At 44.4% G+C, this 72,089-nt stretch overlaps 2 protein-coding genes across 3 annotated transcripts in view; one reads left to right on the plus strand and one right to left on the minus strand.

Annotated features, from left to right (window-relative positions):
• Positions 1-10,607: 10,607 nt before the first annotated feature.
• LOC140197524 (sialic acid-binding Ig-like lectin 12) lies at positions 10,608-39,788 on the plus strand. 2 transcript variants are annotated; one of them, XM_072257559.1, is made up of 5 exons: positions 10,608-10,700; positions 20,276-20,656; positions 24,693-25,085; positions 33,960-34,059; positions 35,899-39,788. In XM_072257559.1, the coding sequence occupies exons 1-5, from the start codon at positions 10,640-10,642 to the stop codon at positions 36,017-36,019; spliced, it is 1,056 nt and encodes a 351-aa protein (XP_072113660.1). In that variant the 5' UTR covers positions 10,608-10,639; the 3' UTR covers positions 36,020-39,788. The 2 variants fall into 2 exon arrangements, with proteins under 2 accessions (XP_072113660.1, XP_072113661.1); XM_072257560.1 differs by lacking the exons at positions 33,960-34,059; positions 35,899-39,788 and adding an exon at positions 26,583-28,120.
• Positions 39,789-49,624: 9,836 nt separating this feature from the next.
• The window catches only part of LOC140197523 (uncharacterized), a 26,724-nt gene continuing 4,259 nt past the window's right edge, over positions 49,625-72,089 (minus strand). Inside the window, exons 4-6 of the mRNA XM_072257557.1 lie at positions 69,964-70,359; positions 68,986-69,085; positions 49,625-49,662 (exon numbers count right to left, since the gene is read on the minus strand). Of these exons, the coding sequence (XP_072113658.1) occupies positions 49,659-49,662; positions 68,986-69,085; positions 69,964-70,359 (500 nt within the window). The 3' untranslated portion in view covers positions 49,625-49,658. The remainder of the gene's footprint in view (positions 49,663-68,985; positions 69,086-69,963; positions 70,360-72,089) is intronic.

Genomic DNA, 72,089 nt, shown 5'->3' on the forward strand with positions numbered 1-72,089 from the left:
AGAGAAACAGAGTGACGTTTCGTGTCAAAAGAGAAACAGTCACATTTCGTACGGAACAGAGTGACGTTTCGTGTGGAAAGAGAAACAGAGTGACGTTTCATGTGGAAAGAGAAACAGAGTGACATTTTGTGTGGAAAGAGAAACAGAGTGACGTTTCGTGTGGAAAGAGAAACAGAGTGACATTTCGTATGGAACAGAGTGACGTATCGTGTGGAAAGAAAAACAGAGTGACATTTCTTATGGAAAGCGAAACAGAGTGACATTTTGTGTGGAATGAGAAACAGAGTGATATTTCATATGGAACAGAGTGACGTTTCGTGTGGAAAGAGAAACAGAGTGACGTTTCTTATGGAAAGAGAAACAGAGTGATGTTTCGTGTGGAAAGAGAAACAGAGTGACATTTCGTGTGGAAAGAGAAACACAGTGAGGTTTCGTGTGGAAAGAGAAACAGAGTGACGTTTCGTGTCAAAAGAGAAACAGTCACATTTCGTACGGAACAGAGTGACGTTTCGTGTGGAAAGAGAAACAGAGTGACGTTTCGTGTGGAAAGAGAAACAGAGTGACATTTTGTGTGGAAAGAGAAACAGAGTGACGTTTCGTGTGGAAAGAGAAACAGAGTGACATTTCGTATGGAACAGAGTGACGTTTCGTGTGGAAAGAAAAACAGAGTGATATTTCGTATGGAACACAGTGACGTTTCTGTGGAAAGAGAACAGAGTGACATTTCGTGTGGAAAGAGAAACAGAGTGACATTTCATGTGGAAAGGGAAACAGAGTGATGTTTCGTGTGGAAAGGGAAAGAGAGTGACATTTCGTATGGAACAGAGTGACGTTTTGTGTGGAAAGAGAACAGAGTGACATTTCTTGTGGAAAGACAAACAGAGTGACATGTCTTATGGAAAGAGAAACAGAGTGACATTTCGTATGGAAAAAGAAACAGAGTGATGTTTCATGTGGAAAGAGAAACAGAGTGACGTTTCGTGTCAAAAGAGAAACAGTCACATTTCGTACGGAACAGAGTGACGTTTCGTGTGGAAAGAGAAATAGAGTGACGTTTCATCTGGAAAGAGAACAGAGTGACGTTTCGTGTGGAAAGAGAAACAGTGTGACGTTTCATGTGGAAAGAGAAACAGAGTGACGTTTCTTATGGAAAGAGAAACAGAGTGACGTTTCATGTGGAAAGAGAAAGATAGTGATGTTTCGCGTGGAAAGAGAAACAGAGTGACGTTTCTTATGGAAAGAGAAACAGAGTGACGTTTCGTGTGGAAGGAGAAAGAAAGTGATGTTTCGCGTGGAAAGAGAAACAGAGTGACGTTTCGTGTGGAAAGAGAAATAGAGTGACATTTCTTATGGAAAGAGAAACAGAGTGACATTTCGTGTGGAAAGAGAAACAGAGTGACATTTCTTATGGAAAGAGAAACAGAGTGACGTGTCCTGTGGAAAGAGAAACAGAGTGAAGTTTCGTGTGGAAAGAGAATAGAGTGACGTTTCATGTGGAAAGAGAAACAGAGTGAAATTTCGTATGGATCAGAGTGACGTTTCATGTGGAAAGAGAAACAGAGTGAAGTTTCGTGTGGAAAGAGAACAGAGTGACGTTTCGTGTGGAAAGAGAAACAGAGTGACATTTTGTGTGGAAAGAGAAACAGAGTGACGTTTCGTGTGGAAAGAGAAACAGAGTGACATTTCGTATGGAACAGAGTGACGTTTCGTGTGGAAAGAAAAACAGAGTGACATTTCTTATGGAAAGGAAAACAGAGTGACTTTTCTTGTGGAAAGAGAAATAGAGTGACGTTTCGTCTGGAAAGAGAACAGAGTGGTGTTTCATGTGGAACGAGAAACAGGGTGACGTTTCGTGTGGAAAGAGAAACAGAGTGACGTTTCTTATGGAAAGAGAAACAGAGTGATGTTTCGTATGGAAAGAGAAACAGAGTGACATTTCGTGTGGAAAGAGAAACACAGTGAGGTTTCGTGTGGAAAGAGAAACAGAGTGACGTTTCGTGTCAAAAGAGAAACAGTCACATTTCGTACGGAACAGAGTGACGTTTCATGTGGAAAGAGAAACAGAGTGACGTTTCGTGTGGAAAGAGAAACAGAGTGATATTTCGTATGGAACAGAGTGACGTTTCGTGTGGAAAGAGAAACAGAGTGACATTTCTTATGGAAAGAGAAACAGAGTGACGCTTCGTGTGCAAAGAGAAATAGAGTGACGTTTCATCTGGAAAGAGAACAGAGTGACGTTTCGTGTGGAAAGAGAAACAGTGTGACGTTTCATGTGGAAAGAGAAACAGAGTGACGTTTCTTATGCAAAGAGAAACAGAGTGACGTTTCATGTGGAAAGAGAAAGAAAGTGATGTTTCGCGTGGAAAGAGAAACAGAGTGACGTTTCGTGTGCTAAGAGAAACAGAGTGATGTTTCGTGTGGAAAGAGAAACAGAGTGACATTTTGTGTGGAAAGAGAAACAGAGTGATGTTTCGTGTGGAAAGAGAAATAGAGTGACATTTCTTATGGAATGAGAAACAGAGTGACATTTCGTGTGGAAAGAGAAACAGAGTGACATTTCTTATGGAAAGAGAAACAGAGTGACGTGTCGTCTGGAAAGAGAAACAAAGTGAAGTTTCGTGTGGAAAGAGAACAGAGTGACGTTTCGTGTGGAAAAAGAAACAGAGTGACATTTTGTGTGGAAAGAGAAACAGAGTGACGTTTCGTGTGGAAAGAGAAACAGAGTGACATTTCGTATGGAACAGAGTGACGTTTCGTGTGGAAAGAAAAACAGAGTGACATTTCTTATGGAAAGGGAAACAGAGTGACATTTTGTGTGGAATGTGAAACAGAGTGATATTTCATATGGAACAGAGTGACGTTTCGTGTGGAAAGAGAAATAGAGTGACGTTTCATCTGGAAAGAGAACAGAGTGACGTTTCATGTGGAAAGAGAAACAGGGTGACGTTTCGTGTGGAAAGAGAAACAGAGTGACGTTTCTTATGGAAAGAGAAACAGAGTGATGTTTCGTGCGGAAAGAGAAACAGAGTGACATTTCGTGTGGAAAGAGAAACACAGTGAGGTTTCGTGTGGAAAGAGAAACAGAGTGACGTTTCGTGTCAAAAGAGAAACAGTCACATTTCGTACGGAACAGAGTGACGTTTCGTGTGGAAAGAGAAACAGAGTGACGTTTCGTGTGGAAAGAGAAACAGAGTGACATTTTGTGTGGAAAGAGAAACAGAGTGACGTTTCGTGTGGAAAGAGAAACAGAGTGACATTTCGTATGGAACAGAGTGACGTTTCGTGTGGAAAGAAAAACAGAGTGACATTTCTTATGGAAAGGGAAACAGAGTGACATTTTGTGTGGAATGAGAAACAGAGTGATATTTCATATGGAACAGAGTGACGTTTCGTGTGGAAAGAGAAATAGAGTGACGTTTCGTCTGGAAAGAGAACAGAGTGACGTTTCGTGTGGAAAGAGAAGCAGAATGACGTTTCGTGTGGAAAGAGAACAGAGTGACGTTTCGTGTGGAAAGAGAAACAGAATGACGTTTCGTGTGGAAACAGAAACAGAGTGACGTTTCGTGTGGAAAGAGAACAGAGTGACGTTTCGTGTGGAAAGAGAAACAGAGTGACGTTTTGTGTGGAAAGAGAAACAGAGTGACATTTCATATGGAAGAGAGTGACGTTTCATGTGGAAAGAGTACAGAGTGATGTTTCGTGTGGAAAGAGAAGCAGAGTGACGTTTCGTGTGGAAAGAGAAACAGAGTGACAGTTCTTATGGAAAGAGAAACGGTGACATTTCGTCTGGAAAGAGAAACAGAGTGACGTTTCGTGTGGAAAGAGAACAGAGTGACGTTTCGTGTGGAAAGAGAAACAGAGTGACATTTCGTGTGGAAAGAGAACAGAGTGACGTTTCGTGTGGAAAGAGAAACAGAGTGACGTTTCGTGTGGAAAGAGAAACAGAGTGACGTTTCGTGTGGAAAGAGAAACAGAGTGACGTTTCGTGTGGAAAGAGAAGCAGAATGACGTTTCGTGTGGAAAGAGAACAGAGTGACATTTCTTATGGAAAGAGAAACAGAGTGACATTTCGTGTGGAAAGAGAAACAGAGTGACGTTTCATGTGGAAAGAGAAACAGAGTGACGTTTCTTATGGAAAGTGAAACAGAGTGACGTTTCGTGTGGAAAGAGAAACAGAGTGAAGTTTCGTGTGGAAAGAGAACAGAGTGACGTTTCATGTGGAAAGAGAAACAGCGTGACGTTTCATGTGGAAAGAGGAACAGAGTGACATTTCGTGTGGAAAGAGAAACAGAGTGACGTTTCGTGGGGAAAGAGAAAAGAGTGACCTCTTGTGTGGAAAGAGAAACAGAGTGATGTATCGTGTGGAAAGAGAAACAGAGTGACATTTCGTGTGGAAAGAGAAACAGAGTGACGTTTCGTGTGGAAAGAGAAACACAGTGACATTTCTTATGGAAAGAGAAACAGAGTGACGTTTTGTGTGGAAAGAGAACAGAGTGACGTTTCGTGTGGAAAGAGAAACAGAGTGACGTTTCTTATGGAAAGAGAAACAAAGTGACGTTTCGTGTGGAAAGAGAAACAGAGTGACGTTTCTTATGGAAAGAGAAAAAGAGTGACGTTTCATGTGGAAAGAGAAACAGAGTGACGTTTCTTATGGAAAGAGAAACAGAGTGATGTTTCATGTGGAAAAAGAAATAGAGTGACGTTTCGTGTGGAAAGAGAATCAGAGTTACATTTCGTATGGAACAGAGTGACATTTCGTGTGGAAAGAGAACAGAGTGACGTTTCGTGTGGAAAGAGAAACAGAATGACGTTTCGTGTGGAAAGAGAAACAGAGTGACGTTTCGTGTGGAAAGAGAAACAGTGTGACGTTTCGTGTGGAAAGAGAACAGAGTGACGTTTCGTGTGGAAAGAGAAACAGAGTGACGTTTTGTGTGGAAAGAGAAACAGAGTGACATTTCATATGGAAGAGAGTGACGTTTCATGTGGAAAGAGAACAGAGTGATGTTTCGTGTGGAAAGAGAAGCAGAGTGACGTTTCGTGTGGAAAGAGAAACAGAGTGACATTTCTTATGGAAAGAGAAACGGTGACATTTCGTCTGGATAGAGAAACAGAGTGACGTTTCGTGTGGAAAGAGAACAGAGTGACGTTTCGTGTGGAAAGAGAAACAGTGACATTTCGTGTGGAAAGAGAACAGAGTGACGTTTCGTGTGGAAAGAGAAACAGAGTGACGATTTGTGTGGAAAGAGAAACAGACTGACATTTCATATGGAAGAGAGTGACGTTTCATGTGGAAAGAGAACAGAGTGATGTTTCGTGTGGAAAGAGAAGCAGAGTGACGTTTCGTGTGGAAAGAGAAACAGAGTGACGTTTCGTGTGGAAAGAGAAGCAGAGTGACGTTTCGTGTGGAAAGAGAAACAGAGTGACATTTCTTATGGAAAGAGAAACGGTGACATTTCGTCTGGAAAGAGAAACAGAGTGACGTTTCGTGTGGAAAGAGAACAGAGTGACGTTTCGTGTGGAAAGAGAAACAGAGTGACGTTTCATGTGGAAAGAGAAACAGAGTGACATTTCTTATGGAACAGAGTGACGTTTCATGTGGAAAGAGAACAGAGTGACGTTTTGTGTCCAAGACTTCATCGCAACTGATCTGTCATTATCTCTGCGACTTTTTGGAATAAATGAAGCCTTCATATGTTGTCTTCCAGTCATCTGGTTCCTTGTCTGAGGTAGCAAAGATTCAGTAGTCTCTATCAGGGCCCCACCAGACTCATGCGGACTCTAAACGGAGTATAAGTAGGATATAGAGAACTTAGTAGGATATAGAGAACTTAATGACATGGTGTCATGGCAAGAACCCTTCACTCAATGTCAACAGCACAAAAAAGCTGGTCATTGACTTCAGACTATGGGAATGGTTCTTGGTTAGGAATGGTATCATACATTTTTTAAAATTTCAAAATATACTTTATTCAAAAATAAAATTATATACAATAAACCATTCAATAATTTTCCATCCTTTACATACGTTTCCATCATAGTCTGTACATATCCATACTTATGGCCACCCACGTGGTACTCCAGTTGTTCACCTTACCACACCATTGTTGATGGGTATACTCCCCGCCACCCGACCCCTCCCACTCCCGTGGGTGAAGAAACCTCTACCGTGGTCCTTCCCCACCGGGCCCTTGCGGTGGCTGCGCCAAGTTTCAGTGCGTCCCTCAACACGTACTCCTGCAGCCGAGAATGTGCCAGTTGGCAGCATTCTCCCACGGACATCTCCATGTGCTTGTAGATCAACAAGTTTCGGGCCGACCAAAGAGCGTCTTTCACTGAGTTGATGATCTGCCAGCAGCACCAGATGTTGGTCTCCGTGTGCGTCCCCGGGAACAGCCCGTAGATCAGAGAGTCCTCTGTTACGCAGCTGCTGGGGATAAAACGTGACACTAGCCCGTCCATCCTCCTCCACACCCTCTCTGCGAACTGACAGTGTGCAAAGAGGTGGGTCACAGACTCCTCCTCACTGCAGTCCTCCCGTGGGCAGTGGGGTGCGGAGACGACTTTCCGGGCATACAGGAGGGATCTGACTGGGAGGGACCCTCTCACCGCCAGCCAGGCGAGGTCTTGGTGCCTGTTGGTGAGATCTGGCGATGAGGCATTTTGCCAGCTGAACTGGACGGACTGCTCGGGGAACCAACCCACTGTGTCCATCACGTCCTCCTCCTGCAGCGCCTGCAGGACATTACGTGCCGACTACTACCTGATGGCCCTGTGGTCAAAGGTGTTCTCTTGGAAGAACTTTTCTACGAAGGACAGGTATGGCGGCAACGACTAGCTGACTGGGGCATTGCGCGGGAGTGGGGCCAGACCCATCCTTCGTAGCCAGGGCGACAGGTAGAACCTGGGCACATAGTGGTACTTGGTGCCCACATACCTGGGTTCTACACACAACCTGATACAGCCACATACGAAGCTGGCCATGCTCCACCCTACATCAATGATCTTGATGTTGAGAGGGTTGAGTTCTAAGCTGTGACTATTAACAATAACTTGTCCTACTCCAACCACATTGATGTTACAGCAAAGAAAACCCATCAACATAAGACCATAAGACACAGGAGCAGAAATAGGCTATTTGGAGAATTGTGTCTGCTCTGCTATTCAATCATGGCTGATTATTTTTTTCCCCTCCTCTGCCCACTCCCTGGCCTTCTCCCTGGAACTTTTAATGCCGTGTCCAATCAAGAACCAATCAATCTCTGCTTTAAATACACCCAACAACCTGCCCTCCACAGCTGCCTGTGGTAATAAAATCCACAAATTCACGATCCTCTGGCTAAAAAAATTTCTCCGCATCTGTTTTATATGGATGCCCCTCTATTCTGAGGCTGTGCCCTGTTGTCCTAGACTCCCTGTCCTTTCCACATCTACTCTGTCTAGGCCTTTCAACATTTGAAAAGTTTCAATGAGATCCACACCCCCATCCTTCTAAATACCAGTGAGTACAGACCCAGAGCCATCAAATGTTCCTCATATGATAACCCTTTCATTCCTGGAATCATCCTTGTGAACCTCCTCTGGACCTTCTCTACTCCCTCAGGAGACTAAAGGAATTCAGTACATCCTGGATTTATCTTACCAATTTTTATCGATGCACCACAGAAAATATGCAGTCTGCATGAATAAGGTCATGGCATGGCAACTGTTCTGCACATAATCTTAAGAATCTGTAGACACAGCTCAGCACATTGCAGGAACCAGCCTCTGCTCTATGGACTTTGTCACAGTAAAGAGCCAGCATAACCAAGCATCAAATGTTCCTCATATGATAACCCTTTCATTCCTGGAATCATCCTTGTGAACCTCCTCTGGACCTTCTCTACTCCCTCAGGAGACTAAAGGAATTCAGTACATCCTGGATTTATCTTACCAATTTTTATCGATGCACCACAGAAAATATGCAGTCTGCATGAATAAGGTCATGGCATGGCAACTGTTCTGCACATAATCTTAAGAATCTGTAGACACAGCTCAGCACATTGCAGGAACCAGCCTCTGCTCTATGGACTTTGTCACAGTAAAGAGCCAGCATAACCAAGCAGCCCACACACCCCGGAGATTCCCTCTTCTCTCCTCTCCCATCAGGCAGAAGATACAAAAGCCTGAAAGCACATATCACCAGCCTCAAGGACAGCTTCAATCCAACTGCTATCAGATCTATTGTAAAACATGATAGACTCTTGGCCTTAAAATCTACCTCAATGTAGAGTAATAAAATCATTGAACAGTACAACACAGAAACAGGCTCTTCGGTCCATCTAGTCCATGCTGAACCATTATGCTGCCTCGTCCCATCGACCTTCATTTGGACCATAGCTCTTCATATCACTCACATCAGTGGACCTATCCGAAGTTGCTTTAGTGTTGAGATCGAATCCGCATCTATCACTTCTGCTGGTGGGTTGTTCCACACTCTGACCTCATTCTGAATGAAAAAAATTCCCACTCATCTTCCCCCTAAACATTTCACCCTTCACCCTTAACCCCTGACCTCTAGTTCTAGTCTCACTCAGCCTCAGTGGAAAAGGCCTCCTTGCATTGACCCCATCTATACCTTTCATAATTTGAAATCCTGCAGATGCTGGGAAACCCAGAGCAATACGCTCAAAATTCAGGAGAAACTCGGCAGGTCAGGCAGCATCCATGGAAATGAATGAACACTCAATGTTTCTGGATGAGACCCTTTTTTCAGGACTGGAAAGGAAGGGGGAGAATCCCAGAACGAGTAGGTGGGTGGAGAAGAAGGACAAGGAAGATTCAATCAAGAGGGCATGGGTTGAGAATTAGAGGACAAAAGTTTAGGGGCAACATGAGGGGGAACTTCTTTACTCAGAGAGTGGTAGCTGTGTGGAATGAGCTTCCAGCAGAAGTGGTTGAGGCAGGTTCTATGTTGTCGTTTAAAGTTAAATTGGCTAGATATATGGATAGGAAAGGAATGGAGGGTTATGGGCTAAGTGCAGGTCGGTGGGAATAGGATAGGGTAAGATTCCGGCACGGACTAGAAGGGCCGAGATGACCTGTTTCCGTGCTGTAATTGTTATATGGTTATACGGTTATACAAGCGAGAAGGTGACTGGTGACGTCAGTTGGATGGGAAAGATAAAGGACTGGAGATGAAGGAATATGATAGGAGAAAAGAGTGGACCATAAAAGAAAGGGAGGAGGAAGGGTACCAGGGCACATGATAGGCAGGTGAGAAGAGGTAAGAGGCCAGACCAGAGAATAGAATAAGAGGGGAGGGGGAGAGATTATTTTTTACTGGAAGGAGAAATCGATATTCATATCATCAGTTTAAAGGTCTCCCAGACGGAATATGAGGTGTTGCTCCTGCAGCCCGAGGGAAACCTCATTGGTGTATAAGAGAAGGCCATGGACTGACATGTCGGAACGGGAATGGGCATTAAAATTAAAATGCTCTGTTAAAAATTAGAAGGTCTTCTTTTAACGAATTGATAGGCCTTCTCCATGCCTCTCATCACTTTGTTTCCCTCTGTCCAATCTCCCCTCAGTCTGCTATGCTTCAGGAAATAAAGACCTAACGTATTTAACCTTTCTCTAATAACTCAGTACTCAAGTCCCGGCAACGTCTTTTAAATTTTCTCTGAACTCTTTCAAACATTGATATCTTTCCTGCTTGACCCGAAATCCCTAAATACTCATCAGCATCTTATACAATGTCACCACAACATGCTAATTCCAGTACTCACTACTTAGATTTACAAAGGCCCACATGCCAAAAGCTCTTTGTACTTAAGGACGTAAAAATATGATGTACTTTCGCACTTGTGAGACTCTACCGCAAACTGCCACGACGAATAGTATCAAACTTGTTTGAAAATGTTTGTAAGAATAAGATTGAATTTTTTGGGCGGTAAAGGACTTTTTTTACGAAAGGGTCTTATGAGTTCTGTGGCATCGAAGTGAAATATTACAGAGTGCCAACATTGTGGTGTTAAGTATGTACTGTTTAATTTTCACCAATCGCTCAATGTAGGAATTATTTTGGAGATGTATGAGGGAGACGATATACCCAGGTATTGACATCACACAAATGTAGATGGAGCATCATGACGACTCCAGCCAGCTATTAACTCTGATTACCGCCTTCCATGAACTCGTCAGCCCCGCGGAGAAGCAGAGTATTTCGTCAGAGCTGCCCTCACTTAAAGTCGCTGGTGCGAAATCAGAATCTTTGCGGAAGATCGAATAAATGATCGAAATTCACCAGACGCATCCCAAAGGGATTCACGAGTTGGTGAAAGCGAGTAAATAATTTTTGAAAAGCTTTGGGATCCTCCTTAATCATATGTGCCGCTGAAACTTTATTGCTACCCTTTGCCCTCTCAAGTTCAGTTTTAGGAACGCGTCTGAACTCTCCGAACTCCTCAGGGAGTTTTCCGATGGTCAGGGCAGAAGGCGTGTGCGTGTTCCTGCAATACACCAACCCTGTTCAGTTAAGAATCAGTGACTTACCTAATTTATAAGAGTGGTGGATCTTTAAGGAAATGACGAACACTTCGTGCAACTTCTGCATTTCAGTTTCAGGAAGCAAAAAGGACACCAGACTGCAGTGTCGGCGATGCTCTCCCTCCGGGTTTGCCTCTGCACGTTTCTGCTTGCCGTATCAGTCCGGGGATACAGTAGGTGTTTTCCATTGTCCTCATTATCTCCTTGTTCGGGTGTCCGCTGTGGCAGCTCTGCAGGTGTTTGAGCATTGTATCACACAGAGGGAGTGAGAGGTTGGTGGGAAACTGTCCAACCGTAAGCGCTCCTGACTGATCCGCTTTCTTGACACACTGCACACCCTCTGGTGGAGGTGATCTGATGGCCGGACAGTTGGAGAAACACACACATATAGATCCCAGGGTTTTGTACCCCAGAGTGGAACCCTCGATAAACAGGAGGGAAGGCGGCTGTTGGTCGATGGCGGAGGATTGGGCGTTGAGTTTAAACAGATCAGCCGGCATCTTATTCAATGGCGGTGAGATCTAGCGGTGCCGAGTGGCCTCCTGCTTCTAATTCACACCCCGGATGATCTCCTTACAGTTAAGGAGGTCGGAGGGATTCCTAGTTGGGAGAAGGGGAGGTGGGCAGTTAAAATTATGAGAGTTTGGATTGTGGGAGACTCTTCCCATTGGTGGGCGTGGTAGGAAATTACGTCGCAGAATGACAGTTAATCGGTAGATAACTAAACTACAGCATTGCTCGGATGCATTCTTCCCACCCTGCCTGTGTTCGGAGTGAAACGTGGGACCGGCGTAGGAAGTGGGCGTTGAAAAGGGGAGCGGGAAAAGGAATTCGTGGGGCTGTGGATAGAGGATGGGGGAATGGGACTGGGTGGGTTGTTCTCACACACGGGCAGTATGAAACCAATGGGCTGAATGTCCCCCTACCCTGCTGTAAGCTTTCCGTCACTCCGAGGGAATTCTTAGAACTCTGCTGTCCGTAACCGGTGTCCCAGAATTTCCAATCAGTTCCCCTCTGAAGGATTGCAAAAGCCAGCAGATTCCGGGAACAGACAATTACGAACCCTCGAAACCCCGACTGGCTTCCAGCATGTAACCCACTCCCGGGTATCCGTTATTATACATATAACCGTCACTCCCACACCTCCACCACGTCAGATCCCGGGTACCCGTTACCAGACATATGACGCTCACTCCCGCACCCCTGCCACGTCACTCCGCAGCCTTTATCCTACTCCCGCTGTCCGTTATTGTACACATAACCACCACCCGAACCCCTCCTACGCTAAACCTGTCACCCGGTGCGGGTATGGCCCAAGTGCGGAGTGAGAGAATCTGTAACAGGTCGACAGTTCACAGACTTTAATGCGAAAGGGAAAAGAAAACAATAAACACTAGGCCAAACGGGGTCGTTAACTAAAACTCTCAGATGGAAAACGAAAGCCTACACGGCGGCTGAAAAGAAGTACTAAGAACGACACGTGCATATTCACCCGCGGAATTGCCGCATCTGTTGCGCTGCAGAATCCGTGGTTGTGACAAAACCACAACCTGAAAAAAAACACACTAAACAATTACCATCAACAGATCACTTGCAATACCAGAGGAAACATCACACTGGGCCATTGCTACACCACCATCAAGAATGCCTACCGTGCGATTCCACGCCCTCACTTCGGGAAGTCTGATCACCTGGCTGTACTTCTACTCCCTAAGTATAGGCAGAGACTGGGGACTGCAGCACCAGCAGCGAGGACCAAGAAGGTGTGGACAAGGGAGGCACAGGAGCGCTTACAGGACTGCTTTGAATCGGCGGACTGGACTGTATTCAGGAATTGATCTTCGAATCTGGATGAGTATGCTGCAGTTGTTACCGACTTCATTAAAACCTGTGTGGATGACTGTGTGCCTACAAAGACTTGCTGTGCATTCCCAAACCAAAAGCTGTGGAGGTACGCCGTCTGCTGAAGGCTAGATCTGTGGCTTTCAAGTCTGGCGACTGAGGTCTGTACCAGAAAGCCAGGTATGACTTGCGGAGGTCTATTTCAACGGCGAAGAGACAATTTCGAACGAAGTTGGAAGTGACATCGGATGCACGGCAACTCTGGAAGGGTCTGCAAGACATCACTTCCTACAAAGCGAAACCCAAGTAGAATGAATGGCAGCGATGCCTCACTACCAGATGAACTCAACACCTTCTATGCCCACTTTGAGAGGGAGAACACAACTACAGCTGTGAAGATCCTTGCTGTACCTGATGACTGCGTGATCTCTGTCTCGGGTGCGAATATTAGGCTGTCTTTATATAGGGTGAAACCCCGCAAGGCGGAAGATCCTGATGGAATACCTTGTAAAGCTTTGAAAATTTGTGCCAACCAACTGGCGGAAGTATTGAAGGACATTTTCAAGCTTTCACTGCCAAGGGCGGAAATTCCCACTTGCTTCAAAAATGCAACAATTTTCCCAGTGCCTAGGAAGAATAGTGTGAGCTGCCTTAATGACTGTCACCCAGTAGCATTCACATCTACAGTGATGAAATGCTTTGACAGGTTGGTCATGACTAGACTGAACTCCTGCCTCAGTAAAGACCTGGACTCATTGCAATTTGCCTATCGCCACAATAGGTTAATGGCAGACGCAATCTCAGTAGCTCTTCAGACGGCCTTAGACCACCTGGACAATGCAAACACTTATGTTAAGATGCTGTTCATCTACTATAATCAGCATTTAATACCATCGTTCCCACAATCCTGTCTGATAAGTTACAGAACCTGGGCCTCTGTACCTCCATCTGCAATTGGATCCTCGACTTCCTAACCGGAAGTCCATAATTTGTGTGGATTGGTGATACTATCTTCTCCTTGCTGACGATCAACACTCAGGGGTGTGTGCTTAGCCCACTGCTCTACTCTCTCTATACCCATGTCTGTGTGGCTAGGCATAGCTTAAATGCCATCTATAAATTTGCTGATGAATCAACCATTGTTGGTAGAATCTCAGGTGGTGATGAGAGGGCGTCCAGGAGTGAGATATACCAATTAGTGGACTGGTGTCAGAGCAATAACCTTGGACTCAACGTCAGTAAGACGAAAGAGCTAATTGTGGACTTCAGGAAGGCTAAGACGAAGGAACACATACCAATCCTCATAGAGGGATTATGAGTGGAGAGAGTGAGCAGTTTCAAGTTCCTGGGTGTCCAGATCTCTGAGGATCTAACCTGGTCCCAAAACATTGTTGTAGTTATAAAGAAGGCAAGACAGCAACTATACTTCATTACGAGTTTGAAGAGATTTGGTATGTCAACAAATACACTAAAAAAATCTTCTGTAGATGTGCTGTAGAGAGCATTCTGACCAGGCTGCATCACTGCCTGGTATGGGGGCGGGGTGGGGGGGGGGTGGGGTTACGGAACAGGACCGAAAGAAGCTGCAGAGGGTTGTAAATCTAGTCAGCTCCATCTTGGGTACTAGCCTACAAAGTACCCAGGACTTCTTCAAGGAGCGGTGTCTCAGGAAGGCAGTGTCCATTATTAACGACCCCCAGCACCCAGGGCATGCCTTTTTCTCACTGTTACCATTAGGTAGGAGGTACAGAAGCCTGAAGGCACACACTCTGAGACTCAAGAACAGCTTCTTCCCCTCTGCCATCCGATTCCTAAACGGACAATGAACCCGTGAACACTACTTCAATGTTTTTGCACAATTTTAATATATTCAATATACATATACTGTAATTGTTTTACTTATTTATTTATACTGTTTTCTTCTATATTTTGTATTGCATTGAACTGCTGCTGCTGCGTTAGCACATGCAGGAGATGAGGCTTAATCAAAGCCAGTGGCATGAATTACAGAGCAATAGAGGCGTGGTGCAGTTAAAACAGAATGCAACAAATACTGGACTGAGAGTGTTGTATTTGAATGCACGCAGCATAAGAAATACAATGGACGATCTTGAAATTCAGCAACAGATTGCCAAATATGACAATGTGGCCATCCCTGAAACTTGGCTAAAGGATGGCTGCCATTGGGAGCTGAACGTCCAAGCATATACAGTATATCAGAAGGATAGGTTAGTAGGCAGAGGGGGTGGTGTAGCCTTGTGTATAAGAAATAATATTAAACCATTGGAAAGAGATGACATAGGATTGGAAGGTGTAGAGTATCTTTGGATTGAATTAAGAAATGACAAGGGTAAAAGGACCCTAATGTAAATTGTATACAGGCCTCCAAACAGCAGCGGGATGTGGATTATAAATTACAGCAGGAGATAGAAAAACCATGTCAGAAGGGCAATGTTATGATAATAGTTGGGGATTTTAACATGAAAGTGGATTAGGAAAACTAGGTCAGTACTGGACCTCAAGAGGGAAAAAATGAAATCCAATGTGTCGGTATTTCAATGGAATAAAGGAAATTACAATGGCATGAGAGGGGAACTGGCCGAAGTTGATTGGAAAGGGACATTTGCAGAGCAGCAATGGCTGGAGTTTCTGCGTAAAATGAGGGAAGTGCAAGTCAGATATATTCCAAATAATTTTCAAGGGGAAGAAGGACACTACCGTGGCTGACAAATGAAGTCAGAGGCAAAGTAAAAGCAAAAGAGAGGGCATACAAGGAAGCCAGAACTAGTGGGATGATTGGGAAGCTTTTAACAACTTGCAGAAGGAAGCTAAGAATGTCATTTGGAAGGAAAAGATGAATTATGAGAGAAAGCTGGCGACTAATATCAAAGAAGATATCAAAAGCTTTTTTTTTAATATATAAAGGGTAAAAGAGAGTCGAGGGTAAATATAGGACCAATACAAAATAACGCTGGAGATATTGTAATGAGAGATGCAGGGATGGCAGAGGAACTCAATGCGTATTTTGCATCAGTCTTCACAGTAGAAAACGTCTGCAGTATACCAGACATTCAAGAATATTAGGGAACTGAAGTTTGTGCAGTGAAAATTGCGACCGAGAAGGTGCTCAGGAAGCTTAATGGTTTGAGGGTGGATAAACCTCCTGAACCTCGTGGAATGCACCTTCGGGTTCTGAAGGAAGAAGCTAGAGAGATTGCGGGGGCATTAACGATGATCTTTCAAGAATTGATAGATTTTGGCATTGTACCGGATGACTGGAAAATTGCAAATGTTACTTGGTTATTTAAGAAGGGTGGGATGCAGCTGTTAGCCTGACACCAGTGGTTGGGAAGTTGTTGGAATCGATTGTTAGGTATGAGATTACGGAATTTCTGGAGGCACATAACAAGATAGGCTAAAGCCAGCATGGTTTCCTGAAAGGAAAATCCTGCCTGACAAACTTACTGCAACTCTTTGAGGTAATTACAGCTGGATAGACAAAAAAGATGCAGTAGACGTGGTGTATTTGGATTTTCAGAAGGCCTTTGACAAGGTGCCGCACATGAGTCTGCTGAGCAAGATAAGGGCCCATGGAATTACAAGGAAGTTACTAGAGTGGGTGGAGCATTGGCTGATCGGCAGAAAACAGAAAGTCCTTTAACCTAATATCTGGTTTGTTTCTTTCTTGATTAATTAATTGGTAGTTTTTCCTACTAATAGGGCTTCTTTTTATATATATATTTAGGGGAGGGTTCAATTACTTATAATATTACTAGTTGGTATTTTTGAAAATTTAGTTGGGTTAAATATACTATTAACTTTTTTCTGCTTTATTATAGCGCCTTATAACCGAATTTAAAGCTTTTCTTTAGGGATTTAATGTTAAATTTAAAAATGGCACTGTTTTTTCTTTGTAACACATAACATTATGTCGGTTCTTTCTTGTTTAAAAAGAAGATTAAATATAAACATGGGATATTTTGTAGATGCTGGAATGTAAACACTTTCTTTTATTGAGATTTTGTCGTTTCTCTTACAAGGTCAGTGGGTTTTGTTTTTTTTTAACTAGGGGGAGGGAGAGAGAATCTTTTAAAGTTATTTTGTAAAGACAGAGCAGTCCCTGGCTTCGTATTCTATCATAGTGTACCTGCTGTTTTTCGGACTATGGGGGGAAGGGGGTGGTGTTAGAGTTAGGGTTTTTTCCCCATTGGGTGATCCCGGAGCATGCGTGCTTTCTATGTGGTCGTAGTCTTCATTGCCGCCATTTTTGATCATCCAGTATTAGTATGTGCTCTGCGCATGTGTAAAGTAGAATAAAATTATAGTACAGTATTGTATTTAAACGGATTAATGTAATAAATTGGAATGTATGTGGTTGGAATCATCCTATCAAACGAAAAAAAGACTTTTAAAATCATTAACCGATTCCAACCTGATATAATTTTTGCCCAAGAGACACATATCAGGACGGGAGATCAAAATAGATTTTTTTGGATGATGGAGGGGTTTGAAGTTTCACTCCACTTCTTAGAGTAAAACTAAGGGCATGTCTATCTTTATTAAATCCAATATCTTTACTCAAGAAGATAATGAGTCTGATTTTAATGGTAACAGTCACAACACGCTGAAGGAACTCAGCAGGTCGGGCAGCATCTGTGGAAAAGATCGGTCGATGTTTCGGGCCGGAACCCTTCATCAGTCCAGGTTCCGGCCCGAAACGTCGACCGATCTTTTCCACGATGCTGCCCGACCTGCCGAGTTCTTCCAGCGTGTTGTGAGTGTTGCTTTGACTCCTGCATCTGCAGATTATTTTGTATTTTTGATTTTAATGGTAGATTTTTAATTGTTAAAGGAGTAATTTGTAACAGAAAAGTTGTTTTAGTCAATTTGTACAGTCCTAACTTAGATAATCCTTCTTTTTTTTAAAAAAGGTATTTGCTTTATTGCCTGATTTAAATGAATATATGTTAATAATGGGTGGGGATTTTAACTGTTGTTTAAATTCTTTGATTGACAAGAGCTCAACCAATCAGCGACTTCCAAATCGCTCCGCGTCACTTATTAACTCCTTTTTGACTGATTTTGGATTGATTGAATTATGGAGTTATCTACACCCTGATAACAGAGAATATTCTTTCCTTTCAAATGTTTATAAAAATATTCTAAAAAGATTATATTATAATCGATCCTCGCTTCTTGCGTAGTCTTAAAAATTGTGAATATGACGCTGTAACGAAAAGCAATTCCCCCCGGGATCAATAAGGTATGACTATGACTCTGACTATGACTATTGCTATATCTGATCATGCGCCTCTGAGTTTGTCTTTTGAATTTGATGATGTCATTCTTGTTCTCCCACCATGGCGCATGTCTCAGACCTTATTGCAAAACTCCGACTTTGTCAGTTTCATTGAAACCCAGATAAAAGAAATTTTTCTTTTTAATGATATAGGGGGTACGTCTAAATTAATCATATGGGATACATTTAAAGCATTTTTACATGGTCAGATCATTTCTTATTCAGCTAAGCTTAAAACAGAGTAAAGTAGAATTAGATAAGATTTCAAAACAAATTAAAGACTTAGATAATATTTGTTCAATTTCCCCTAATACTGATTTATTCAAACAAAGGGTGGAACTCCAATCACAATATAATCTATTATTAACTCATCATATTGAAGGCTATTTGCTTCAGTTAAATAGCCAATTTTATATGTTTGGAGATAAAAATAATAGACTGCTTGTATCTCAATTAAAAATGGCTAGAGCCAAAAGGCAAATTTTGAAAATCCGTAGGAAAGATGGTACCCTGGCTTGGGAATATAAAGAAATTAATAAGATTTTTCAAGATTTTTATGCTGAACTTTATAAATCTCAATATCTAGTAGATTCTTCTAAAATGAATGCTTTCTTACGAAAGATTGCTTTTCCTAAAATTTCTGTTGAGAATCAAAAAACTCTTGATGCCCAAGTTACTGAAGCCGAAATTCATTAAGCTATTTTTTCAATGCAGTCTGGTAAGGCCCTTGGACTTGATGGCTGTCCTGTAGAATTTTATAAAAAATTTGGAAAATTGCTTTCTCCGTATACGTTGGAAATGCTTCAGGATTCTTTTGTGAAAGGTGATTTACCCTCTACTTTTAATGAAGCTTCTATTTCTTTAATTCTTAAAAAGGACAAAGATCCTACTGATTGCGCCTCATATAGACTTATTTCCTTATTGAATGTCGATGCCAAGATTCTGTCAAAGATAATGACCAATCGGTTGGACAACATTTTGGGTAAAATTTCTTTTAAAGATCAAACAGGCTTTATAAAGTGTTGTATTCTTTTTCAAATGTTCGGAGATTATCTAACATTATATATTCGTCCTCTTTTAAAACTCCACAATGCGTCGTCTCTTTGGATGCTGAAAAAGCGTTCGATAGAGTCTAATGGAAATATTTATTTAATGTTTTAGAGAAATTTGTCTTTGGTGTTAATTTTAATAATTGGATTAGAGTGATATATAGAACTCCTATTGCAACTGTTATTACTAATAACTGTAGGTCTCCTTTTTCAGCCTTTTGTTATTTAATTTAATATTAGAATCCCTTGCTATTGCTCTTCGTGAAGCTAAAGAATTTATAGGATTTCTGTAAATGTGACCATTCATAAGATTTCTTTTTACGCTGACAATTTACTGGTTTATATATACAATCCCGAGGAATCTATTCCTGCCTTGCTAAAATTATTTAATGAATTTGGAAACTTTTTCAGGATATAAAATAAACTGTTTCCTTTAAATGAATCTGTTTCTATATATGATAATACTCCTTTCAAAGTCACGCAAACACGAGGAATTCTGCAGATGCTGGAAATTCAAGCAACACACATCAAAGTTGCTGGTGAACGCAGCAGGCCAGGCAGCATCTCTAGGAAGAGGTACAGTCGACGTTTCAGGCCGAGACCCTTCGTCAGGACTAACTGAAGGAAGAGATAGTAAGAGATTTGAAAGTGGGAGGGGGAGGGGGAGATCCAAAATGATAGGAGAAGACAGGAGGGGGAGGGATGGAGCCAAGAGCTGGACAGGTGACTGGCAAAAGGGATATGAGAGGATCATGGGACAAGAGGCACAGGGAGAAGGAAAAGGGCGGGGGGGGGTGAACCCAGAGGTTGGGCAAGGTGTATAGTCAGAGGGACAGAGGGAGAAAAAGAAGAGTGAGAGAAAGAATGTGTGTATATAAGTAAGATGAAGCCACACTCAGGTTGGAGAAACAACACCTTATATTCCGTCTGGGTAGCCTCCAACCTGATGGCATGAACATTGAATTCTCTAACTTCCACCAATGCCCCACCTCCCCCTCGTACCCCATCCGTTAAGTATTTATTTAGATATGACAGTTATTTCCCATGGTAGGGAATTCTGAAGCGGAGAAATTAGTCAGAGGGTGGTAAATCTGTGGAATTTGTTGCCACGAGCGGCTGTGGAGGCCAAGTCATTGGGTGCATGTAAGGCAGAGATAGATAAGTAGTTGATTTGCCAGGGCATCAAAGGGTATGGGGAGAAGGCAGGGGAGTAGGGGCGACTGGGAAGAGTTGAATGAGCCCGTGTTTGAATGGCGAAGCAGGCCCGATGGGCCGAATGGCCTGCTTCTGCTCCTATTTATTATGGTCTTATGCCGTTGATAATAAACCGGAATCTGAGTCTGTATGTATATGAGAACCAGACTCACCGATATGTTACGATACCACGTGGGACTACAGCCAAGGATCCCGTTCAATTTTCTTCTGAAACTCTGTTCATCAGCTGTTTCAATATTGATCTCTCTACCCCCACTCCCTCTCTCTCTCTCTCTCTCTCTCTCTCTCTCTCTCTCACGCACATACTCAAGCGATTTTTGTCTGTTTGTCTCTCTATCTGCAGACTATTCGAAGCATGGTTGGTCAATATCCGGCGTTGATGTGGTCTCTGCGGTGGAAGGGGCCTCCGCTGTGTTACCGTGTACTTTCACCCACTCACCCACTGACGTCGCCTTGAACGGCTCCGTGAACTGGTACAAGATAGAATCAGGTGCTAGTAAACAGGTTTTTAACTGCACATTTTTCGGTTCCGGCCGCGCCGGGTGCAATACGACACAGGAGGCTGGAGGAGGGCGGTTCGGATTCGTGGGGAACCTCAGTCGGAGAGATGCCTCGATAATGGTGCAGCGTCTGAACCGGAGTGACGGTGGTCGGTATCGGTGCCGGCTGGAGCTCAATATAGCCAAACTTCAAACGGCAGTTCTAACAGAACTCTCTGTGAGAGGTGAGGACCAAATTTCAGGTACTGTAGTTGTCTCGGAGCGCACGGACCACAGGATCTCCATGGTCCAAACCTGATCAATAAATGTGGGAGCGAAGTATCGGGGACCCTGATCCGGATCCCTCTCCGGTGAATCCTGCTGGGCAGTGTGCTTGGGGAACTGCATGAAACGTTGGCTCTGGTATATTTGTTCGGGCTGTTTGATATAAAAGTATTGCAGCTTTATAAAACTTTGGAGAACCGACGTTCGGAGATTTCTGTGCTGATCTAGGAGCTACATTAGAGGAAGGGTATGGAAGCGTTGGAGAGTATTCAGAAGGTGTTCAATGTAATGGAAAGTGGTAAGGAACAGGAGAAGTTGGACAATATTGGTTTCTTTTATCAAGAGTAGGAAAAGGGAGAGGAGTGGCCGATCTGATAGTAGATAAAACTCTAAGAATAGAGACAGAGTGTAGAGTCAGGGACTTTGTCAAATGACCGAATATTTTCCTTCCTTGCAGTAAACATTCTCACTCCGACGGAAATCCAGGAACTCTCCTGTATTTACCCGGTGCCCAGAAAATCGACAATCTCTTCCCCACCTCCAGAAAACGAAGCAGCAGAATTATAAAAACCAACAGTTCAGGGGAACAGAGAAGGCAAACACTTGAGTGTATTGCTTTCAGGTAAAATGCGAGAAAGTTTAAAGAGGTTTAGACTGGCAGTTTTTTTTCGTTCACAGAGAGTGGAATATCGAAAGTAAAACAGCAGGGTACAGGAGTAGACCGTTTGGTTCGCCAGTCTGTGCGACCATGTCGGCGAATTAAATCCGATCGAACCGCACATGACCACATCCTTCCAAAGCTTGCATATTCACGTTCGTATCCAAAACTGCCATATCTGGCAGTCCAGTAGATGGAAATTGATCTGTGAAAAAAAAGCCCTGTGCTTATCTCAGTGAAGATGCGCAGGCACTGGAGAAGGTTCAAAGGAGCTTCAGAAGAGTGATTCCGGGAATGCAAGGGTTAACGTATCAGGAGTGTTTGATGGCTGTGCGTCTGTACCCGCTAGAAGACGGGGTGTGGGGGAGGTGGTAGGTAGGGGTAGGGGAGGGTTATCTTATTGAAACGTACCTAATATTAATCAAAGGCCTAGGCTGAGTGGACGTGGAGACAATGTTTCCTGTAGTTGGGGAATCTAGGACTGGGGCCGCAGCTTCAGAATAGAAGGCCGTCCCTTTAGAACAGAGATGAAGAGAAATTTATTTAGATAGAGAGTGATAAATCAGTGGAGGCCAAGTCATTAGACATATGAAAGCGGAGCTGGATATGTTCTTAATTTGTAACGGCGTCAAAGCTTACGGGGAGAAGGCTGGAGAATGGGGTTGAGAGGGAAAATACAACAGTCATGATCGAATTGCAGAGTAAAACCGGCGGGCCGAATGTCCCAATTCTACTTACATGTCTCATGGACTTGTTATGGAGTCCCCTTCGCTACTGCCTTATCTGGCATGTCACATACACACTGAAATTCAGAGGCTGCCTCAGTGCGACCTGGCTACTGCTGTTGTGTCCAGAAAAGCTCACTACAACTCCCCCTCCACCCTAGCAGTGCTAAAAGTGTCTACTTGTGGACTTGCTACTGAGAGGAACAGTCACGGGGGGCACCCTGCTCCGTCGGTCCCGTCCACGACCTCTCCTGGTGGTCACCCAACTATCTTGCAGCCTGCGCTGTAGGTGTGACCACCTCACTAAAAATCTTGCCTGTGATGCTCTCAGCGTCCCGCAAGATCCTAGATACATAGAACATAGAACATAGAATAGTACAGCACAGTACAGGCCCTTCGACCCACAATGTTGTGCCCACCCTCAAACCCTGCCTCCCATATAAGCCCCCAACTTAAATTCCTCCATGTACCTGTCCAGTAGCCTCTTAAACTTCACTAGTGTATCTGCCTCCACCATTGACTCAGGCAGTGCATTCCAGGTACCAACCAGCCTCTGAGTAAAAAACCTTCCTCTAATACCTCCTTGAACTTCCCACCCCTTACCTTAAAACCATGTCCTCTTGTATTGAGCAGTGGTGCCCTGGGGAAGAGGCGCTGGCTATCCACTCTATCTATTCCTCTTATTATCTTGTACACCTCTATCATGTCTCCTCTCATCCTCCTTCTCTCCAAAGAGTAAAGCCCTTGCTCCCTTAATCTCTGATCATAATCCATACTCTCGAAACCAGACAGCATCCTGGTAAATCTCCTCTGTACCCTTTCCAATGCTTCTACATCTTTCCTATAGTGAGGCGACCAGAAATGGACACAGCACTCCAAGTGTGGCCTAACCAGAGTTTTATAGAGCTGCATCATTACATCGTGACTCTTAAGCTCTATCCCTCGACTTATGAAAGCTAACACTCCATAAGCTTTCTTAACTACCCTATCTACCTATGAGGCAACTTTCAGGGATCTGTGGACATGTACCCCCAGATCCCTCTGCTCCTCCACACAACCAAGTATCCTGCCATTTACTTTGTACTCTGCCTTGGAGTTTGTCCTTCCAAAGTGTACCACCTCACACTTCTCCGGGTTAAACTCCATCTGCCACTTCTCAGCCCACTTCTGCATCCTATCAATGTCTCTCTGCAATCTTCGACAATCCTCTACACTATCTACAACACCACCAACCTTTGTGTCGTCTGCAAACTTGCCAACCCACCCTTCTACCCCCACATCCAGGTCGTTAATAAAAATCATGAAAAGTAGAGGTCCCAGAACAGATCCTTGTGGGACACCACTAGCCACAATCCTCCAATCTGAATGTACTCCCTCCACCACCACCCTCTGCCTTCTGCAGGCAAGCCAATTCTGAATCCACCTGGCCAAACTTCCCTGGATCCGATGCCTTCTAACTTTCTGAATAAGCCTATCATGTGGAACCTTGTCAAATGCCTTACTAAAATCCATGTAGATCACATCTACTGCACTACCCTCATCTATATGCCTGGTCTCCTTGTCAAAGAACTTTATCAGGCTTGTTAGACACGATCTGCCCTTCAGAAATCCATGTTGACTGTCCCTGATCAGACCATGATTCTCTAAATGCTCATAGATCCTATCTCTACAAATCGTTTCCAGCAGCTTTCCCACCACAGACGTAAGGCTCACTGGTCTATAATTACCCGGACTATCCCTACTACCTTTTTTGAACAAGGGAACAACATTCGCCTCCCTCCAATCCTCCGGTACCATTCCCGTAGACAACGAGGACATAAAGATCCTAGCCAGAGGCTCAGCAATCTCTTCCTTCGTCTCATGGAGCAGCCTGGGGAATATTCCGTCAGAACCCGGGGATTTATCCGTCCTAATATATTTTAACAACTCCAACACTTCCTCTCCCTTAATATCAACATGCTCCAGAACATCTACCTCACTTATATTGTCCTCACCATCATCAAGTTCCCTCTCATTGGTGAATGCCGAACTGAAGTATTCACTGAGGCGCCTCGCTCACTTCCACAGACTCCAATTCAAACTCTGCCCGGTTTCCTCCGCACGGTAAGCGTGGAGCTGCATCTGGACGCATTTCCAGCAGCTGAAGTGATCAGGGAAAGTGGAGGTCTCCCTAGTTTCCACGCGCTACAGGGGGAGCCTGCTTCTTGCCTGACAGCCATCTCATCCACTCCAATAGGGATCACACGAGATTCTGCAGAATGTCGAAATCCAGAGCAACGGAGGGTCTCGGCTCTCACCATGGACTGTTTTCAAGGATTTCAAATTCCCTGGCCCCAATCATCTTATTTTTACTGTGGAGTGTAAGTGTAAAGTGGCCGCTGGTGAGGGGACGACGGGTTCTGTGGGGCTGTGGAGAGTGCTGGTGGTGGTGGATGGTGGGGTGGGTTAATGGGTGGAAGTGTTGATCAGCCTGGCAGCTCGAAGCAATAACTGTTTCTGTGTCTAGTGGTCTTGGCATGGATGTGCGATAAAGGATGTTCATAAATATAACTATTGAAAGCCTGCTCACACCTTCCAGTTGCTGCAACGCCAAATTGTCCGTCCTTCCCTCAGCTCCCGGCGAGAGTGTCTCTGTGATGAATGGAACCGAGGGAGCTTCGGCCACGTTACCCTGTGTGTTCACACGGCCTCCGCAGAGCCTCACTGCACACACGGTGACGTGGATGAGGAAGGATCCCTACCGACACATCGTCACATTCAGGCGTTATGAAAATGGATCGTGGGCAGCGGAAAACGGAGTGACTCGGTACGAGCTCGTCGGGGACCCAGAGCGGGGAAACGCTTCGACCAGGATAAGGCAGCTGAGGGTGGGGGACAGTCACAGCTACCTGTGTCTGGCTGATTTCAGCGACTTTACCCACCCTTACCCACACTTCTACGGACACCAGCTCGATCCCCCATATATCCATCTGCCCCAGAGTGAGATCCGGCTGCGGGTCAGACCAGGTAAGAAATCATTGACACATTCTGCAGGATACGGGGAGGAAGCTGGAGGGAAGGGAGGAAGGGGAACAGGGATGGAAGACGCACCTAACGACGTTGAGGCGGCTGTAGCCTCGCCTCTGAGAGGCCAGCTTCTGCAGAGTAGGAATCTGGGCTGTCAGGTGGAGAGCGGGGGAGGGGGGCAGATGAAAGAGGAAGCGGGTTTAGAGAAGTGTTCAGTGAAACACGGAGAGGGCAAGAGAACCGGCTGGAATATCGCAGACCAAAAATACAACACTCTGTCGTTTTGTTTAATAATGGAGTAAATAACCCTAACGAGAATTCGATAAGGGACTGTCCAATGTTCATCTGGGGTAACACGGAGAAACTTAGTAAAGCGGCGGGTTCTTGGTAAACCAGAGAGACAACGAGTTGTCATTTTTCCCAAGTAAGGGAGAGTTTAACTAGAGTAAAGATATTATACAACAATCTTATAACTATTACATAATTACATATAATTAAAAGTTCCCGAGAATGTTTCCTGGAATACAACAGTTAACGTATGAAGACCGTTTGATGGATTTGGGACTGTAGAACATAGAAAATCTACAGCACATTACAGGCCCTTCGGCCCACAATATTGTGCCTACCATGTAACCTACTGCCTATAATTTCCCTACCGCATAGCCCTCTATTTTTCTAAGCTGCATGTATCTAAGAGTCTCTTAAAAGACCCTACTGTATCCGCCTCTACCACCTTCGCTGGCAGTTCATTCCACGCACCCACCACTCTCTGTGCTAAAATCCTACCTCTGACGTTCCCCTTGTACCTACTTCCAAGCACTTTAAAACTGTGACCCCTCGTGTTACCCATTTCAGCCCTGGGAAAAGAGCCTCTGGCTATCCACATGATCTATGCCTCTCATCATCTTATACAGCTCTATCAGGTCACCTCTCGTCCTCCGACACTCCAAGGAGAAAAGGCCAAGTTCACTCAACCTATTCTCATAAGGTATCCTCTCCAATCCAGGCACCATCCTTGTAATTCTCCTCGACATTCTCTCTGTAGTATCCACATCTTTCCTGTAATGAGGTGACCAGAACTGAACACGGTACTCCAAATGGGGTCTAAGTAAGGTCTTATATAGCTGTAACATTACCTCACGTCTCTTGAACTCAATCCCACTGTTGATAAAGTCCAACACACTGTATGCCTTCTTAACAACACTGTCAACCTGCGCAGCAGCTTTGAGTGTTCTATGGACATGGTCCCCAAGATCCCACTGATCCTCCGCACTGCCAAGAGTCTTACCATTAATATTATATTCTGTCTTCAAATTTGACCTACCGAAATGAACCACTTCACAGACGGTTAAACTCCGTCTGTCTCTTCTCAGCCCAGTTCTGCATCCTATCGATGTCCCGCTGTAACCTTTGACAACCCCCCAGAGTATCCACAACACCACCAACCTTTGTGCCATCAGCAAACTTACTAACCCACCCTTCTATTTCTTCATCCAGGTCATTGATAGAGAGCACAAAGAGGAGGTGTCCCAGAGCAGATCCATGCAGAACACCACTGGTCACCATCCTCCATGCCAAATACGAGCCATGCACAACCACTCTTTGTTTTCTGTGGTAAAGCCAATTCTGGATACACGAAGCAAGATCTCCTTGGATGCCATGCCTCATTACTTTCTGAATGAGACTTGAATGGGGAAACTTATCAAGTGTCTTACTGAAATCCAAATACACTACGTCCACTGCTCTACTTTCATCAATGTGTTTTGTTACATCTTTAAAAAATTTAATCAGGTTTTCAAGGGCAGGGTCTGCCCTTGACAAAATTATGTTGACTATCCCTAATCAGTTTATTTCTGTCCAAATGCTCATAAATCCTTCCTCTTAGGATCTTCTCCAACAACTTGCTCACCACTGAAGTAAGACTTACTGGGCTATAATTTCCTGGATTATCTTTACTCCCTTTCTTGATCAAGGGAACAACGTTTGCAACGTTCCAATCCTCTGGTACTTCTCCAGTCCCTATTGATGATGCAAAGAGAATTGCCAGAGGCTCAGCAATCTCTTCCCTCGCTTCCCACAGTAACCCGGGGTATACCTCGTCCAGTCCCGGCCACCTATCTAACTTAATACCTTTCAAAAGCTCCAGCACATCCTCTTTCTTAATGTCTATACGCTCAAGCGTTTCAGTCCTCTTTAGGTCATCCCCATAATTGCCAGGGTCCTTTTCACTGGTGAATACTGAAATAAAGTATTCATTAAGTGCCTCTGCTACATCCTATGGCTCCATGCACATGTTTCTGTTCTCACTCCTGATTAGGGCTATTCTCACACGGCTCATCCTCTTGCCCTTCACATGTTCGTAGAATGCCTGGGGTTATTCTTTATCCTGCCCGCCAAGGCCTTTTCATGGCCATTTCTAGCTCTCCTAATTTCATTCTTGAGTTCCATCCTGCCACCCTTGTAATTTTCTAGAGTTCTAACAGTACCTCGTTTCTTGAATCTTTCGAAAGCCTTTCTTTTCTTTTTTTCTTCCTTTCTTTATCAATCTTTTTATTAATTTAAAAAAGGTACATATATACAAACACGAGGAGAGTTATCACAAGTATTTATATTGATAACAATACATATAAGCGGTAAAATAAACATATCTATATCATATATAGTATTAATCTAAAAATATATAATAAAAATAAGATATTCAATTCTCCTCTTATCATTTCATAGAAAGAAAAAAGACAAAGAAACTTCTATAATTTTATATCTATATATATATATATATATATAAAGAACCCCACTATTCTCTATAAACAAAAACAAAAGTTAAAAAAAAAAGAAAAAGGGAAAAAAGGGGACTGGGCAGCCCATACTGAGAGTAAAAGCAAGAAGAAAGAGAAACTTCCTGATCAAATCCAACTTTCGAGAAAGTAACTGGAAGAGCGATAAATCAAACCATATGAAAATATTGAATAAAAGGACTCCAGGTTTTTTCAAATTTAAAGGATGTATCAAATGTCTAACTTCTTATTTTCTCTAAACTTAGGCAGAGCATAATGGAGGAAACCCAATAAAAAACAGTAGGTGGATTAGAACCCTTCCATTTAAGCAAAATGGCTCTCCTAGCCAATAAAATTGTAAAAGCTATCATCCGTTGAGCGTAAATAGGATTATATCCTGCTTCCGGTGGAATGATCCCAAAAATTGCTGTAAGTAAATTCGGTCGTAGGTCCAAATTCAAGACTTTTGATAAAGTTTTAAGGACATCTTTCCAAAAATTATCTATCTTGATACAAGTCCAAAACATATGAGTTAAAGTAGCCAAACAACAGGAATTCTGCAAATGCTGGAAATTCAAGCAACACACATAAAAGTTGCTGGTGAACGCAGCAGGCCAGGCAGCATCTGTAGGAAGAGGTGCAGTCAACGTTTCAGGCCGAAACCCTTCGTCAGGACTAACTGAAGGAAGAGCGAGTAAGGGATTTGAAAGTTGGAGGGGGAGGGAGAGATCCAAAATGATAGGAGAAGACAGGAGAGGGAGGGATGGAGCCAAGAGCTGGACAGGTGATAGGCAAAAGGGATACGAGAGGATCATGGGACAGGAGGTCCGGGAAGAAAGACAAGGGGGGGGGACCCAGAGGATGGGCAACGGGTATATTCAGAGGGACAAAAAGGAGAGTGAGAGAAAGAATGTGTGTATAAAAATAAGTAACAGATGGGGTACGAGGGGGAGGTGGGGCATTAGCGGAAGTTAGAGAAGTCGATGTTCATGCCATCAGGTTGGAGGCTACCCAGACGGAATATAAGGTGTTGTTCCTCCAAACTGAGTGTGGCTTCATCTTTACAGTAGAGGAGGCCGTGGATAGACATGTCAGAATGGGAATGGGATGTGGAATTAAAATGTGTGGCCACTGGGAGATCCTGCTTTCTCTGGCGGACAGAGCGTAGATGTTCAGCAAAGCGGTCTCCCAGTCTGCGTTGGGTCTCGCCAATATATAAAAGGCCACATCGGGAGCACCGGACGCAGTATATCACCCCAGTCACAGTGTTGCCTCACCTGGAAGGACTGTTTGGGGCCCTGAACGGTGGTAAGGGAGAAATGTAAGGGCATGTGTAGCACTTGTTCCGCTTACACGGATAAGTGCCAGGAGGGAGCTCAGTGGGGAGGGATGGGGGGGGGGGGTACGAATGGACAAGAGAGTTGCGTAGGGAGCGATCCCTGCGGAATGCAGAGAGAAGGGGAGAGGGAAAGATGTGCTTAGTGGTGGGATCCCGTTGGAGGTGGCGGAAGTTACGGAGAATAATATGTTGGACCCGGAGGCTGGTGGCCACCTCAATATTACATCTGTCGCAAATAGGATTAATATTGGGAAAATATGGGCTAACTTATCCTTGGACATATGTGCCCGATGTACTACCTTGAACTGTATCAACGAATGACTGACACAAATAGATGACGTATTTACCAAATGAAAAATTTTACCCCTTTGATTACCTGAAAGTGACTCTCGAAATTCCAGTTCCCACGAACCTTTAATTTTATCTTTAGATACCTTTCGCAAATGCAATAACCATTTATAAATTATAGCTATCAGTCCTTTTTAAAATGGTTTAATTAGATTTTCTACGCCTTTTGCACACCACGGTTGTTTTACAGTCCCATCCTTTCTCTGCCTCAATGGAACATAACTATACAGAACGCCATACAAATGTTCCCTGATCATTTGCCACATTTCTGCCGTGCATTTCCCTGAGAGCATGTGCTCCCAATTTCTGCTGCCAAATTTCTGCCTAATAGCATTATATTTTCCTCTTCCCGAATTAAATGATTTCCCAAATCTTCACATTCTATCCCGCTCCAGCACTATTGTAAAGGAAATAGAGTTGTGTTCACTACTTCCAAAATGCTCTCCCACCGAGAGATCTGACACCTGACCAGTTTCATTTCCCAATACCAGATCAAGTACTGCCTTTCCTCTACTTGGCTTATCTACATATTGCGTCAGGAAACCATCCTGAACACAGATAACGAACACCACCCCACCTAAACCCCTTGTTCTAAGGAGATGCCAATCAATATTAGGAACGTTAAAATCAACCATTATCACAATACGAGGGCGCTGGGAGTGGACCTAGATGCAAGACACTAACAGATGCTCGTTACAGGGAGAGCAAAGCAGAAACAGGAATGGCGTACCGGACAAAGACTCAGGCCTAGGACTAGGCTGGGACTAAGGGTCTGGGTTCTTGAGGCTTGAGACTGGGGTCTGGGCTCTTGTTGTTTTAGGCTGGTGTCTTGAGTCTTGAGTATTGGGGCTAGAAGCTGGGCTAGGACTTGGAATCATGGACCGCCAGGGCCAGCACTTGGTGCTTGGAGCCGCCGGGGCCAGGACTTGGTGCTTGGAGCCGCCGGGGCCAGGACGTGGAACTTGGAGCCGCCGGAGCCAGGACTTGGTACTTGGGAGCCTCCGGAGTCAGGACTTGGTACTTGGAGCCTCCGGAGCCAGGAGCTCTTCTTATGCACGGGACAGATACAGACACAGGACCCGTTTTAGACGCACGACATGGATACGGAGACCACTCAACAATGAATAGAACTATAACTGGGCTCAAGCACGCTCCAAGCCGCGACGAGCTCTAGACTCACCACAGCGGGTTAATTTAGACCTGCACTGACGAGGGAAGGCGGCTTGCTGGCATTTGCTCCGGGAGGAGACTAGGCTTGGTCCGGCCAGATGACATTGGCTCGTTGTACCTTTGGTGACTTTGCAAACGCTGTCGCCCCGAACGGCTGAAAGCCGGAGACTTATAAACTGCCGGTTCAGCCGAAAGTAAATTGCCTCTAATCACCATAAGACCATAAGACCGTAAGAAAAAGAAACAGAAGTCGGCCATTCAGCCCATCGAGTCTGCTCCGCCATTTTATCATGAGCTGATTCATTCTCCCATTTAGTCCCACTCCCCCGCCTTCTCACCATAACCTTTGATTCCCTGGCTACTCAGATACCTATCAATCTCTGCCTTAAATACACCCAATGACTTGGCCTCCACTGCCGCCCGTGGCAGCACATTCCACAGATTCACCACCCTCTGACTAAAAAAAAAATCCCCTTTCGCATCTCGATTCTGAATGGGCGCCCTTCAATCCATAAGTCATGCCCTCTCGTACTAGACTCCCCCATCATGGGAAACAGCTTTGCCACATCCACTCTGTCCACGCCTTTCAACATTCGAAATGTTTCTATGAGGTCTCCCCTCATTCTTCTAAACTCCAAGGAATACAGTCCAAGAGCGGACAAACGTTCCTCATATATTAACCCTCTCATTCCCGGAATCACTTTAGTGAATCAAGCCCGTTGGACATGGGAAAACAGGGAACCAAAGGGAAACAGGGAGTCAACGGTCCGGATTGTTGCATAAACAAAGTAAATTTAAAGGGACCCCGATCTGGACCATGACAATGATCACAACAACCATATTATTATTGCACCATCCAGAATCTGCGTCCCAGTCTAATCCCTGATATATCTAAATTACTTTGGGGGGGGGGGTGTCTATAAAACACCCAGTAAAGTTATTGTCCCTTCCTGCTTCTGACTTCCACCCACAGAGACTCAACAGACAATCCCTCTCAGACCTCCTCCTTTCCTGCAGCCGTGCTTCTATCCCTGATTAGCAGTGCCACTCCTCCACCTCTTTTGCCTCCCTCCCTGTCCTTTTTGAAACATCTAAAGTCTGGCACACTCAGCAGCCATTACCGCCCCTGACTCATCCAAAACTCTGTAATGGCCACATCATCATAGTTCCACGTATTGATCCACACTCTAAGTTCATTCGCCTTGCCCATGATACTCCTTGCATTAAAATAGACATATCTCAAACCATCTGGCTGAGTGCTTCTTTGCTTTATCATCTACCTATCTTTCATCATAAACTTCCTACAAGCTGTCACTACTTGTGCGCCAAACGCCCCATCCTCTGCATCTTCACTTCGGTTCCCAATACCCTGCAAATCTGGTTTAAATCCTCCCCAACAGCATTAGCAAACCTCCCTCCCAGGATATTGGTTCCCCTCCAGTTCAGGTGCGACCTGTCCCACTTGTACAGGTCACTCCTTCCCCAGAAAAGGTTCGAATCATCCAAGAACGGCAAATCCCTGCCCCCTGCACCATCTCCTCAGCCACTCATTCGTCTGTGCTATCTTCCTGTTCTGACCTTCACTAGCTGTGGCACCGGCAGTAATCCGGAGATTACCACCTTGGATGTCCTGCTCTTCAGCCTCCTTCCTAATTCCCTAAGCATATTGCGCAGGACGTCTACCCCTCTCCTGCATACGTCATTGGTTTCAATATGTACCACGATTCTGGCTGCTCACCCTCCCCGTCAAGAATATTCTACAATCCTGGACCCGAACACTCGGGAGGCAACCCACAATCCTGGTGTCTCTTTTGCTGCCACAGAATCCCCTATCTGTCCTATCAAGTCCCCTTTGACTATTGTTCCGCCCGACTTCACCCTTCCTTTCTGAGACTCGGAGCTAACCACAGTGCTATTGGTCTGCCTGTTGCTGCGTTGCCCAGATATGTCATCCCCCTCAGCAGTATCCAAAGGGTACTCAAAGTATACCTGTTGCTGAGGGGAATGGCCACAGGAGGAGGCTGCAGTGACTTCCTTCTCCCTTCACCTCTCTCGGTGTTCATCCATCTACTCCCCGAATTCTGCAGTCTGCGTGTAACCACCTGCTCAAAAGTCTTATCTATCGATTGCCCCGCCTACCGGATGATCCTTAGTTCGTCCAACTCCAGCTCCGGCTCCTTACTGCGTCTTTCATGAGCTGGAGTTGGCTGCACTTCCCGCAGGTGTAGTCATCAGGGAAACCATCAGGTTCCATGAATTCCCACATCCTACAGGGGGAGCATTCCACTGCCATATCTGCCATCCTGCCTGCACTGTACAATGGGCAACGAAGAACAACCCTACTAACCCGTGTCTTTGGGCTCGGCGCCTTCTTTGGCCTCTTGAGTCCGAGCCTTATGCTCTCACTCACACCGCTGGCCTACTCCCAGCAATAGCCGCCCCGCTTGCCCCTTCTATACTTTTATTTACTTCGCAGTGCTCTGCTCTCGACGCTGATTGGCCCTCTAGAATGTGCGAACTCCCGCGAAGCAATCCTTTTCTAATAGCTTCGCTGACTTGCGAGTCAACTCTTCGCAGTGCTCTGCACCCGACGCTGATTGGACTCTGGACTGCTTTCGCCAGTTTACTACAATGAGTGGGGCGGGAGAGGGGACTCTTTGAAACCTATCGACTATTGAAAGGCCTGGATAGAGAGGACGTAGAGAGAGTTCATATAGTGGGGGAGACTAGAACAGCCTCAAAATAGAGAAACGGCCCTGAAGAGCAAGAACAAAGATGAAGAGGAATTTATTTAGCTAGAGGGTGGTGAATGTGTGGAAGTCATTGCCACAGGCGATTGTGGAGGTCGTCTTTGTTCTTTAAGTGGAGATTTATAGGTTCCTGATTTGCAAGGACGTCAAAGTTTACGGCGAGATGGCGGGAGAATTGGGTTGAGACGAATAATCATCCATGATAGACTGGCGGAACTGACTCGATGGGCCGAATGTCCTTTGTCTTATGATTTGTGGTCTTACTGTAGGTTTATTTTTTGTTCCAACGTTTAATTCCTGTCATTGTGATCTCTACATTCTTAGTAATATCTTTTTCTTGTTCCTTCGTACACGCGTAATCTTCCGTAGTTCTGTTAGTATAAATCTGCTAAATTATCTGTTCGTCTCCACATCTACAGATTATAATCTGTGCAAATTATTGGTTTTTCCCCTTCGCCTGAGTCTGGATTGACCACTCTCACTTTCACTTCAGGGACAGACGCTTTTGCCGTGCTGATGTTGTGTATCCCACTCGGATTGAAAACTCTCGCCCTTTTAGTGATGGGCGCCGTTCTCTGCTGTGACAAACTCAGGTACCGTGCACAATAATGCTGAAGGCTCTTGCCGTGACGTGACTGAAATCTGATTCACTGAGACAGTCGGTGGGCGTTGGGAAGCGATTCGAACACTTGAAGCGTCCAGTAGGTATTCGCCTACGAACACCTCATTGCTGGCGTGGGAGCCTTTGATACTCAGAAAATGGTTGCTAAATTTTCTACATCATAACAGTGACTGCTTCAAACGTGTTTATTATATGTTTACATTTTGAAAAACCTTTCGTATCGAAAATACCTGGTAAATACCACCGAATGATAGAAAAATGGAGGGATATGTAGGAGGGAAGGGCGCCACAGTAGCGTAGCGGCTCAGTAGTTTGTGTCCATTTCTCTTGCATTATGGACAATCAGTTTCCTGCTTAATTTACAACCGCTGTCTGTTATGTCCCCAGTACCTTGCATGTACTTAACACCCTGTGTACCCATTTCTCTCTGTTCCTTAATAGTCCAGGAGAACTAACATCCAAAGTCTATTCCATAAAAATTTCGCTGCAGCCAAGATATTGCATCTGCCATTCATAAAAGGATCTCCCTTTAGAGCAAAGAATACAAGGAATTTATTGCCACAAACTGCTGTGGGTATATTTAAAGCGGAGATTGATAGGATCTTGATTTGTAAGAGTGTCAAAGATTACGAGATGGGGGCATAAGAATGGGTTGGGAGGGACAATAACTCAACCACGATAGAATAGCAGAACAGAATAGAAGGACTGAATGCCCTAATTCTGCTCTGAAGTCTTCTGGTTTTCTGGACTTAATCTAAGTATCGTACTATTTGATAAATATTATACCATAGTCCGAGACCATCCTCCTTTCTACCAACACTACCTACTGTATGCTTGGCATTAGCCAAACCCCCCACGCCATCAAAAACACAGCATCCCTACAGTGAAGCATAGTGGTAGCTGCATCATGTTGTGGAGATGCTTAACTGCAGCAGGTCTCGGAAAGCTTGTGAGGGTAGAGGGTAAAATGAATGCAGCAAAAACCAGAGAAACCCTGGAGGAAAACCTGATGCAGTCTGCAAGAGAACTGCGACTTGGGAGAGGATTTGTTTTCCAGTAAGAAAATAATCCCAAATATAAAGCCACAGCTACACAGGAATGGCTTAAAAACAACAAAGTTAATGTCCTGGAGTGGCCAAATCAGAGTCCAGACCTCAATCCAATTGAGAATTTGTGGCTGGATTTGAAAAGGACTGTTCACTCACGACCCCCATGCAATCTGATCGTACTTGAGCAGTATTGTAAGGACAATTGCAGTGTCCAGATGTGTAAACTGGATAGAGAGCTATCCACACAAACTCAAGGCTGTAATTGCTGCCAAAGGTACATCTACTAAATACTAACTTAAAGGGGGGGGGGTGAGGTTTAATACGTATGCAATCAATTAATTTGTTTTTATATTTGTAATTAATTTAGATCACATTGTAGTGATTTGTTTTTACTTTGACATGAAAGAGTCTTTTTCTGTTGATTAGCGCTAAAAAGCCAAATTAAATCCACCGTGATTCAATGTTGTGAAACAATAAAACATGCAAACTTCCAACGGGGTGGGGGGGGGGAGGGTGAATACTTTCATAGGTACTGTATATTGTGTGTCACTGCAAAGCTTCCAATTCATTGTGTATCTGTGCTCATCTCCAATGTTGTTGTCAAACATTGATACCAACGATGATATTTATCCTGCGGAAAATCCCGTTCAAGTCTCGATCTAAATCCCTTCAAAGGCTGTAAGTGAATGGGGAGGCCGGATTAGGTCTTGTTGTACAACTGCCAGGGAGGTTCATGTTAACTGGTCTTGTTCTGTCCACAGAAAGGGAGGAGACTCATGCACCGCAGGAGGCAGAGAAGACCAGACTTCCAAGAACCAGGAACAGACGCCCCGCCCTCCTCGCTCCATCAGCTTACCGCACTCTGGGTGCGGGCATTTCTGATCTTATTTCCAAATTGCTTTCTGATTCTCTCTTGTCTGTGTTTTATGGTTCCAGCCCCTCTGACATTCAGCAACTTTGCCCTTGTCACGCCCATATTGTCCTGTTAGAATTTTACACGGCTTTATGAGTTACCCTTCATTTCTCTCAACTCCAGGGACTATGGGGCCAACAGGCATCAGTTCTGCTCATCCTGGGATGCTCACTGCACTTGCTCTGTGATAAATCACCCTAACTCAAACAAATTTAAAAATACACAATTTTCAGATAGGGAATCACTAAGGCTCTGTACAACTACAGCAAGACATCCTTTCTTCTGTTCTTAAATCACCTTGCGATGAATGTCAACGTAACAGTTGCATTCCAACCTGTCACTGCTGAACTCCTGATTTGTACTGTGCAGTGGCATCTATTTCTTTCCTCCCTCCCACCATTCAAAAACAATTTGCATTGCCATATTTAGACTCATACTTGTGTACATTAAACTGCCTCTGCTATCCATTTGCCCTCTCGATTAACTGCTGCAAGTCACATAGAAAATTCATCCTCTCCTCCTGGCATTGCGCCATCCTCAGAGCTGGAGGTGTTAAATTTACTTCCTTCATCAACTTCCTTGCTGTCGACTTTGAACAACTGGGGCATAAACACAAATTCCTCTGGTTGGCCTCTAGTTACTGCCTGCCACCTGGGAAAAGACTTGTTTCCTCATCCGCTTTGTTGTTAGAATCAGATGTTTTAAATCTAAAGTTCTTCCAGACGCAGACAGCATGGGAATTCAAAATGCAGCCTAGCCCTTTTTGAGAAGAGGACCGGATGCAGGGTGCAGAGTGGCCTAGTTCTCTTCTAGCTCTTGCTCTATCACACCGAATAGACTAGTATAGCACACTCAAGGCCTGTCAGTCCATAATGTTGACACAACTTTTTAACCTACTCTAAGCTCAGTCTGACAGTCGCCTGACTCAGTAGAGTAGCGGTTATGGCATTGATCACCAGTCAGTGATGAAACTTCGCGGTTGAATTCCCACCGCTGTCTGGGCTCAGGGTGCTGGCTGGTTGGAAGAGGGTAGACTGACCCTGAGACAATCTGTACTGTCAGTCTCAGGGAAGAGTACCGATAGCTGATCCATTTTTCAATTTCATCACATACTCTGTAAAGTCCAGAACCTTGAGGAAAATTAAAGTGGATAAATCCCCGGGACCTGACAGAGTGTTCCCTCGGACCTTGAAGGAGACTAGTGTTGAAATTGCAGGGGCCCTGGCAGAAATATTTAAAATGTCGCTGTCTACAGGTGACGTGCCAGAAGATTGGAGAGTGGCTCATGTTGGTCCGTTGTTTAAAAAGGGATCAAAAATTAATCCGGGAAATTATAGGCCGGTAAATTTAACGTCAGTAGTATGTAAGTTATTGGAGGGAGTACTAAGAGACAGAATCTACAAACATTTGGATAGACATGGACTTATTAGGGAGAGTCAACATGGCTTTGAGTGTGGTAGGTCATGTTCGACCAATCTATTGGAGTTTTTCGAGGAGGTTACCAGGAAAGTGGATGAAGGGAAGGCAGTGGATATTGTCTACATGGACTTCAGTAAGGCCTTTGACAAAGTCCCTCATGGGAGGTTAGTTAGGAAAATTCAGTCGCTAGATATACATGGAGAGATGGTAAATTGGATTAGACATTGGCTCAATGGAAGAAGCCAAAGAGTGGTAGTAGAGAATTGCTTCTCTGAGTGGGGCCTATGACTAGTGGTGTGCCACAGGGATCAGTGCTGGGTCCATTGTTATTTGTCATCTATATCAAGGATCTGGATGATAATGTGGCAAATTGGATCAGCAAATTTGCTGATGATAGAAAGATTGGAGGTGTAGTAGACAGTGAGGAAGGTTTTCAGAGCCTGCAAAGGGACTTGGACCAGCTGGAAGAATGGGCTGACAAATGGCAGATGGAGTTTAATACAGACAAGTGTGAGGTATTGCACTTTGGAAGGACAAACCAACGTAGAACATACAGGGTTATTGGTGAGACACCGAGGACTGCAGTAGAGCAGAGGGATCTGGGAATACAGATACAAAATTCCCTAAAAGTGGCGTCACAGGTAGATAGGTTCGTAAAGAGAGTTTTCGGTACATTGGCCTTTATTAATCACAGTATTGAGTATAAGAGCTGGAATGTTATGATGAGGTTGTATAAGGCATTGGTGAGGCCGAATCTGGAATATTGTGTTCAGTTTTGGCCACCAAATTACAGGAAGGATATAAATAAGGTTGAAAGAGTGCAGAGAAGGTTTACAAGGATGTTGCCAGGACTTGAGAAACTCAGTTACAGAAAATGGTTGAATAGGTTAGGACTTTATTCCCTGGAGCGTAGAAGAATGAGGGGAGATTTGATAGAGGGATATAAAATTATGATGGGTATAGATAGAGTGAATGCAAGCAGGCTTTTTCCACTGAGGCAAGGGGAGAAAAAAAACCAGAGGACATGGGTTAAGGGTGAGGGGGGAAAAGTTTAAAAGGAACATTGGGGGGGGCTTCTTCACACAGAGTGTGGTGGGAGTATGGAATGAGCTGCCAGACGAGGTGGTAAATGCGGGTTCTTTTTAACATTTAAGAATAAATTGGACAGATACATGGATGGGAGGCGTATGGAGGGATATGGTCCGTGTTCAGGTCAGTGGGACTAGGCAGAAAATGGTTCGGCACAGCCAAGAAGGGCCAAAAGGCCTGTTTCTGTGCTGTTGTTTTTCTATGGTTTTCTATGATTTCTAACCTCGGAACACACGGTACCAGTCTGAAATGAGCAGAAATTTCCAAGTGCGATGAACTTACAGCTTTGAGTAGAAAATTCTTTTTGTCTCCAGCACAGAAGATGGTCATCCATGAACGTGTAGACTGGGTGGAACTTAAACCTTCGATGACTGATTCAGTTTTTAAAGAATGGGATAGATTGGGTATTGAATGCTTCCAGGATTTGTTTAATGGAGGAAGACTTCTTTCATTTGAGCAAACGTCAGTTAAATATAGTTTACCCCAAACTCACTTTTTATGTTATTTACAAATTAGAGACTTGCTGCGTTCTCAACTATGTACATTTACTATAAGTTCTAATAGGGACTTATTAGATGTAACTTTTAATTTGAAACCTTTTTATAATGGTTCAATATCCAATATTTATGGTACGTTGTTAGGAATGAGAAATGTTCCTATTTAAAAAACTAAAAATCTTTGAGAACAGGATTTACAGACTTCAGTCTCTGAGGAAACTTGGAATGAAATTTTTAAATTGGTTAACACTTCATCGTTATGTGCCTGTCATTCCCTCTTTGTCACAATGGGGTGCTGGGAACGGACCCAAATGCGAGACAGACACTGAAGTACAAGGAACAGGACTTGACTGGAGTAGGGACATGACAGGATACAGTCAAGGAGCAGGGACAAGAACGCAGAGTTGGGCTAGGGAAAGCGGGACCAGGACTAGGAACCATGGACTAGGAGACAAGGCTTGGACTCCAAGCCCGAGACTGGACAAGGACTCAGAACCTGGGTCTTGCCTCGGGCTCGGGCCCCAGAACCAAGCAAGGACATGAGATGGCTTCAGGACAGGACGTGGCTGGGGTCTAGAGGCGTGTGCTTGGAGACAGGCTGTGGTCTTTGCTCTTGAGGCTGGGATCTTGGGTCCGGAGCTTGGCTGCGGGATCCTCGAGGCTTGGGTTCTCGGAGCTTGGCTGCGGGATCCTCGAGGCTTGGGTTCTCGGAGCTTGGCTGCGGGATCCTCGAGGCTTGGGTTCTCGGAGCTTGGCTGCGGGATCCTCGAGGCTTGGGTTCTCGGAGCTTGGCTGCGGGATCCTCGAGGCTTGGGTTCTCGGAGCTTGGCTGCGGGATCCTCGAGGCTTGGGTTCTCGGAGCTTGGCTGCGGGATCCTCGAGGCTTGGGTTCTCGGAGCTTGGCTGCGGGATCCTCGAGGCTTGGGTTCTCGGAGCTTGGCTGCGGGATCCTCGAGGCTTGGGTTCTCGGAGCTTGGCTGCGGGATCCTCGAGGCTTGGGTTCTCGGAGCTTGGCTGCGGGATCCTCGAGGCTTGGGTTCTCGGAGCTTGGCTGCGGGATCCTCGAGGCTTGGGTTCTCGGAGCTTGGCTGCGGGATCCTCGAGGCTTGGGTTCTCGGAGCTTGGCTGCGGGATCCTCGAGGCTTGGGTTCTCGGAGCTTGGCTGCGGGATCTTCGTCTTGAAATGCAGAGGCTGATGCTGAGAGACAGACTGGGAACTGAACAAGATAGAGCTGGGACTTGTCCTTCGAAAAGCCGGGACTCATCGTTAATACGACACCAACATGAGACAGGACAGTACATAGACATAGAGCGGGGACTTATACTTAGACAAGCAGGGACTCAACCTCTCCACACCAAGGTGGGACAGGTCCACCTGTTGGGTAACGGCAGAACGGTCGGACTTACCCAACAGAGGCAAAGACAAGACATGACCCCCACATGGCAACGGTAAAACGGCCTGACTTACTCCACGGAGCGAGGACAAGACAAGACAAGACAGGACAGATCCCCCCCGCAGGCCAAATGCAAAACGGCCTGACTTACCCCACGGAAGCGAGGACAAGAAGAGACAAACACCAAAGAATAACAGACAGTTCCATCTCTGCTTTGGGGTAGCTCCGAGTCTCAGTTCGGCCAGCAACTTCAGCAGGCTATGAAAACAGCTGGATCCCAACCTAGCTCGGAGTAGCTGGCAGTCACTCAGCTGGCCCAGTAAACAGCCGAATCCATACTGCAAAGACAGCTCCGACTGCCAACAGCAAGGCTCCATGAAGTGATGGCTCTCCAACACGGCCTGAAGATGACAAGTGGCCGCTGTAGCCTTCCACCGGCAGGTTGCTCCCAGGGCAACTGAAAAGACAAACAAGCAGCCCACACTCAACCTCAAGGCTACTTATATTCCAAGCTCCAAGATGGGAATCAGGTGCCTGTGCTTAACTCAATCAAACGAGGGACAGCTGGAAGACCCGGAGTCCGGATCCTGAACTGAAATGCAGACTTGACGGACCAGACCATGACACTATTACAATTTAAAGTGGTTCATAGGGATCACATGTCTAAAGATAAGCCATCTCGTTTTTATTCGGATATATATCCTTTCTGTGATAGATGAAATAATGGAGAAGCTTCATTAATTCACATGTTTTGGACATGTCCGAGCCTTGAAAGATACTGGAAGGAAGTATTCCAAACTTTCTCGGTACTTTTTATGGTAAATTTTAAGCCTAACCCTTTGACCCCATTATTTGGTATTGTTGGAGGAAAAGACTTTATTTTGGAGACACCTGATTTGCATATTCTGGCTTTTATCTCTCTTATAGTGCGCATGTGCCGGTCTTGCATGCAGCCTGTTACAACCGTTCCGATCAGATTCTTACTTTTTTCTTCTTCCTTTTTAACTTACCTTATTTTTCGCAGTTTTTTTTTATCACGGTAACACGTCGAAGCTGCACCCTCTCTAACATTCTGGTAGAAAGAGTTTTATCTGGGTTTTTAGCGGTGGAAATAGTTACATCCCGACACACGGGACAGAAGCATGGTCGCATTGTCTATTCCAGGGACCAGCTGCTTGCCCAAATGCCGGCTGGTTTAGCGAGCAGAGTGGCGGACACCCCTGCTGAAATCTAGAGGAAAGCACACAGAGGATGCGGAGGGGGATCACAAAGTCGAGGAAAGAGGACCGGGTCGAGACAACAGAGACTTATGGAGAAGTGGAGTTCGGTGGGTAATAAAATGGACGAGTTCACGGCGCTAGCCAGGCGTCAGAGAACAATTCGGGAGTGCAGTATTATGTGTTTCACTGGGACGGGGCTGCACGAGGACATACCCGATCAAAACTTCTCCATGGACGGCTTCCAGACCGTTCCGGCTGACCGGAAGTGCACTGAGAGCGGTAAGCGTGAAGGAGTTAGGTGCTTACTGTTCTGGTTAACAACGGATGGTGCAATCCGGGTCATATTACGATCGAGGAACGTGTTTGCAGACCGGATATTGACCTTTTTTACTGTTGGATTTCGGCCATATTTCACTGAGATACAACACTGGGCGGCACAGGAGGTCGTTCCTGCGTGTGGCCATCGAACGTGCAGCTCCTCCCGTGGAGGGTCAGACACCCTGAGCCAATAGGCTGGTCCTGGACTTATTTCCATCTGGCATAGTTTGCATTTTGTTGTTTGATTGTTTGTGGTTTTTGTATTGCTATATTTACGCTCTATTCTTGGTTGGTGCGGCTGTAACGAAACCCAATATTTCCCTCGGGATCAATAAGGTATATCTATCTATCTATCTGTCTATCTATAGCTAGGAGGGCGCTCTTGCTTAAATGGAAGGATACTGTTCCGCCTACTCATGCTCAATGGTTACGTGATGTTATGTCATGCTTAAATTTAGAGAAGATCCATTGTTCAGTTTTTGAATCTAGCAAAGACTTTTATACATTGTGGCGACAATTTTTGAGTTATTTTCAAAACTTTTGATTTGTTGTAAAAGTACAGATGGTGGCTAATAATATATTTCATTATATGATAAGGAGTTTTCCCCCCTTTTTCTTGTTTTTCATTACAGCTCTGACTTTGGTAGCGGGCTTAGATTCGTTTTCTGTGTAACAAAGTTATTATATTTCAGCATTATCATTTAATTTAATTTTTATGAATACAGGGTTTTGTGATTGTAACTGTTTTTAGTACAATGTACTTGGTACGATTTTATTTTTTTACTTTTGACTTATAATATACATCTTCTTGTACTCTGTATTCTTCTATGCAGAAACTGATAAAAATATTGAAAGAGACCGGTAGTGCAGGGCCGGGTGACCGAATGGCCAACACATATTAACTGGGTGGAGGAGGAGGGACTGACCCTGCGAGGGAAACAGGGAGGTGGATATATAGATAGATATATAGATGGAAAGATAGATAGATAGATAGATAGGTAAGTTGTGTTCAGTGATCAGTTTTGTGTTAAGGTGAGTGCAGTTTTCGACGCTAGCCGTGATGATTGAAGGATAATAACTGTTCCTCAGTCTGGTGGTGTGGGACCTAAGAATCCGATATCTCTTTCCCAATGGCAGCAGAGACAACAGAAGATGACTTGGATGTTGGGGTGGTGGACATCCTTAATGATGGATGTTGTTTCCCTGGGGCAGCGCTGCTTGTAAATGTGCTCAGTGGTGGTGGTGCTGGTGATGGGGAGACAGGGTAGGTGATTTCCTATGACGGATCGGGCAGTACCGATCACTTTTTGTTAGTGTCTCCATTCTTGGGCATTGGTGTTCCCTCTCCATTATTAGTAGATGACTGATCATCTCTGATCATCAATTATCCGATCTGCTGTTTGTAGGAGTCTTTTACATTTCTAACAAACGTTGCACAACAGAGGATCGAAAATAAGGTCAGACAGAGGGTTAGGGGTTTAAAGAGGTGTTGCGGGAATGACATTTACATACGGACTGGTTGTTATCTGGAATGTGCTTGATCCATTGAGACAGTCACTTAAATAGGCAAGGTGCAGAAGCCTATGCACCTAAAGGGGTCAAGTGGGATGCGTAGACAGCGAAAGCTTTAAACGAAAGAACATCTGCAGATGCTGGAAATCCAAGCAACAGACTCAAGATGCTGGAAGAAGTCAGGGGGCCAGGCAGCATCTGTGGAAGGAAGTACACTCAAGGTTTCGTGCCAAGACCCGAAGTTTGTCAAGGTCGCGGAGGGCCAATAGGGTGATTTTTGTACTGTGCAGCTCTGTGGCAACACTTGAGAATTTTAAATAAGCACTATACATGGAATAGAGGGTATGGAGGAAACTGGTCCCTGTGTGGATCGATGGGACTAGACAGATTAGCAGTTTGGTATGTACTAGATGGGCCGAAGGACCCTTTATGTGCTGGCGCTTCAGGAATCTACTACTGTAGTGTTATATCAACCGATTTCCAATCCGTTACTTGGCACTGGAAACATGTGACAAAATCCATCTGAAGCAGTCAGGGTGTTTCACTTACTGACCCCTGTAACAGCATTTCAATGAACTAAAAACATATAACTTCTTGTAGGTTGGGAACATAAGAATGCGCATTGTGTGAAAACAGTAACTAAGCAACGAGCACCTTCGCTCCATCGGCAAAAATTTAGATTTGCAAGCAGCCAGCCATTTTCACTCCAATCCCATTCTCATGGCAAGATGACAGTCCAAGGCCTCCACTACTGTCACAACGACGCCCCCTTGAGGTTGAAGGAGCAACACCTCACATTTCCTTTGGGTGGCCTTGAACCTGCTGGCATGAACATCAATTTCTGCAACATTCCTAATTACCTATCCACTTCCCTCCTCCTCAGTTCCCCAGTCTGCCACCCCCTTACCTACCTCGTCTCCTCACGGGCTAACCATCTCCTCCGGTGGCCTTCCTACTGTACTTCCCTTTCGCCACTGGTGCGCTACCGTCCCCTATCAGATTTTTTTTCCTTTCCATCCCTTTATCTATTCCATCTATCACCTTCCTGCTCCGTTCTTCACCTCCCACCCCCACCCACCTGGCTTCACTTATCTTGCACTCTGTCCTTTTCATTGAGGCAACTTCCTCCTTCCTTTCCAGTATCGGTAAATGGTCTCGGCCTTAAACGTCTTTCCCATAGATGTTGCCCGACCTGCTGAACTTCCTCCAACATTTTGTGAGTGTTCTGCTGAACTATTTAGCTGTATCTGTAGATGTTATTTAAATTCAATAACCGTTCAATGTTATTTAGTATTTAAAAGGAGACCTCCTCGCCCATCGCACAAGGGGGACCACTCTGCCAGCTCTCACCAGAGAGGTCCCCCTTGTCCCATTCCCTCCCTGCTTCCCTGTAACCCGTCCTCTCTCATAAATGCCCATCAACTGCCCCCAAATTTCCTGGAAATGATACTCGTGATAATTTAGGTCGGAAAATTAACTAATCATCCAACGTGTCCTTAGGACGTGGGGAAAGAAACAGAAAATTCATGGGATACCCACCCACAGTCACAGTGAGAATTTGCAAATTCCACACATACGCACCAGTGATCCGCGTTCAATTCTCGCTGTTGTCTCTAATGAGTTTGTATGCTTTTGTGATACCGCTTGGGTTTCCTCCGGGTGCACCGGTTACCACCCACATTCGAAAGACGTACGGATAAGGAGGGCAATTAGTCACTTGGATGTAATTGGGCGGCGCAGGATTGTTACCGCGCTGCATCTCTGAATAATAATATAAAGTAAAGTTTCCTCTATTAGTAAGATACAGTTTACTATGTAAATTCTAGAGCAGGGATTCTCAAACTGACGTTCACGCTCCCCTTTATTAAGGGTATTGCTCCATTTGGAAACGAAAAGTTTGGGAACCCGTGCATGAGAGGCGTTTCCTGTTTCAGACATGATCATGGGTCTTGAATTAATAAAAGATAAATGAAGACGTTTTAAGCAGCAGAAATATACTCTGTTCCTCATTCTTTCATTGCCGGTATCATCCTCACGAACCTTCTCTGGACCCCGTCCAATGCCAGCACAAATGTTCTTCGAAAAAGGCCCAGAACTGCAAATATTACAAGGCATAGTTTAAGGTTGACGCACGTGTGTGTGTGTGTGTGTGTGTGTGTGTGTGTGTGTGTGTGTGTGTGTGTGTGTGTTGTGGGGGGGCGAGGGGGAGAAAAGGATGTCGCTTGGAGTGAGCAGGGGTGCAATTTGAAAGAGCGGGTAACTTTAATGTGATGAGTGCATTAAGACAAACTTTGCCGTTGCCCCTTTAAGTTCCAAGAATAACTTTATTCTCTGCTCTGCCACCTGATTCCTTTGTGTCATAAATGTCGGCGTTTTAGCTTAGCAGTTCCTTGACCTTCTGCAGCAAGTGAAAAAAAGAAGTGTTTCAGGGCCGGGAAAGAAAGGACAGCGATCGAGAAGGCCCCAACACTGAGTTGTGAGTGACGAATTCTAGCGTTGTCTTCGCAGGGTCCTGGCGTCAGACTCAGGGCGAGGTGACTATAGCTGATTCATTCTTCACACTAATTCCCCCACGCTAACTGTAAGGTCTAGAATCTGTGGCCACAGCCTTGGGACGTATGGTACCAGTCTGGGATGAGCAGAAATTTCTCTGTCTCCGAGTGTGAGGAACGTACACAGTTGTCTCCAGCCCAGAATGCTGAAGAGTCCAAGTCGCTAAATGTATTCAAGAAGTCAATTTCCTAATGCCAAATCTTAAACACAAAAAATTCTGCAGATTTTGTAAATCTAGAGTAACACACACAGAATGCTGGAGGAAATCTGCTGGTCAGACAGATTCTATGGAAAATAATAAACATTACTGTAATGATCAAGGGTCTGGGGTCAAAACATCGACTGTTTATTCCTGTCTGATCAGCTGAGTTCCTCCATGTTGTCTTAATACAAAGTGATTGAGGTGTAAGTATGCTGAAGACTGCAACTAGCGGGGCACTGTCTACGCCACTCCGAGCTACCTGGCAGCCTTGTCATCATATGGGAGCCCAAGCATGGGAGGATGAACCCTGGGCACCCTCCCAAGACTATGGTCAACACACTCCTAGAAGACAGCGGTGCGGCTAATGTAGATAAACTGAACACACTGATGAGGGAGAGGGAGAAATGGAGAGTCTGTCATCGTGCTCGACGTCGGCCCCCTAGTCCTGAGTTGACGTAGTAATGGTAGTAGTAGTAGCAGTAGTAGTATCCTGAAGTGGATGGTCTGCCATAATCGTGTTGACGGGTGGAGTAGGGCCGGATGACCGAATGGCACTAGACACTAGACACTAGAATACTACAGCACAGTACAGGCTCTTCGGCCCTCGATGTTGTGCCGACCCATAACTTCCTTTAAAAATGTATTAAATCCACACTACCCAGTACCCCTGTATTTGTCTTTCATCCGTGCGCATGTCCAAGAGGTTTTTAAATACCCCTAATATTTTAGTCTCCACCACCATCCCTGACAAGTCATTCCAGGCACCCACAAACCCCTCTGTAAAAAGCTTACCCCTGATGTCTCCCCTAACCTTCCCTCCCTTAACTTTGTACATATGCCCTCCGGTATTTGCTATTCATGCCTTGGGAAACAGGTACTGGCTATCCATCCTATCTATGCCTCTCATAATCTTGTAAACCTCCATTAAGTCCCCTCTCATCCTTCTACGCTCCAAAGAGAAAAGTCCCAGCTCTGTTAACCTTGCCTCATAAGACTAGTTTTCCAATGCAGTCAACATCCTGGTAAATGTCCTCTGCATCCTCTCCATAGCTTCCACATCCTTCCTAAAATGAGGTGACCAGAACCGAACACAATGCTCCAAGTGTGCTCTCACCAGAGATATGTAGAGTTGCAACATGACCTCTCTACTCTTGAACTCAATCCCCTTATTAATGAAGCCTAGCATCCCATAGGCTCCTTAACTACCCTATCAACCTGTGCAGCGACCTTGAGGGATGTATGAATTTGAACCCCAAGGTCCCTCTGTTCATCCACACTCATAAGTAACCGACCATAACCCTGTACTCAGCCTTCTGGTTTGTCCTTCCAAAACGCATCACCTCACATTTATCCGGATTGAACTCCATCTGCTATATTTCTACCCAACTCTGCATCCTGTCTATATCCTCTTGTAACCTTCGACAACCTACAGCTTCATCCACAACTCCTTCAATCTTCGTGTCATCCGCAAACTTACTCACCCATCCTTCCGCCTCTTCATCCAGAATATTTATAAAAATCATAAAGAGCAGGGGTCCCAGGACAGATCCTTGTGGCACTCCACTAATCACCGATCTCCAGGCAGAATACATTCCTTACAGTACTAACCTCCGCTTTCTTCCTGCAAGCCATTTTTTTTTATCCAAACAGCCAAAGGTTCCACTGATCCCATGCCTTGTGACTTTCTAGATGAGTCTTTCGTGGGGGACCTTGTCAAATGCCTTGCTAAAATCCATGGAGACCACATCTACCGCCCTACCCTCATCAATTTCTTTTGTTACCTCTTCAAAAAACTCAATTAGACTCGTGAGGCACGACCTTGCCTTCACAAAGCCATGTTGACGATCCTTGAGTAGACTGTACTTCTCCAAATGCTAGTAAATCCTATCCTTAAGAATCCTTTCCAATAGTTTGCAGACCACCGACGTAAGACTCACCAGTCTATAGTTCCCAGGATTCTCCCTATTACCTTTTTTAAACAAGGGAACTACATTTGCCATTCTCCAATCCTCCAGCACCTCCCCTGCAGCCAAAGAGGATTCAAAGATCATAGCTACTGCTCCAGCGATCTTTTCCCTCACTTCCCACAACAACCTGGGTGAAATCACGTCCGACCCTGGAGACTTAACAATCTTAATGTTTTTAAGAAGATCCAACACTACTTCATCCTTAATCTCCACTTTGTCCAGCACACAGACCTGTTCTATTTCGACCTCACCCTAATCAAGGTCCTTTTCACTTGTGAATACTGAAGCAAAGTATTCATTTAGGACCTCCCCAATCTCGTCCGCCTCCAGGCACATGTTGCCTTCTTTATCCTTTAGCGGCCCCACCTTCATTCTTGTCATCCTTCTGTTCTTCACATACGCATAGAATTTCTTGGGGTTCTCCTTAATCTTACATGCCAAGGCCTTCTTATGCCCCCTTCGAGCTCTCCTAAGTCCTTTCTTAAGCTCCTTCCTGGCTACCCTATATTTCTCATGAGCCCCTCCTGCTTCCTGCTTCTTAGATCTAACATATGCTTCCTTCTTCCTCTCGACGAGTTGCCTCACGTGTTTTGTCAGCTATGATTCCATTTTCCTATCATTTTTTCCTTGTCTCAGTGGGACAAACCTATCCTGAACCCATTACAAGTGGTCCCTAAACTTCCTCCACATTACTTCTGTGCTTTCACCCTTGAACATGTTTCCAATTTACTCTCGTTAGTTCCTGCCCCATATTTAAGCCCTTCCCTAGTTAAGCACTTTCCCATTTTGTTTGTTTTTATCCTTTTCCATAGCTATGCTGAAGCTAAGGGAGTTGTGGTCAGTCCCACCAAAATGCTCCCCCACCAAGAGGTCTACCACCTGACCAGGTTCATTACCCAGAACTAGATCCAGTATGGCCTCTCCTCTCGTCGGCCGGTCCACATACTGCGTTAGGAATCCTTCTTGAACGCACCTGATAAATTCTGCCCCGTCTATCCCCCTTGCAGTCAGGAGGTGCCAGTCAATATGAGGGAAGTTGAAATCGGCCTACATCTGTTAACTGGGCTCAGGATGGTGGGTGGGTGGGAGAGGAGGGTCTGTCCTTGAGAGGGATTCAGGGAGGTGAAGTTGAAAGTATGTAGGGTGGAGGAGGTTTTGGAATAGAGTAAGGTTTCAGGCGAAGCTCACGGGAAAGATCCGAACCAATTCTAGTGACCCTTGCGGGTTGTCCCCAGAATATCCTTAAATGCTGGTTGTTTATGCAAATGGTTCATTTCACATGAAATAAATACATAAATGTATTTGGATCTGATTTAATGAGATCGTGGATAACTTGTGTATGTGCTTCCAGATTCCACCAAAGTTCAAAGGAAACTTATCATCAAAGTGCATAGATGTCACCATCTCCTGCCCTGAGATTCATTCTCATTCAGGCATTCACCTAGAACAAAGAAATACAACGGATTCAATGAAAAACTGTATGCAAAGACTGAGAAGTAGCCAACGTGTAAAAGACGACAAAATGCAAAAAAAGAAGAGACGGTTTGCACCTGACCTGGAAATGGACAATAGTGCTGCTCGGGGTTGTGGGGGGTGGGGGTGAGTTGGGGGGGGGCAGGTGCGGGTTTAAACTAGAGTTGCAGGAGTATGGAAACTTGAGTGGCAGTTTGTAGAGAGGTTGTGGAGACGATGTTGCTGGGGCCTCAGTCAAATTCGGGAATCAAAAGGTTGAACGCGGTGCGACTGATGTCCTGAGCTGCGTATACTTCAGTGCAAGTAAAGGGAAGGCAGATGGGCTCAGGGCATGGATCAACAGCTTGAATTATGATGTTGCAACCATTCGTGAACCTTAGTTGCAGGAGGGGCAGGACTAGCAGTTCAATATCAGACGTGACAGAGCGGAAGGGATTAAAGGAGAAGGGATGGCGTTACTAGTCAAGGGAAACTAGTCACGGCAGTGTTCAGTCAGGACGTACTGGAGCCTTTTGAAGTGAGGTGCTATGGGTGGAACTGAGTAACAAGAATTGTATGACCACGTTACTGGGGCTATATTACAGACCGCCCAACAGTCCGTGTCATGGTCCCGTCTGGTAATGTCCCATCTTATGCAATATCCACTTCATCCCCTTTATCTGCCCTGCTTGTAATCCCCTCGAAGAATTCCAACCGTTGCATCAGACAATATGTTCCCTTAATGAAACTATTCGACTTTGTCTTATCTTGTCGTGTTATCAAGTACTCCATAACCTCATCCTTAGCAATTATCTCCAACATCTTCCTAACCACTGAGGTCAGGCTAAGGCCAGTCTCAGTTAGTCTCAGAACTTAAAGGAACAACAGGAAAGTGTGTCTGAGTCCCGTCAGTGCATTCTGATGTAAACCGGACTTGCACTTCTCCTTAAACTGCACCCCATCACTTGCCCCCCTCTTCTCTCTCTCTCTCTCTCTCTCTCTCTCTCTCTCTCTCACACACACACACACACACACACACACACACACCACCATCACCACCACCACCACTACCACCACCACCACCAACAACAACAACAACAACACACACGGCTGTTAGTAGATGTTAAGAACTACTGGTTTGCGGATACAAATGTCTTTGGGTCGTCGCATTGCATCTCAGGTAAGTTCCCCACGATGAGTCTATCTAGCGCATGCACACCACGTGAATTCATTCGCTGCCGGGTGAATTCCTAAACCTCACCAACCCCACATTTTCCACTACAATCACATATCATGGGGTCGAGCACCACATTTCCACAACTGGATGGCAGGTTCATTCCTTTGCGCGTCGACTGGACTCGGAACAGCTGGTCAGCGTGAAGAACCAAGTATGCTAACTGAGAAATGTTTATTATTCTACGCAGATTGAGTAGCCCTTGGGCTTCACCCCTCCACATTGCCCATAAATCCCGTTTTCATGTTTCTGCTGGGGTCCAGGGTGAACTTTTCTGTACATCAAAGATTAGATTTGTACTTGGAAGATAGAACAGTACAGCCCAGCCCTTCGGCCCACCATGATGTGCCGATCTGTTAAGATCAATCTATCATTTATGACTTTATTTTTAGAGATGTAGTGTGGAACTAATTACCCTTCTAACCAGCGCGTCTTTCGAATGTGGGAGGTAACCAAAGCACACGGGGGAAATCCACGTGGTATCAGGCAAACTGTACCAACTCCTTTGAGGCAGCGGTGGGAATTGAACACGGGTGGCTGGTGATCTCTGTGTGGAGTCAGCACATTGTCACTGTCACTGTGGGTGGGTATCCCATGAGTGCCCCGTTCCTTTCCGGGTTTCCTAAGGACGCGTGGGATGAGTGGTTAATTTTCTGACGTAAATTATCCGGAGGGTGATTCGGGGGCAGTTGATGGGCATTTATGAAAAGATAGCTTACAAAGAAACAGAGAGGGAATGGAACGACTGGGACCACTCTGCTGAGAGCCAGCATTGTCCAATGGGCCGGAAGGCCTCCTTTTGACTAATATGTAACATTGAACAGTTACTGAATTCAAATAACATCTATAGATATCATCTAAACAATACACTGCCGCATACACAAAACGTTGGAGGAAACTCAGCAGGTCGGCAGCATATAATGGAATGAATAAACTTTTGACGTTTTGGGCCGAGACCATTCATCAGTACTGGAAAGAAATGGAGAAGAAGCCAGAATAAGACAGTGGACGAAGGGAGTACAAGAGAAGTGGAGCCAGGTGGGCGGAGGATGAGAGGTGATAGGTGGAAAATGTAAAGGGCTGAGGAAACAAATAATCTGATCGGACAGGATAGTGGGCCATGGACGAAAGGGAAGTACAGTAGAAAGGCCACCAGGGAGAGATGATTGGCCTCTGATGAGATGAGAGAAGCAGGGAGTTGGCAGAGTGAGGAATTAAAGAAGTGGGGGGGACCTGAAATTAGAGAAATCCATGCTCATGCCATCAAGTTCAAGGCCACCAAACAAAATATGAGGTGTTGCTCCTTAGACTGAGAGTAACCTCGCCGTGGCAGTAGAGGAGGCCATGGACCGTCATGTTGGAACAGGAAAGAGGATAGCAGTGGAAGTGGTTGGCAACTGGCAAATCCAAACTTTTTCAAATGGAGCGGTCCCCCAATCTACATCGGGTGTTGAATACGTAAGTTTAACAGTTATTTACACAATCCGCCTACTTACATTCCCAGCCTAACAAAGTTAAATATTTCAGTTAATAGAAAATACTGTACAGAAATTAGTAAGTTAAACAGAGTGACTTCTTCGGATGGATTCCGTGAGATATTCCTGGTGTTTAAGCAGAGGGCTGCCAAGTAAAGAGCTGAAAGCAGGTTGTCAAAACATTACAGTTGTAGGGTCAAAAAGCACTCGTACAGAAACTAGTCATTCGGCCCACTAGCTCCACGTTCACTGTTATTCTGTCTAGTCCCATTGACCTTAGTTCCTATATATATATATTTGTCTATCTGCCTGTGTCTATCTATTTAATTAATCTGCATTTTATTTTTTGTCTCTTTATATTGATACGGTCTGTCTTGTTTTATACAATAGTTACTTGGCAGTCTTTGTGTGCAGTTTTTCATTGATTCTATCGTATTTCTTTGTTAGAAAAATAGAAAACTTACAGCACAGTGCAGGCCCTTCGGCCCACAAAGCTGTGCTGAACATATCCTTACTTTAGAAATTACCTAGCGTTACCCATAGCCCTCTATTTTTCTGAGTTCCATGTACCTATCCTGAAATCTCTTAAAAGACCCTATCGTATCCGCCTCCACCATCGTCGTCGGCAGCTTATTCCACGCACTGACCACTCTCCGTGTTAAAAAAACTTACCCCTGACACCTCCTCTGTTCTGCTCTGAATGCCAGCATGAAAATGAATCAGGGTAGTCCATGGTGATATATACGTACTTTCATAATAATGATACTTTGAACTTTCAAGGAATCTGGAAGAACATACACAATTCGTCCATGATCATATTAATTCAGCTTCAGATACGTTTATTGATTTATTACTCGTGAAATGCACCATTTGCGTTAACGACCAGCACTTAAAGATGTGCTGAGGACAGTATGCAACTTTTGCTATAATTGAAAGTTGGGCCCTTTCCGAGTGCTTCACCTGAAACCAGACTCAATTCCTCAGCACCCATCCCGCCCCTGAGGCCGCGTTGCCCAGCTTTTCCTCCTTGTTTCCCTCTCAGCACAGTCCCTCCTTTGTCGATTCCTGAGCCTCAGCCCTCAGCGCACGTGCCTCAGATCCACCTCCCTGTATCCCCCTGACGCCCAGTCCCTCCTCTTCCACCCACCCACCGCCGTGACCCAGTTAACAACTGTAGGCCATTCGGTTATCCGGCCCTGCTCCACCAGTCTACCCGTGCATGATTGAGAATCTACTTCTGTGCTGGAGACAAAAATTGTCAGTTCTCCATTCGGGTGCAAAGAAACTTCTGCTCAATCCGTAACTTCATCACGCTCAGAAGTCGAGCAATTTCTGCTGATCTCGAACTGGTACCACGTGTCCCAAGAGTGTGGCCACAGATTCTGGACTTTATAATTTGAGTAAGGAAATTAGTGTCAAGAATGAATACCCTACCCCTGAGAAAGACAGAAGGCCACTGCAAAGGCAACGCCAGAGTCCTTCACCCACGCCCCAGTGTTTGGGCCATCTCGCTCGCTGCCCTTCACTTGCTGACGCTGAAATGCTGACCTTTTCACTTGCTGTAGAAGGTCCAGGAACTGTTAAACCGCAACACTGACACGTATGACTCAAAATGAATCAAGAGGTCGAGCAGAGAGCGAAATTATTCTTAGAACTTAAAGGAACAAAGCAAAGTGCGTGTCACTGCTCTCATCACACTTCGCGTAAAACAAACCTCCTCCGATTTTCAAACTGCCACCATCCTCCCCCTCCGGAAATGAAAGGATTAACATGTGGAGAGCGTGTGGTGGTTCTGTGACTCCATTCGCTGGAGTTTGGAAAAATTAGTACCAGTTTTTGGGAGGGTGATTCCTACAGTGAGCGAGTCCGTGACCAGAGTGCACAGCCACAGAACAGAAGTACGTCCACTTATAACGAAGATGAGTAAGGATTTCGCTAGCCGGAGGGTATAGAAACTGTGGACTTCGTTGCCATAGACGGCTGTGGAGCCCATGACATTGTGCATACTTAAAGCTGAGGTTGGTTGGTTCTTGAGTAGTCAGGGTGTCAGATATTTCTGGAATAAGGCAGAAAAATGGGTTTGAGGGCAATAATAAATTAGTCATGATTTAGTCATTGATTGGATTCGATGGATCGAATATTCTAATTCTGCTCCTAAGTGTCATGGTCTTTTTTATACATGGGAGCAGAATTAGGCCATTTAGCCCATTGCATCTGCTCTGCCATTCAATTATGGCTGATTCTTTCAATCTCTATCAATCTCTTCCTTACGTACACCCAACGACCTGGCCTCCACAGCAGCCTGTGGTTAAAAATTCCTCATATCCTCTACCCTCTACCCTTAGGCTAAAGAAGTTTCTCTGCATCTCTGTTTTAAATGTGCGCCCCTCTATTCTGAGGCCGTGCCCTCTTGTCTGAGACTCCGCCACCATGGGAAACATCCTTTGCACATCTAATTTGTCTAGGCCTTTCAACATTCGAAAGGTTTCACTGTGATTCCCTCCTCATGCTTCTGAATTCCCAGAATCATCCTTGTGAACCTCCTCTTAACTCTCTCCAATGCAAGCACATTCTTCCTCAGGTGAAGAGCACAAAACTGATCCCTATACTCAAGGTGAGGCTTCACCAGTGCCTTATAAAGACACAGCATCACATCCTGATCTTGTATTAAAGACCGCTTGAAATGAATGCTAACATTGCATTTGCCTTCCTCACTACTGACTCAACCTGCAAGTTAATCTTTAGGGTGTTCTACACAAGGACTCACAAGTTCCTTTGCATTTCAGGGATTTAGGATTTACTCCCTGTTTGGAAAATAGCCTGCACATTTATTTCTTCTACCAAAGTGCATGACCATGCATTTTTCAACATTGTATTTGAATTATCCATTCTCCTAATCTGTATCAGTACATCCTTGTTTCCTCAACACTACCTGCTCCTCCACCAATCTTCGCATCATCTTCTATCATTGGCAACAAATCCATTTATTCTGTCATCTAAATCATTTACAAACAGCATAAAAAGAAGTGGTCCCAATACCGATTCCTGCAGAACACCACTAGTCACTGGCAGCCAACTAGAAAAGGATCCTTTTGTTCTCACTCGCTGGCTCCTACCATCAGTCAATGCTGTAAACACGGTAGTAACTTTCCTGTAAGACCATGGGCTCTTAACTTTGTAAGCAGCTGCGTATGCGGCACCTTGTCAAAGGCCTTCTGAACGTCAAATATACAGCATTCTTTGCATCCTCTTTACCTATCCTACATGTAATTTCCTCAAAGAATTCCAATAGATTCGTCAGGAACGATTTTCCCTTAGTGAAACCATCCTGAGTTTGTCCTATCTTGTCCTATGTCACCAAGTACTCCATAACCTCATTCTTAACAATTGACTCCAACATCTTCCAAACCACTGGGGTCAGGCTAATTTGTGCTGCCTCCCTCTTTTCTTAAAGTGGAGTTACATTTACAGAGTCTTAATTGCGGCTGTCATTATAAACACACTGAGAACTATGCAATGCAAACGCACAGCTAACAATGTGAAAATACCCTTAACACACACAACATTTTCATACACAGGAATCGGCAGAGCAAACGTGAAATACCACAGAATATCAATTATTCCACGGCCGAAGTCACTAAGAATCACATGTCTTTCCCATTTTGATGTTTGCTCTGAACAACAACTGAACGTCCCACTGAAAGGTTTCAACCCGAAACGTCGACTTTCATAGATGCTGCCTGGCCTGCGAAGTATCTCCCGCATTTTGTGTGTGTTGCTCCGATTTCAATTTTCTCTTGCTTGTAGCTGAACCTCTTAAGCATTCATCATGCCTTTATGCCTTGCTCTGCCACTACATGAACCGTCTGATTAGATATTTGCATGAACAAGCGGCGAAACCTAATAAAGTGGCCAGTGAATGCAAGTGATAAATCCTCGACCAACTTGATTCACTCAATCTATGTGTAAGTTAAAGTTCCCCATGATAACTGCCCCATTCTTACATTCCTCAGATATTTCTCCGTTTATTGCCTGTGCCACTGTAATATTGTTCGGTGGCCATTAGACAACTCCCACCAGTAATTTTTTTTCCCTTTACTCTTCCTAATCTCTACCAAGATGGATTAAACATTCTACTTGGATCTTATATCGTCTCTCAATATCGCCCTGATCTCATCTTCAATTAAGAGCGTTAATCCACATCCCTTACCTTCCTTCCTATCGTTCCGTTTTACCTGATATCCTTGGATATTTAATTCCCGATCCTCTTCACTCTGCAACTACGACACTGTAATGGCCAATAAACAACCGCTTTTTACTGATTCGTGCCACATGTTCACTGATCTTGTTTCGAATACGACGGAAGTTCAGATAAAGTGCCCTTACAGTCATTGTGCTTTTAAAATTTTGTAATCTTTCATTTTTTTCCACTGGACTTTTCTTCACTCCACTTTTTTCTCTTTTCTCTTTTGCTTTTTCTTTATCTTTATCCACACTTTTCTATTTTACTTTATCCATACTTCTCCAACAAGCCCCCCCCCCCCCCCCCCGCCACACTACTGTTTAGTTTAAAGCCCTGTCCACAGCCCGAGTTCTGCGCTTCGCTAGGATCCAAGTCCCATCACGGTTCAGTTGGAGCCCGTCCCATTGGTACAGCTCACTTCTTCCTCAATACTGGGGCCAATTTCCCATGAATTCAAACCCACTTCTCCCACACCAACCCTGGAGCCACACATTCAACTCTCTAATCGTCTTGATCCTATGCCAATTTGCACGTGACTCGGATAGTAATCCAGAGATTACCAGATTTCTGGTTCTGCTTCTTAATTTAAAAACTTAATTTAATTTCCCTCAACTGAACCCCTTTCTTCGTTCTACTCATATCGTTGGTACCCACATGGACCACAACAAATGGATCTTTCCCCTCCCACTGCAAATTCTTCTGCAGGTCAGAGAAGATGTCCCGAACTCGGGCACCAGGCACACAGCCTTGGGGACGCTCTATTCTCACGACTGAGAACTCTATCTATTCCCCTGACTATGCTATCCTCAATTACTACCACATTTCTCTTCTCTCCCCCACCTCCATCACTCCCGATACCTTGAATGACTCCCTGAACTACGGTGCCACAGTTAGGTTGCTCATGCTTCCTACAGCCCGCACTCGCAACCACACAGGGAGCAAGAATCTCAGACCAACTGGGGCACGCTCAGGGGCTGATGCTCCTCCAGAACTGTCTCTTGCATCCCATTACCCGCCTCACTCGCAGTCACACCCTCTTGACCCTGACCACAGACCGAATTTGAGGCAACTAATCTCAGAATCAGGTTTATTATCACCGGCACGTGACGTGAAATTTGTTAACTTAGTAGCAGCAGTTCAAATTAATATAGAAAAAGATACAAACAATAATAATAATAATAATAAATAAATCCATCAATTGCAGTATATGTATATTGAATAGATTAAAAATTGTACAAAATAGAAATACTATATTTTAAAAAAGTGAGGTAGTGTTCACGTGTTCAATGTCCATTTAGGAATCGAATGACAGAGGGAAAGAAGCTGTTCCTGAATCGCTGAGTGTGTGCCTTCCGGCTTTTGTACTTCCTACCTGATGGCAACAGCGAGAAAAGGGCATGCCCTGGGTGCTGGAGGTCCTTAATAATGGACGCTGCCTTTCTGAGACACCGCTCCCTGAAGATGTCCTGGGTACTTTGAGGCTAGTTCTCAAGATGGAGCCGACTAAATTTAAAACCCTCTGCAGCTTCTTTTCGGTCCTGTGCAGTAGCCGCCACCCCATCCCGATCCCCCATCCAAGAGACTGCTGCAGCCTGTCAGAATGCGCTCCACGGTACAGCTATAGAGGTTTTTGAGTGTATTTGTTGACATACCAAATCTCTTTAAACTACTAATGAAGTATAGTCACTATCTTGCCTTCTTTATAACCGCATCGATATGTTGGGACCAGGTTAGATCCTCAGAGATCCTGATACCCAGGGACTTGAAACTGCTCATTCTGTCCATTCTGATCCCTCTGTGAGGATTGGTATGTGCTCCTTCGTCTTACCCTTCTTGAAGTCCACAATCAGCTCTTTCGTCTTACTGACGTTGAGTGCCAAGTTGTTTCTGCGAGATCACTCCATTTGTTGGCATATCTCACTCCTGTACGCCCTCTCGTCACCACCTGAGATTCTACTAACAAATCGTCAGCAAATTTGTAGATGGTATTTGAGTTATGTCTAGCCACACAGTCATGGGTATAGAGAGAATAGAGCAGTGGATTAAAACACACCCCTGAGAGGAACCAGTGTTGATTGTCAGTCAGGTGGAGATGTTATCACCAATCTGCACAGACTGTGGTCTTCCGGTTAGGAAGTCGAGGATCCAATTGTAGAGGGAAGTTCTGCAAAGGCCCAGAGACCCAAGTTCTGCAACTTCTTAATCCGGATTGTGGAAATGATGGTATTGAATGCTGAGTTATAGTCAATGAACGGCATCCTGACGTTGGTTCTTGTGTTGTCCAGGTGGTCTAAAGCCATGTGAAGAGCCATTGAGATTATGTCTGCTGTTGACATATTATGGCGATAGGCAAATTGCAATGGGTCCAAGCCCTTGCTGAGGCAGGAGTTCAGTCTAGACATGACACACCTCTCAAAGCATTTCATCACTGTAGATGTGAGTGCTACCGGGCGGTAGTCATTAAGGCAGCTCACATTATTCTTCTTAGGCACTGGTATAATTGTTTCCTTTTTGAAGCAAGTGGGAACTCTCCCCTGTAGCAGTGAGAGGTTGAAAATGTCCTTGAATACTCCCACCAGTCGGATTGCACAGGTTTTTAGAGCCTTACCAGGTACTCCATCGGGACCTTCCGCCTTGGGAAGGTTCACTCTCTTTAAAGACGGCCGAACATCGGCCTCTGAGGCAAAGATCACAGGGTCATCAGGTGCAGCAGCGATCTTCTAAACTGTAGTTGTATTCTCCCTTTCAAAGCAGGCGTAGAAGCGTTGAATTCAGCTGGTAGTGAAGCATCGCTGCCATTCATGCTATTGGGTGTTGTTTTGTAGAAAGTAACGTTTGCAAACCCTGCCAGATTTGCCGTGCATCCGAAGTCTAATGGGTGTGACAATCTCCTGAAACAGTGAATGTAGGTAACTGTTCCCCTCCCAGCTGTGCCGCAGTTCACACATGTAGGCTACTCGGCAGTCCAGCCGTGCTCCACCAGTCAGCATCGTCATGTCAGAATATTCAATTCAGTGTTCTGTTCTCATCAATCCCATTGTCATTAGGAAATTGTTGAAGTGGAAGGATACATCGGCTCCCATTTTGTCACAATGGTTCATTCAAGTGAAGCTATGGCTAAGTTTAGAAAAAATTAGAAGTCGAACCTTTCAACCTATGCTTGATTTTGAGAAAAGATGGGGTTCATTTACTCTTTATTATCATTTGAGTTCATTGCTAGATTTCCTCCACGACCTAATTGGAAATTTTTGGTACTTTTTTTTCTTGCTGGCGGTTTGATGTTTATCTTTAGAAGCTTTTTGTATGACGTACGGCTCCGGGGTTGAACACCTAAGAGGGCTTTTTTTTCTCACTTTTCCTTGCTTAGTAGGGTTTTTCTTTCTCTTTTGATTTTTTCCACCAAAATTTCTTCAATTATGAAAGCAATGTGTTTTTTTCGAGACATTGTAAGTGTTGTCTACTTTGATGTACACTTCTTAATTTTGGAGAATAATAAAAAAAAAGATTTGAAAAGAAGAGGAAATTATGAAGGAACGCAACAGGTCAAGTCGCATCCATGGAAAGAAATGAACAGTCAACTGATGAAGGGTCTCGGTCCAAAATGTTAACTGTTTATTTTTTTTCCATCATGTGCGCCCTGATCTGCTGAACTCCTCCGGCATATTCTTTCTGAATGTTACTCTGGATTTCCACCATGTGGAGAAACTCTTCTGTTTATGATTTGTCATTCGGAAATTGTCTCCTTCTTGAGTATATTTAGCGACTGGGCTTCCGCTACGTTCTGAGCCAGAGAAAGCTCTGTAAGTTCATCACACTCGGGGGTGGAGAAATTTCGCTTATCAAGATGTGGTACCACGTATTCCCGAGTCTTTGGCCGTGGGTCCTGGACTTCACAGCTGGTGTGAAGAATATATCAACTATTGTCATTCCGCACCAACACTGAGAGCAGGATCCTTGAGTTCTTCACTCGCACTACAATGTTTTGAACTTCTCACCCGCCGCTGACCCTGAAATGCTGACTTATTTCAGTTCTTGCAGAATTTGAGGAACTGTTCAACCACAACACTGACACTTATGACTCAAAGGGATCAGGAGGCAGAACAGAGAGCAAATTTATTCTTAAAACATAAAGGAGCATTGCTCCCCCAACCCTCCCCCCTACACTCACACACACTCACATGACTGCTAGCAAATCTTAAGATATATAACCAAGCACATGGACTTCAATCCTCCAAGATATGCTCTGAACCCAATGGCGGTTGCCATCCATGCAGCGATAAACGTCGCCTGATGAGACCAGCAGCCGTGATCCCGATCCCACGTATTCAAGACATTTCGGCACGTTTAGCCTAGAATTCAACTACAGCTTGTCGTGTCAAAGGAGTGGGGGGTATTTATTTAGTAAATGGAACCCACTTACATTTTCACTTGTTGGTCGCATCCATATAGTCAAAATGATGACTTTACCAAAAAGTTTATATTTATTTCAGAATATCCCTGTTTTTCTGAGTAAGAAGTTTTTTGATCGGATTAATTCTATTATTTTATCCTTTATTTGGAATATTAAAAGACCAAGAATTGGTAAATGTCACTTACAAAAGCTGAAAAAGGATGGAGGTCTCACTTTGCCTAATTTAAGAATGTATTACTGGGCTGTTAATGTGCGATATATGTCCTTTTGGTTACACTGGGTTGATAAGAACGATCGGCCAATTTGGGTAGATTTGGAATTGAAAGCTGTGAAACAGTTTTATTTAACCTCGTTATTGGGAGCTGCTTTAGCTATACAATTAGATTAGATTAGATTATGAGGACACGCAGTCCTCGTTTATTGTCATTTAATAATGCATGCATTAAGAAATGATACAATGTTTCTCCAGTATGATATCACAGAAACACAAGACAGATCAAGTCTAAAAAACTGACAAAAAGCACATAATAATAAAATATAGTTACAACAGTGCAAAGCAATACCGTAATTTGATAAAGAGCAGACCATGGATACGGTAAAAAAGAAGTCTCAAAGTCTCTCGAAAGTCCCATCATCTCACGCAAACGGTAGAAGGAAGAAAACTCTCCCTGCCATGAACCTCCAGCGCCGCACAGCTGCCGATGCAGCACCCTGGAAGCACCCGACCACAGTCCGACTGAGTCCGTCTGAAAACTTCGAGCCTCCGACACCGAGCACCAAGCACCATCCTTGCCGAGCGCTTCAACCCAGGTCCCGGCCGCCAAGCAACAAGCAAAGCCGTGGATTCGGGGCCTTCCCCTCCGGGGATTCTGGATCACACAGTAGCAGCGGCAGCGGCAGCGAAGTGGGCATTTCAGAAGTTTCTCCAGATGTTCCTCTGTGCTTCTGAAGTCTGTCTTCATCAAATCAGGATTGTGCGCGGCCCCTATTTAGCAATTACAGATACCATTCACCGGAGAGGCCGCGCACGCCGCGACGTGCCGCCATCATCTCCTCCCCTCCACAAATTAGCTAAACTTGTTAATTTAAATTTATACCTTCTGATTAAACATTCCTTACAAACTTGGATCCGGTTCCTAAATTTTGTTTAATCTTAAACAATTTAAATTTTGTAGTTTAATTTATCGAAATTACTTTTTTAAGCCCTCTTTGAGTGATCGAAATTTTTTTACTTTGGAAAAATAGAGGTATTAATTATTTTCTGGATTTATTTAAAGAAGATAGACTGATGTCTTTTGAACAATCAGTTGATAAATATTCTCTTTCATACTCACACTTTTTAGAATACCTTCAAGTTAGACATTTCTTACAAAAATATTTGGGTAATTTTCCTTACATTTTGGATGCCGACCTGTTAGATACTATTACGAGTATGAACCTTCTGATGAAGGGTTCCATTGGAAGAATTTAAAATTTACTATTACAATGGGATAAGCGTCCTTTATTTAAGATTAAACAAGAATGGGAAAAGGAACTTAATTTCACTTTTATGTCGAAGGACTGGATGCGGATTCTGAAGTTGGTTAACTCTTCTATGATCTGTGCTAGTCATTCACTGGTTCAATTTAAAATTGTACATCGTTACTCTTTGACAAAGGAGAGACTGTCTAAAATGTTACCTAATGTTGATAGTTATTGCGATAGATGTAAAACTGAGACAGCTACACTGACACACATGTTTTGGTCTTGTTCTATACTGGAACAGTTCTGAAAGTCAGTTTCTTCTACAGTTTCTAAAGCACTTAAAATTAATTTACAACCTAACAAATCAACTGTGCTTTTTGGAATAATTCCTCAAAATATCCACGGTATTTCTTTGTCTGACCAACATGTTATTGCATTTGTTACATCGATAGCTAGGAGGGCCATTTTTTTGAAGTAGAAGGATATATCAGCTCCCATTTTGTCACAATGGTTCTCTCAAGTGATGCTATGTCTTAGTTTGGAGAAAATTAGAAGTCGAGCGTTTGAACCTATGTTTGATTTTGAGAAAAGGTGGGGTTCATTTGCTCTTTACTTTTATTTGAGTTGATTGATAGATTTCCTCCACGATCTAATTGTAAATTTTTGGTACTTTTTTTTGCTGACGGTTTGACGTTTATCTTTAGAAACTTTTTGTATGATGCATGGCTCCGGGGTTGAACACCTAATAGGGTTTTTTCTCACTTTTCCTTGCTTAGTAGGATTTTTTTTTCTCTTTTTTTGTCACCAAAATGTTTTCAATCTTTAAAATAATGTTTTTTTTCTTGAGACATTGTAAGTGCTGCCTACTTCGATGTACGCTTGTTAATTTTATGTAATAATAATAAAAAGTTTTGAACAGAAGAGGAAATTATGAAGGAACACAACAGGTCAAATAGCATCCTTGGAAATAAATCAACAGTCAACGGTTCCCGCCGAGACCTTTCATCATGTCGAGACTGATGAAGGGTCTCGGTCCAAAATGTTAACTGTTTATTTTTTTTTCCATTATGTGCTCCCTGCAGATCTCCTCCGGCATATTCTTTCTGAATGTTGCTCTGGATTTCCACCATGTGGAGAAACTCTTCTGTTTATGATTTGTCATTCGGAAATTGTCTCCTTCTTGAGTATATTTAGCGACTGGGCTTCCGCTACCTTATCAGTCGGAGACAGCTCTGTAAGTTCATCACGCTCGGGAGTGGAGAAATTTCGCTTATCAAGATGTGGTACCACGTATTCCCGAGTCTTTGGCCATAGGTCCTGGACTTCACAGCTGGTGTGAGTAAGCCACTGTGAAGAATGAATCAACTATTGTCATTCCGCACCAACAGTGAGAGCAGGATCCTTGAGTTCTTCACTCACACTTCAATGTTTTGAACTTCTCACCCGCCGCTGACTCTGAAATGCTGACTTATTTCAGTTCCTGTAGAACTTGAGGAACTGTTCAACCACAACACTGACACTTATGACTCAAAGGAATCAGGAGGCAGAACAGAGAGCAAATTTATTCTTAAAACTGATCGGAACATCAGCCTCCCCAACTCGCCCCCTTAAACACACACACACACACACACACACACACGCACACACACACACACACACACACACGCACACACACACACACACACACACACACGCACACACACACACACGATTGCTAGCAAATCTTAAGATATATAACCAAGCACTTGGACTTAAATCCTCCAAGATATGCTCTGAACCCAATGGCGGTTGCCGTCCATGCAGCGATAAACGTCGCCTGATGAGGCCAGCAAGCCGTGATCCCGATCCCACGTATTCAAGACATTTCGGCACGTTTAGCCTAGAATTCATTCACAGCTTGTCGTGTCAAAGGAGTGGGGGGTATTTATTTCGTAAATGGAACCCACTTAAATTTTCATTTGTTGGTCGCATCCATATAGTCAAAATGATGATTGTACGAAAAATGTTATATTTATTTCAGAATATCACTGTTTTTCTGACTAAGAAGTTTTTTGACCGGATTGATTCTATTTGTTTTATCTTTTGTGTGGAATAATAAAAGACCAAGATTTGGTAAATGTCACTTACAAATGTTGAAAAAGGATGGAGGTCTCGCTTTGCCTGATTTAAGAATGTATTACTCGGCCGTTAATGCGCGATACACGTCCTTTTGGTTACACTGGGTTGATAAGAACGCTTGGGCAATTTGGGTAGATTTGGAATTAAAAGCTGTGAAACAGTTTTACTTAACCTCGTTATTGGGAGCTGCTTTACCTATACAATTAGCTAAAGTTGTTAATTTAAATTTATACCCTGTGATTAAACATTCTTTACAAACGTAGATCCAGTTCCGCAATTTTGTTTAATCTTAAAGAATTTAAACTGTGTAGTTTAATTTATTGAAATTACTTTCTTAAGCCTTCTTTGAGTCATACATTTTTTTTGCTTTGGCAAATTAAAGGTATTAATTATTTTCTGGATTTATTTAAAGAAGATAGGCTGATGTCTTTTGAACAATTAGTTGATAAGTATCCTTTTTCACACTCACACTTTTTAGAATACCTTCAAGTTAGACATTTCTTTCAAAAATATTTAAGTAATTTTCCTTATATATTGGATGCCGACCTGTTAGATAATATTACGAGTATGAACCTGTTGATTAAGGGTTCTATAGGAAGAATTTATAATTTACTATTACAATGGGATAAGTGTCCTTTATTTAAGATTAAACAAGATTGGGAAAAGGAACTTATTTTGGCTTTTATGACGGAGGACTGGACGTGGATTCTGAAGTTAGTTAACTCTTCGTTGATGTGTGCTAGTCATTCACTGGTTCAATTTAAAATTGTACATCGTTACTCTTTGACGAAGAAGAGATTGTCTAAAATGTTTCCTAATGTTGATAGTTATTGCGATAGATGTAAAACTGAGCCAGCTACACTGACACACATGTTTTTGTCCTGTTATATACTGGAACAGTTCTGGAAGTCAGTTCCTTCTACAATTTCTACAGCATTTAAAATTAATTTACAATCTAACAAATTAACTGCGCTCTTTGCAATAATTCCTCAAAATATCCACGGTATCTCTTTGTCTGACCAACATGTTATTGCATTTGTTCCATGGATAGCTAGGAGGGCCATTTTTTTGAAGTAGAAGGATACATCAGCTTCCACTTTGTCACAATGGTTCTCTCAAGTAATGCTATGTCTTAGTTTGGAGAAAATTAGAAGTCGAGCGTTTGAACCTATGTTTGATTTTGAGAAAAGGTGGGGTTCATTTGCTCTTTACTTTTATTTGAGTTGATTGATAGATTTCCTCCACGATCTAATTGTAAATTTTTGGTACTTTTTTTTTGCTGACGGTTTGATGTTTATCTTTAGAAGCTTTTTGTATGATGAATGGCTCCGGGGTTGAATACCCAATAGGGTTTTTTCTCACTCTTCCTTGCTTAGTAGGATTTTTTTCTCTTTTTTTGACACCTAAATGTTTTCAATCTTTAAAACAATGTTTTGTTTTCTTGAGACATTGTAAGTATTGCCTACTTTGATGTACACTTATTAATTTTGGATAATAATAATAATAAAAAGATTTGAAAAGAAGAGGAAATTATGAAGGAACGCAACAGGTCAAGTAGTATCCATGGAAAGAAATGACAGTCAACGTTTCTGGCTGAGACCTTTCATCATGTCGAGACTGATGAAGGGTCTCGGTCCAAAATGGTAACTGTTTATTTTTTTCCATCATGTGCTCCCTGATCTGACGAACTCCTCCGGCATATTCTTTCTGAATGTTACTCTGGATTTCCACCATGTAGAGAAACTCTTCTGTTTATGATTTGTCATTCAGAAATTGTCTCCTTCTTGAGTATATTTAGCGACCGGGCCTCCTTTACATTTTGAGCCGGAGACAGCTCTGTAATTTCATCACACTTGGAGGTGGAGACATTTCTGCTTATCAAGATGTGGTACCACGTATTCCCGAGTGTTTGGCCATAGGTCCTGGACTTCACAGCTGGTGTGAGTAAGCCACTGTGAAGAATGAATCAACTATTGTCATCCCGCACCAACACTGAGAGCAGGATCCTTGAGTTCTTCACTCACACTTCAATGTTTTGAACTTCTCACCCGCCGCTGACTCTGAAATGCTGACTTATTTCAGTTCCTGTAGAATTTGAGGAACTGTTCAACCACAACACTGACACTTATGACTCAAAGGAATCAGGAGGCAGAACAGAGAGCAAAGTTATTCTTAAAACTTATCGGAACATCAGCCCCCCCAACCCTCCCCCCTACACACATACACACACACTCACACATTCACACACACACACACACACACACACACACACGCACACACACACGCACACACACGCGCGCACACAAACGAACACACACACACACACACACACACACACACACACACACACACACACGACTGTTAGGAAATCTTAAGACATATAGCCAAGCACTTGGACCTCACTCCAAGTTACGCTCGAAAGCCAATGGCAGTTGCCGTCCATGCAGAGATAACCGTCGCCTGATGAGGCCACCAGCCGTGATTCCAAACCCACGTATTCAAGACATCTCGGCACGTTTAGCGGAGAATTCAACCACAGCTTCTAGTGTCAAAGGAGTGGGGGGTTAATGAAGGTCAGGTAACATTTCTTCGCGTGGAACATAGCGTTCTCATTAGGTTCCTTCCTCCAGCTGGTTGTTGCGTATGCGCAGAGCAAGAACGACAATGGTGTAGTGTGATTAAACATTTTACTGAGTTATGGTAGCCAGGGTACACTCTGGGTAACTTACAGAGTCGCAGAGACCAACCGGGATTGCCAAGACGACACGCATGCGCATTCGAAAGTCCGTGCCCAAAAGAAAGTGCCACCCGCGCCTAAGAGGCCTGGCCGTCCTGGAACGATCGATCGGCCGCTTTTGAAGAGATTTGGCTCGAGACTTGAACGGGATTTCCCACAAGATAAGTTTAATCGACAGTGTTAGTGTTTGACAACAAAACAGAAGTTGAGCCCAGAAACACAATCAATTGGAAGTTTTACGGTGAAGTAACGATATAGGAGGTGGTATTGATAGTAAGGAAGATGGTCTTAGGCTATAGGATAACTTTGATCAAATAGCAAGGCACTTATATTAAGACCATAAGACATAGGAGCAGAGTTCGGGCATTCGGCCCTCCTACTCTGCTCTGTCATTCCATCATGGTTGAGATAGTCTCCCTATCAACCCCATTCTCCTGTTCTCACGCCGTAAACCTGACACCCTTACGCAACGAGAACCTATCAATCTCCACTTTAAAAATACCCACGTCCGTACGTGGCAGTAAATGTCACAGGTTCACCACGCTCTGGCTGAGGAATTTCTTCGTATTCTCTGTTCTGAAGGGGCATCCTTCTGTGAATGGAAGATTGAAGTTATCCAGACTGTAGTGTAAGTAGACACTGAATGTTAGGTTTCTTGGGAAGTGAGTGCAAAATTCCTCGGAGCTGAGTAAACGCAACGTACTGGGGACAGGAACAGGTGGAGGTTGTTAATTAAGGAGGAACCTGATTTTCAATAATATAAGATAAATGGATTTCATTTGAATTCCCTTTGAGTGTTAATATGTTTGAAGTGGATACGATTACAGTTCAAACTGGATTACGGTGAAGGGAGACGGTTACAGAGATTCGGTTAGCAGGCAAACCTCTGAGGGATTTTGCCTCGTAGACGCTTTCTGTCGACCAAGAGAGCTGATTCATCCTGGGCTTGGACTGAGTTAGCTGATCCCAGTGAAGGTGGATTGCTGAAAGTCGAGACTTTCCCGTATACTTCCTTCTGCTGTGTTCCAGGGCGACTTTTTGCGTATATCAAAGATTACATATGTATTTAGAACGTAGGACATGAGAGCACAGTACAGGACCTCGGGCCCACGATGCAGCGCCGGCCTTTTAGACTTATTCGAGCCGCGCCGCCCAGCACCTCACCCACTAAACCCACCCTAATCGCAGGTCGATTTACAACTAAAAATTAACTTGCTGACTGGTACGTTTTTTGGACAGAGGGAGGAAACCGGAGCACCTGGAACAAAGGACTCCAGGATTGAACCCTGAACTCAGACGCCCGACGGGTAATAGCGTCCCCTTAACCGCTACGCTACTGTGGCGTCCTAACCCATCCCTCCTGCATATCCTTACATTTGTCTATCATTCAGTGGGTGTTTAGCAGAGACATTCAATCTGAAAGCTATCTCAAAATGCTAAATAGCTGACAAACGTGGACTATTTTCTGCGTAGCTCCGACAAACAGCAATCTGATAATGAGTTGTTTGTCGACAATACCGACTGGGACGCCTTAATGTTTGAGTCAGTTTCCAACTCCCACCGACCGTCTCAGTGAATCTGATTTCAGTCACGTCACGGCAAAAGCCTTCTGCATTATTTCATACAGTACCTGAGTAAGTCACAGCAGAGAACGGCGCCCATCACTAACAGGGCGAGAGTTTTCAATCCGAGTGGGATACACAACATCAACTCGGCAAAAGCGTCTGTCCCTGAAGTGAAAGTGAGAGAGGTCAATCCAGACTCGGAAAAGGGGGAGAGACCAATAATGTAGACTGATTGAAATGGGTAGATATGGGGATGAACATATAATTTAGTAGATTTATACCGATGGCACTGCGGAAGATAACTTTTGTGTGATGGAATAAGACAAGGATATTACTAAGAATGTAGAGATCAGGAAAACGTCAGAACAAAAAATAATTAACCTGCAGTAAGACCATAGATCAGAAGACATAGGAGCCGAACTAGGCCATTCGACCAATCGAGTCAGCTCCGCTATTCCATCATGGCCGATTAGTTATCCCTCTCAACCCCATTCTACTGCAATCTCCCCGTAAAATTTGACGCCCTTAATAATCAAGAGCCTACAAACCTCCGCTTGAAGACCAAAGACCTGATCTCCACAGTTACCTGTGGCAATGAATTCCACATATTCGCTACCCTCTGGCTAAAGAAATTCATTCTCCTCGCTGTTCTAAAGGGACGTCCCTGCATTCTGGGGCTGTGCCTTATGGATCCAGATTCCACCCCCCCCCCCCACCCACCATGAATCTTCTCCACATCCCCTCTATCTACGCCATTCGACATTCGATAGGGTTCAAGGAGATGGCTCTGGCTTTTTATAAACTCCATCGAATACAGTCCCAGAACCATCAAACGCTCCTCATACGTCAACCTTTTCATTCCTTTCTCTAAACCCGCTATCCCTCTGACTGCCCCCTATCCCCCGCTCTCCGTGCGACATCCGAGATTCAAAGGCGGGGCTGCAGCCGCCTGAATGTCGTTAGATGCGTCTTCCTATTTCTGCTCCCCTTCCTGTATCTAATCTTCTCCCCGTACCCTACAGAATGTGGCAATGTTTTCTTACCAGGTCTGACCCGCAGCCTGATCTCACTCTGGGACACATGGATATATGGGGGATTGAGATAGTGTCCGTAGAAGAAGTGTGGATAACGGTAGTCCGAGTCCCTGAACTCAGCCAGACACAGGTAACCGTGAGCGTCCTCAACAGCAGGCTGCTTTATCCTGGTCGAGGCGTTTCCCAGTTCTGGGTTCCCGACGAGCTCGTACCGAGTCACTCCGTTTTCCGCTGCCCACGATCCATGTCCTCGGTGCCTGAATGTGACGATGTGTCGGTAGGGATCCTTCCTCATCCACGTCACCGTGTGCGCGGTGAGGTTCTGCGGAGGCCCTGTGAACACATACGGTAACGTGGCTGAAGCTCCCTCAGTTCCAGTCATCACAGAGACACTGTCGCCGGGAGCTGAGGGAAGGACAGGCGATCTTCTGTCAGTTATATGTATATATCTATACATATTTAATCACACCTCCACCCATTAACCCATCCCAACCCCACCATCCCTCACTACAACGACATCCACGTCAGCCACTCCTCTCCACTGCCCCTCAGCATCCTTTATCACCCCATGCGCCGCTGACACATCCACTCCTCATTGAACCACTGACCATTCACTGTCCTCCTGAATTTTCATTTGCCCTGCTTCGACCTAGAGGAGTTCCTCCTGCCTAGAGTTGTTTTGTCACTATGATGTCCTGTCAGAATCACCTTATGTTCAAATACTCCTGCTCCTACCATCACTTTCTGGAGTCTATGTACATAGGCTAATCCTTTCTACGTACATTTGTATATACGGCCACACTTAAATAGTCACTTGTGCATTGTGTTTTATATTTATTATGCGTGTGTTTTGGTTGTTTTTTAATTGTGTTCGTTATGCTTATTGTGTTTTTTTATAAGAACATAGGAGCAGAATTGGGCCATTTGCCCGTCGCGTCCGCTCCGCCATTCCATCATGGCCGATTCATTTTCCTTCTCTGCTCCAATCTCATGCCTTTTCCCCGCATTCCTTCATGCCCTGACCAATCAATAATCTATCAATCGAATATACCCAATGACGTGGCCTCCACAGTCGTCTGTGGCAATGAATTCCACAGATTCACCATTTTCAGGCTAAAGAACTTCCTTCTCATCCCCGTTCTAAAAAAACGCCCCTTTATTCTGACTGTGTGTCCTCCGATCTTAGACTCCCCCATTAAAGCAGATATCCACACTATCAAGCCCTTTCACTATTCAATAGGATTAAATTAGACCACATCTCCTTCTTCTGAATTCCAATGAGTAGGGGCCCAGAGACATAAAATGGTCCCTGTATGACATCTTTCGTCCCAGAATAAGTTTCGTGAACCTCCTTTGAACCCTCCCCACTGTCAGAACATCTTTTCTTTGTAAGGGGCCCAAAACTGCTCATAATACTCGAGGTGAGACATTGACAGTGCTTTATAAAGTCTCAACATTACATTCTTGCTTTTATATTCCCGTCCTCTCGAAATGTATGCGAACATTGCATTTGCCTTCCTCACCACCGACTCAACCTGTAAATTCACTTTTAGGGAATCCTGCACGACGGCTTCCAAGCCCTATTCACCTCGGAATTTTTTTTAAATTTTTCCCTCTATTTAGAAGTTCTCCGACACTTTTATTACTTCTAATAAACGGGCAGACTGTTATTTAAATGGGGAAAGAATTCAAAGTTCTGAGATGCAACGGGACTTGTGAGTCCTCGTACAGGATACCCTTAAGTTTAACCTTCAGGTTGAGTCGGTGATGAAGAAGGCGAATGCAATGTTGGCATTCATTTCTAGAGGGAATAGAGTATAGGAGCAGGGATGTGATGTTGAGGCTCTATAAGGCACTGGTGAGACCTGATTTGGAGTCCTGTGGGCAGTTTTGGTCTCCTTATTTAAGAAAGGATGTGCTGACGTTGGAGAGGGTTCAGAGAAGATTCACTAGAATGATTCCGGGAATGAGGGTTGACATATGAGGAACGTTTGTCCGCTCTTGGACTGTATTCCTTGGAGTTTAGAAGAATGAGGGGAGACCTTATAGAAACATTTCGAATGTTGAAAGGCATGGACAGAGTGGATGTGCAAAGTTGCTTCCCATGATGGGGGAGTCTAGTACGAGAGGGCATA

This window comes from Mobula birostris, chromosome 5, assembly GCF_030028105.1.
Source record: "Mobula birostris isolate sMobBir1 chromosome 5, sMobBir1.hap1, whole genome shotgun sequence".
Taxonomy (NCBI): domain Eukaryota; kingdom Metazoa; phylum Chordata; class Chondrichthyes; order Myliobatiformes; family Myliobatidae; genus Mobula; species Mobula birostris.

Excerpts from the sequence above, each read along its gene's own strand:
- LOC140197524 (XM_072257559.1), top strand. The coding sequence starts at position 10,640 with ATGCTCTCCCTCCGGGTTTGCCTCTGCACGTTTCTGCTTGCCGTATCA. Across the intron at positions 25,086-33,959 it reads CCGGCTGCGGGTCAGACCAG|GGACAGACGCTTTTGCCGTG; the intron begins GTAAGAAATCAT and ends CTTTCACTTCAG. Across the intron at positions 34,060-35,898 it reads CTCTGCTGTGACAAACTCAG|AAAGGGAGGAGACTCATGCA; the intron begins GTACCGTGCACA and ends TTCTGTCCACAG.